Source organism: Coturnix japonica, chromosome 2 (assembly GCF_054131305.1).
Source record: "Coturnix japonica strain WE chromosome 2, WE-NBRP24, whole genome shotgun sequence".
Classification (NCBI taxonomy): domain Eukaryota; kingdom Metazoa; phylum Chordata; class Aves; order Galliformes; family Phasianidae; genus Coturnix; species Coturnix japonica.
In genome coordinates this window covers 11,184,203-11,256,291 of record NC_140664.1, presented here as the reverse complement: position 1 = coordinate 11,256,291, position 72,089 = coordinate 11,184,203, and the positions used below count along the sequence as shown (strand labels likewise).

Here is a 72,089-nt window from a genome sequence, read left to right as displayed (position 1 = left end):
TTATTCATCACTTTCCAGGGACAGAGGTGAGGTTGAGGCTTGTAATTACCTGGCTTTTCCTCCTTGTCCTTTTTGAAGATTGGAGCAATATTGGATATCCTCCAGTCTTCTAGTATCTATCCCATTCTCCATGAACTTTCAAAGATGATAGAGAACAGATCACCAATCGCATCATTATTTCCCTCAGCATTTGTGGGTGTATTCCATCAGGTCTGTGGATTTTGGGGGTTGCATTCAACTAGGTAATCTCCTACCATACCCTCCTCAACCAATGGGAAGTCTTTCTTTCCTCAGACTCTCTCTCATCTCCAGGATCTAGAGTTCTCGAGGGTTAGTCTTAGCAGTAAAGAATGAAGCAAAGGTGGTGTTCAGCAACTCCTCCTCCTCAACTCCTATTTCTCAGTATCCTCCATTAGCAGAGCACCCAGTTCATTCAGCAGTGGGCCCACATTTTCTCCAGTCTTCCTTTTGCTACTGCTTTTGTTGTTAATTGGTAAAAATGTTTTTTGTTATCTTCTACAATAGTGGCCAGATTAAGTTCTAGCTAATTTTCTCTCTTCATAATACGGCAACATACTTGCACTCTTCCTGAATTGCCTGCATGTTCATCCAAAAATGGTAAATTCTCTTTTTTTTCTCCAGGTCTCCCAAGGGACTCTCCCAGCCAATTCCTAAAGAGTCCAATGTTAGCCCTATGGAAGCCCAAGGTAGTAGTTTTGCTGAACACCCTACAGACTGAACTCCCTCAGACCAGGAGGGTTGGAACTTGATGATCCTTGGGGTCCCTTCCAACCCAAGCCATTCTATGGTTCTATGACTTCATCAGTAATCAAGAACTCTACCATTTTGTGGTCACTCTGCTCAAGGCAGCTCCCGACCACTGCATCTCCTACCAGTCCTTCTCTGTTCTTAAACAGCAGGTCTAGTGAGGCACCTCCTCTAGTAGGATCTTTTACCAGCTGTGTCAGGAAGTTATCTTTCATACACTCCAGGAACCTCCTTTATGCCGTACTGTATTTCCAGAAATCATCTGGTAAGTTGAAGTATCTCAGAAGAACAAGGTCTAGTGATTGTACGTAGTACAAGTACATAGCCATCCATGACACCATTCCTGTCATGTGAGCATAATCTATAATTTTAGAGCCAGAATACTGATTTTGAGTATCAATATGCAACTTGATATGACTAACACATAACCTCAATAAAAGTTATTTTCTTCTATTTATTCTCACATATGTACAGTGTACTGCTTGCAGAAACAGGTATTTTTGAATTTACCTACATTAATTCAGTGGCAATAGCCTAACCCCTCAGTTTGTATTTTTTCTTTCAAAAGCAGTATATGCATCTTATCTGCATACGCCTCATGTAGTGACAAACAAATGCATTCATGGATTGTTAAATGCATAACTAATCTATTTACCTTATAAGATATTAATTAAAATACTTTTATCTGTAGTGAACTATGTAGTATGGCCATTGGCACATGCTGCTAGCCACTACATTTTGTTGAACACAAGGGATTTAAAAATACGTACATGAATATTTCAATTTTTTCTGCTTAAACTAGCAAGGTTTTCCCTGAAGAAACCAGTTTGTGTGGATATGTGACAATTTCATCAAGCTCCATTTTGTTCATGCATGTTTTCCTTTATTCTCTAAATAAATATACACATACATTTCTTAAATTAGCTTCCATCTTGGAGATCCATGGACACAATGTTATTTTTAACTCCTTTTCTATATATAACATCAAAATTATTCTAAACCAAAATATTTCACTAGAAATGAAATACTCTGCATTGTCTTCTGAAAATTTGAAATAAATATTTTCCTAAGTGTTATTTCATTAATTAAAATATTTCATCAGTAGAATTTCAAATGTTCTGTATTGAAAACTGCAAAATTGCTGATATTTTCTTCCGTTTTCCTTTCTTTTTTTTTTTTCCAGAATTTGATCATTAATTTCCTCTGCATTTATGAATGCATTTTCTGACACAACTTTTATTAACCAAAACTGGTCTAGTAGGAGAGGGCAGCTATGTAAAGTGTTTCTTGAGCTGCTTATCAAAATAATGTTTTATTTGAGTCAAATTGTATCTAATCAGTTAAGTGGAACTTGAGTATAGAACAAAATTATGATGTGGGTCAAAGGGAGAAACATCAGACTCCAGGTTTGATGCTAGATCTGACTTTTGACTACATGGTCGAGACAGTTCAGCCCTGAATCTGCCAAGTACACTGCAGTGCTAGTGTAATGTGATGCTGTGTTGGTCTAAGTTTATGCTCAGACAATAGATTAGTAGTTGAACGCTCTAGGTTAAAAGGCATCTTTTAGTGTGTGTCAGCCAGATAGTGAGGGATCACAGCCAACAGTAATAAGCAACATGACCCATGTTAAAGAAAAACAGGAAATCATCAACTGCAAGCATGTAAGAAGAAAAATTTATGACCTTTCCTATTGCTTTAGTGAAATGGCCTACAACTTTGCTACTAAAAGGCATCTCAGAATTTGGCCTTCGGTATCTTAAAATTGTCTTTCCTAGCAACAACTAGAGCTCTTATTTGGGTATTTTCCTCCTATTTCCCAACATTTATTCTCACAAAATACAGGCAACCAAGATCTTTTGAGACTTCTACTAACCCTTCAGTCTGGGTTGATTAGTGATCAGCTCAAGTATTCACTGGAATAAGAAGTGACTAACAGGTAGAGAAAAAAGACCTTATGAAAACATTAGCTTCCCTTACTCAGAAAACAAGGCTCAAAAAGCACTGACTTCAAATCCTACAGCATGTTGAATGGGAAGAAAAAAGGATAATGGCATTTTCATAAAAGGGATCTCATGATGGTGAGAGCTGCTTAGAAACCTAGACAGACAGCCCAACATTTTCAGATGTGTTTTCCTCTCATGACTGCAACTTCAAACTCATCTAGCAAGATGATCTTAAAGTGCAAGAACATTTGTCATGGTCATATTTTTCTAACTAGTAAGAGGAGTTTAGAGTCCTGTCATAAACTGTCATTAATAGTCAGCCAGATTTGGCATAGAATAGAAATCACCATGTTTCCGACTGCACACAAAAGACCTGCTATATATAAGAAAGCACTATACATTCCATAAATGAAGATTCTCTTGCATACGTCATTTGTTGTCTATACTGTCCCAGTGTGTCTTTACTGGATAAAGAATACAGTATCACATGAATAGTATTCCTACACTGTATATGTGTAGGAATACATCAGTTATGTCTTTCTACAGGACATATTTCTTAAAATGTAACATAACTGGAACACTTTTTTTCTCCCGCTCTGAGGAAACATCTGTTTGAAAGAAACAAATAAGTTTTTCTTTTTTTTCCTTTTTTTCTAGCCACGTACAGAGTTGACAATCTTGTAAAAGCTATTGTCTCTTATACATCTTACATTTCTTACATCTGCATACCTTCAGTGCCTGAACTGGAGTAGGATGTTTCACCTCCTTGATGTACCCATCCAGTGCATATAGTAAGATCATGGGTTAATATCTGCAACTGAAGCTCTAACTGAAATATCTACATACATACAAGCAGACACACCAGTTCTACAGTACAACCAAAGATGCACACACTTGTGATTCATTTGCCTGTTTCCTCCTACATTATGGAAATGATAATAAATGTTTCCTTAGGCTTGGGGCTGGGTATTTATATATTATTACAATTAGATGTAGAAGACATTTCAAGCAAGATGTTAAGAATTCTTAAAAATGTCACAGTTCCTACAATTCTTTTTCTAAAAATACAGCACATGGATAATTATTTCATCAGTTGAGGTATGTTTGAACATTAGAAATAGCTGGACAGACATATGAATGAGAAGGAAGAAGGCCATGTGCCATAATCTGGTTGGAGCAGATGATCTTGTAGGTCCTTTCCAACTTTGTGATTCTATGATTCTATGAACTGGTGCCCAGAGCAGGTTACGTGAATAAATTGGCTCTTTAACTCAGTAAGTAAATAGTGGCCAGTTCATGCTCTGTAGTGGAAGAGATATTTGCACAAATCAACAAATTTACAAGGATAAAATCAGCTTCATTTTACTTCAAGTGCTCAGGCTACTGATTAAATAGAAGGATTCTTGTGAAACTGTTTACTGTTGACTGAGAGACTGCTTTACTAACTGCAATCCCAATCCAGTTTACAACAAGCTAACTGCAAAGGCCATTTGGGTCTCAATTCCCAAAGAAATAACAAGGAGAGGTTTGTAAATACACAAAGAACGCAATCTCAATAAAATAAGATCCATTGTGCTAGATTATTTTGTTGCCCTGGATCCAGGCAACTGCATGGTCATAATACAATACAAAAGTCACTTTTAATCAAGCTTCATCAGAAACTAAGCATGATGCCTTTTCTAGGAATATGCTCTCTATACTCAATCCCCCTGCTCCTCCTAAACTCTGTTTACTCTATTTCCTCTGGATACATATGGCCTTCTAGTGGTGATTGAAGGTCACTGCCAAAACCTTGAAAACCACTTACAGAAATTTCTTTCTTTCTCTCCTGTTCTATCTGTAGTACCTGCCTGACACTTGTCTCTCTTTAAAACCCTTTTATTTCCTTTTATTTTATTTTATTTCCAAGAAAATGTTCTAAAATTTTTACTGATATTCTGGGGTTGTGTGTTTCTAGCTTAGATCACCTTTCTGGTATTTTAAGGCCAATTCTATTAGTATCTTAACATATCTACTTCCTATATAATATTTGGTCTATTGGTCACAGAAATAGCATGTAGGTCTGCAGGGAGTGAATGTTGGTGAAATGTGAATACATGTGGAGCCCATCTTCTGCACATGAATCTACTCATGCCTGTGATCTGACTGCAGCTCCTAGAGCTATTGATTCAGGCTGAAGACAGTGGCAGGTCTTTGGTTGATGTTAGTCCTTTCTTATCTTGAAGATTTTCCCTGTTAAGAAGGAAAGGCAGAGGCCTGCAGAAAGAAATAGCCAATAAAACAGGGAAGCAGAGAACAAAGCAAGGAACTGCTGAAATCACATCAGTCTTCTTGAGGGAAACCTTGAAGAAGCCCAGGTATAACCTGACAGTAAAGAGAATAACATAATTCTATCCAAAACCGCGCATGCAGTCCTTGAATTCTAGACATAAAGTAAAGGATTGACACCAAAATGAAAATATATGGCATCCTCTTATGGAAGACCTGTTGCGTACCACCAGTGTGAAAACCTCCATTAGCTACTGTTAGATGTATATCCGTTCAATTACATTAAAATGTGAACAGTTTCTAGAGTGGGAATTATAATTCCATATGTTAAGGACCAATCTAATACAGGAAATTTCATAGACTTATCTGACAAATGAATTTATTATTCTTTACAATACTCTACTGGAGGTGTCTTATTGATTTTCTGCTTGTTTTTTCTGCTGTTCATCAAATTTTATTCATTTACTCTCTGATAGTCTGCGTTACCAGTTTAGATTTTATCTGGAGAACATGCTATCAAATGAGTGGGAGAAAATGGTGAAATTCATTTTCCATTACAGTGCAGATTTATTTTGTTTCTTCTAGATAAAATATGAAATAGAAAGTCTGTCTTACTATATAGTAGAAAATACTGTGGAACTTTACAGTTTAGAATGTTACTCTAATGTGGAGAAGGACTGTCCATCTCTCCTCCAAGTCATCACCTTCTTTCATAACAATAGCAGATGCTTTCCTCAAGGCTAGGAAAAAAAAATAAGGGTTGGAAATCTGTGATAAAATGGAAGCACATGAACAACATGGGATATACTTCAAAGCATATTTTCACAAATTACTTTTAGAAAAAATCAACTCCATCTTCCTAAGCTGAGATTTACCTCCTTCAGTTAATAGCTGAAAGGTAAGATCAGAGTGGGTCAGAAAGTGTATGATCTCTGTAGCATCAGTATTGGTACTCTAAAATGCTCCCAAATATCTCAAGGAAAGAAGTATCTACACATTTCCCGAATAACATCATTCTTATGCTTTCCTGTTTTTAAAATTATGATTTGTCAGTTATAATTCCAAAAATATTCTCTGTTGCAAACCACAGCCATTGACCTCTTATTCTTCCCCTTACAGGCATGGAATGCAATCAACCGCTGTCTATTTTACAGAAGCCTTATTCTTACACAGATTGCCAAATGTTATGTATCCTTCCTCAGTCCCTCATATTCTAAGACAAAACAGCTCAAATCCATCCATTTTTTATTTTCTTTCCTGAAGTTCCACCTTATTCTTTCTTCTACTTCTTGCATCCACACCTTTCATACTCAGCATTGGAGGAGTTCTCATGCCTAGGCTCAGCAGTAGCAGGCAGAGCTGAATCATCCCCTTCTTTGTGTTTTAGTAAACAAACCCACCCTGCTTAGATGTAATTATGGTTGGGTTAATAGAATGTCTTGATGACACAGTGAATGGAAGACACAAAGAAATGGGAGATATGGAGTCATATTGAATGAAGCATATTAAAAATAGGTTTTATTTTGAAAATATTAAACCTAAATGGTTAGGAATTTGGGGGGCAAGGGAGGGATCATTTTTTATGTCAGAGGAAATCACAGTAAACTAGACTTTTACATGAAAAAAATAAGTCATAAAACTTTATATAGCTCTTGTGAAGAGCATGAAAGAAACATTTTTGTCCCCACTTGCACTCTAGTCCCTGGAAATGCAAGAAGAGAGCTTAGCAGATAAGAGGTGGTTTGGCTCATTCAGTGCTCCTTACACCATAATCATCTGCAATTAACTCAAATGTTTACATAATTCAATGGAATTTAATTTACTTACAATGCAGTTGCTGCACATTTCTAGAAACTGCTGCAATGGTAAAATCAGTATCATTTTATTAAGTGAAGTGAACAGAAGCAGGTTGCTCAAGTTGTTAGTTTGGTTACTCTGAGTTTCCTTGATAAATTAGACTGTAATGGCTCTTTCGTTTGGATCTTATCCTCCTGATCTTCCAGATACATGTCGTAACCTCATACACTGCAGATGAGAGGGCCCAGTTTCTATAAGTATCCAGAATTAGCCTTGCACTAGCAAATTATGTTCTGTTCATCAATAAAAATAATGTATTTCTGTACATATTGTTTTATCAGTCTCCATTCCAGACATACTGCATAGGAACATACCATCCATATGTTCTAATAAGACTGCATTCATTAAGTAAAAAAAGCATTCAAATGTTATGAAAGATCTCATTGATCTTTGGTAAAACTAGACTCAAAGCCTTCTTCAACAACCTTTATTTTTCAAAGAGAAAAGTCGACTGTAGACTTTTCAATCCCAATTTAGAAATGCATTAGCCTCTCACCACTATTATAAACAACTAAACAAACAACAGAATGTTCACAAATACATCAAGTAAAATAAATCAAAATGTAAGGAACAAGCATAGTTAGAATCTGTTTTTACATATGTGTATAGCTATGTACAGCTTGACTGAAATTGATAGAAGAAACTTCTGAAACATTTATGAGCCCAATGAATGAAACTCAGCAAAGAAAGCTGAGCAAAAAAATGGCCCTTTTTTTTCCTGCTGTTTCACTGATATGACAGACAGCAAACATCAGAGTAACGACTGAAAATTAGCATTGGTGCTTTAATGTCCCTGAAAGATTTATTTTCTCTCAGGGAGATAAAAGAACTAAATGGCTCTCCAAACCCTTGCCAAGCCCTTTATAACCATGACTATGCCTTCTAAATTGTTGCTTACAAATCACTGAAGAATCACTAAAGAGACAAGGTTCATAATTCAGATTTTTATTGCTCACTCTTTGGAAAGACAGCATGATCTGCTCCTCCATTGCTTCCTCCCACCTCAGCTTAAGCAGGCATGTGGGCCACTCCTGCTCAGAGCAGAAATGCCTTACTTTTGGAAAAATGAACACTGCTGACAACCAGCCATCACATTGTTTCTGTGAGCCACATTCATATTTTATGTTCATCAGAGCTGATGTCTCATACAATTGGCCACCAAAGAGGCATGCTGCTTATGTAACAGCATAAATCCTTCATAATTCCATGGATAAGGTAGAGAAGGATCTGTACTTCTCCATTTCCCTCCTCTTATGTCCCATCAAGGCTGTTCACTCCTTGTTTATCTGTTTGCTATTTGATGTCAATACTATGTCTTCGGTGTCTTCAACCAATTTAGATTATATGGTAAGTTGTAGTGAGGTGAGAGCTGGTCTCTTTTCTCAGGCAATAAGTGATAGGTTGTCAGGAGAAATCCTTAAATTGCCAATGGGAAGTTTGGGTGGGACATCAGGAAGAACTTCATTATGTTAAGAATGGTTATTCATTGAAAAGTGTTCAGGGAAGAGGTAGGGTCACAGTCTCTGCATTATTAAGAAATGTGGATGTGGCTCTTAGCTACATGGTTAAGCAGTGATCTGTTATCGAATCATAGAACCATAGAATGGTTTGTGTTGGAAGGGACCTTTAAGATCATTGAGTTCCAGTCCCCTGCTATAGGCAAGGACATCTCACTCTGGACCAGGTTGCTCAAAGTCCCATTGAGCCTGGCCTTGAATGCATCCAGGGAGAGGGCATTCACAACTTCACTGGGCAACCTGTTCCAGTGTCTCAACCACCCTCAGAGTAAAGAATTCCAGAGCACTGGAACAGGCTGTCCAGGGAGGTGGTGGAGTCTCCTTCTCTGGAGATATTCAAGACCTGCCTGGACGCCTGCCTTTGCGACGTGGTGTAGGGAACCTGCTTTGGCAGAGGGGTTGGACTCAATGATCTCTGGAGGCTCCTTCCAACTCCTACGATTCTGTGATTCTCTTCTCCAGGCTGAAGATTCCTAGCTCTCTCATCCTGTCTCCACATGGGAGGTACTGCAGCCCTCTGATAGATAATCTTTGTGGCACTCTTCTGGACTTGATTGAACAGCTCAATGTCCTTCTTGTGTTGGGGGATCCAGAACTGGACAGTGGGGTCTCATGAAAGCAGAACAGAGGGGCAGAATCATCTCCCTTTACTTGCTGGTCAAACTTCTCCTGATGCAAGGTTGTTAGGTTGTGGTTGGACTCAGGTTATGGTTACTTATGTTAGATTAATGGTTGGGCTTAATGACTTAAAGAGTTTTTTCCAACCTAAATGATTCAGTGATTCAGTAACTTTCCTCCCGTATCACTCCTTCTATAGTGTAGAAAGGAGCTCACTCTCATTGAGAAAAAATAGAAATAAAAGCATATTCCCATTGAAGCGAGTGTGGTAGAGACTAAATATAGACAAAGCATTAAACAATGACTCCAGATGAATGACATTTAAGGCAGGGCACGTTCTTGTTCTTTTCATGACAGATGATGACAATCAAATTTTATATATAGAACCTCTGGGACTGTTTTCACACATGCTTTTCTACTTTGCACCCAGGATGCACTGATTAAGTTTTATATTATTATGAACAAACCTAAAGAGTATGTTTGTCTTCAGAGGAATGATTTAATTAACTGACTTTGAATCCCTTTATGAGTTAAATCGCTCACTTCAGACAAAATAGGAGAGAAAAATAAACTTGTGCATTTCAAGAAAAGATCATCATTCACAATAAAGGAGTAGTAAGAACATACGTACTGTATATTTTAATTTGCAAACATATTATTGACCATGTCAGCACTCATTCTTCAGTTGAATTCAGACAAATCAGATATTACATTCTATGCATTCAGCTGTAAGCATGTATTCTGTTATTTGCAGGTGGAATTGCTTGAAAACCACACTGTTATCTCCAGGGAGGAAGTTTAAATCTCCCTCTTTTAACTTAATCCTGCCAGCAACCCCACAACCCTAGTGACTAAAACAAGTGGGGAGAGTTACTGAGATGGTTCTGAAGAAACTAAAAACGCTGCAGCAGTTTATCAACAAACACAATCTTCCTATATTTAACATTAATCTTATGTGGAGGATTTATTTGCCACATATTCCAGAGGGTGAATGAGTCATAAAGGAAGTGCATTTGGTTGAGATTTTCCATCTGCTGGCAGTGGGCTGCAACCCATCAGATGCCAAAAACTAAGCAGAAACTGAAGATATAGCCATAGGGATTTCTACTTCTGTAATAAAACTGAACTGGGAGCATAACTCCACTGCTTGCCATAAACTTTGAAGGGACAGGGAAATAACATTTGACTTTGAGTGGAGCAAGACTTTTGCACCTTTCCCTGCCTTCAGAGGGAAGGTGTGTCCTCAGCACCTGCTCCAATTAAACCCTTCAGCCATTAGACAAAGAAAGTGAAGAATATGAAAATGATGAGCAGTGACATCTCCAGTCTTTGTGGGGAAAATATCTTATGATCACAGCTGGTTAAATTACAGAATGACCGAATGATTAATCAGCAAAAATGTGGGCTGTGTTGTTACTGCATCAAAGCGTGCACGATTGAACAAGCTCTCAGCTGGAGTACAGATGCCAAAAATAAGTTGACAGCCAAATGCCATGTGTTTTTGGATCCTATCCCTGGAGAACGGGAAGGAGGAGAGACTTTCCCATGCTGATTTGTCTCTTCTGCTACTCTCATTCCCTCTCTGGAGTTAATCCACTACTGTTGTAGTCCAAATTTGTAATTGGGCCCTAGCACAGAAATCTATGATGTTTTCTGTCTCACAAACGATGGCAGAAGAGGGCAAAGGGAAAACAACAATAACAATTTCCACCTCTCCCTTTTTGTATAGGCCAGAAAAAGATTAAAGAAAGACCTTTCAAGGCGACAAATGTCTTTCTGGAAGGTTTAGGGTTTTGAGGAGCCCAGCTTTCAAGATTTAAAAGAATTCAAACTCTTCAATAAGTTGAAAATCAGGACTGCCTATTATGTTTCCATGGAAGCAGCCTAAAGTTATTCATCACTTGGAAATCAGATTCACATGGATTACCCCAGCAACACACAAGCAATCCTCACAGTGTCTCATGTCACAGGATCACAAAGTTCTTCTGTCTACTTTTTGTCCAAGAGGGCAGATTTTCAGAGAAAGGCAGTGTGGGAACATAAAACAAAACAAGACTCTACCAGGTCCCTGCCTTTTAGCTTACCACAGATCTCAGTGACACTGATTGATGTATTGGTGCCTGCAGGGGCCTGAAAGTAGGAAATGACCCCGTGGAAACCTTCAGATACTGCATTTGCAATGCTCAATTTGCAATCACAGGTAGCAGAAAGCCCTTCCTGCAAGAAAGTCCAGAAGAACTCTTCTTTGAAATTCAAAATCACAAAATGAATTAGGTTCAAAAGAAACTCCAGAGGTCATCTGGTATCCATCCTCCGCTCAAAACAAGACTGATTTTTAAGCTTGTTCTTCAGGATCATATCTAGCACAGCCTGAATGTTAGCAGGATGACGAGGTCCCATGGCCTCTCTAAGACTCTTGTTCACTGCTTGATTACCCTTGTTGTGGATAAACGTTTCCTTCTATATAGTATATATATCTTCCCTTGCAGCATTTGTCCATTTCTTCATCCTTCACTGTCTACCTTTGAGAAGAGGCTAACTTCACCTTCTCTACATCCTCTCACTAGGTTGACTCAGACAGCAGTAAGAATTCCTCGAGCCATCTCTTCTCCAGAATGAGCCAACCCAACTCTCAGCTTCTCCTCACACATTATCTGCTCTAGCTCTACGACCTCCTTTGGTGATTTATTCCACTTAAAGAAGGCTGAGGAGTTACTCCACTATGGTCTACATCTTCCTAACAGTTGATCTCTTCTTTCTGGTGACCAATGTTAAGACACAAGGGAAGGGACAAGTCAGGGGTGGCTCAGATTAGATATTATTAGGTTATAAATGGTTATTCATTGGGAAGGTGGTTTGGCACTGACGCAGGCTCCCCATGGAAGTTCAAGAAGTGTTTGTACAATGATCTCAGAAATACAGTTTGAACTTTGGGCAATCCTGTGTGAAGCCAGGAGTTGGATTCCATGATCTTTGTGGATCCCTTTTAGACTCAAGATATTCTGTGATTCTACCACAAGTTCCAAGCTTCACAATATTTCTATAAGTTCATTTCTCCAGTCTGTCTAGATTTTTCTAAATAGTAGCCTTGTCCTCCAGCACATTAGATGCTCCCCACAGTTTGATGCTGTCTTAAACTTGCTGAGAGTTTCTGAGAGTATTCTAAGTGTCTAAGCTATGAGGATGTGTGATTTCATAAGACTTCATCATTTTGTTGAATGTATCGTGATTTGTTTTACTCGTCCCCTGAATTATTGGACATTGTGGAGCTTACATTGCACAGTCTAGCTAGTTATTTCAATACTTCAAAGAGATTCTAGCAATTCTTTGTTAGTAACTGTTTTGAACCTTTTTAAGGATACTCTCAAGAGCTGTGCACATGATCAGACTTGATTAATAGAATGGTTCCACATTCAGACTGATAGCATCAACACAATTTTGCTTATAATACAGGAAACAATGTGTTGTAGGTTACTACAAACTATCCTCACAAATTATCTCTTAGGTGCTCAGGGAGATTCAACGTAAACCACATTATTTTTAAGACAGTATTCCACTTCTGCAACTTATTTCAGCTGTATGAGATCCAGTGGAGAATAAATGAAACACACCAATACAGCAGTGTTCTCTTATAACCTTTGGACATAACACAGTTTCCATAAAGCCAAAAAATCTGTTTACTGAAGAGGAACATGTCTCTGCTTCCATAGGCAGCTGACCTCAGGCATGGAAAGGCCAGATTGATAAGTGTCAAACAAACTGTGTCTCATTATCTACCCTGGCAGTGTTCATTTGATACAGCAGTTTCTGGGATTAATATATGTTCTGAATAAATGAAATTTTACATGTCTTTCAAAGAAACAGAATAGCTAAGCCAGAAAGAAATCCTCTTGGGAACGTGCAACTGATCTGACTTCAGAGCTCATCTGGTCTGATAACTTATTATAGCTCTAACTGAATGACAAAGAAACACATTTACAGATTTATAGACACTGCAGCAAGCCTTCAAAGAATAGTTCCTTGATAATTGGCTGATAGACTTTTCCTTGATCTATCCAAAAGCCTGAAGAGTCAACCTAATCAGGAACAAGAAATCACGATTCCTTTCAGAGACAACACTGCCATTTTGAGTTTTCACTTGCTAAAAATAGTTTTTATTTCAGAGTAACTCCTGCTGGAAGCCAGACAGCCTACTGAAAGCCACCAACTGTGTCATTTGGAAAGGGACTTCTATTCTTTTGAATCTGTACACTTTTTTCCTAACATTCCCCCTTTAAGGAACAGCCAGCAAAAAATCTCCAGTTCATCTGTGTACCTACATAGATACTCCATATATTGCACAGGTAGTATAGTATACTCTAAAGAAAATTATCTGCTTGTGCCACAACATTTAATTCCAGAGATTAACCTTGAACCTACAGACAGATTTATACTCTAGTAAAATTCTGTAATGTTCCACAAAAGCCAGCAAAGCCCTGAAGAAGCTTTTAGTTCCTGCGTGCTAAGATGCCTAGGATCATGTCTTAAATGAGGACAGACCTAGCTAGCTCATGTGGTAGTGGTAAAGATTGGCATTCTGCTATTTGACCACCATCCTTAATGTCCCATGTAACTGCCGAACATCTTTTAGCAATGTTCTGCACATTACAGTGTGTTCATCTGCTTTGAGAAAGCAAAATAAATAAACAAAATCAACCTACCAGCTCACAATTGACTTAAATCCTTTATGTTTCCTCACACCCCTGTGGTTCTGTGCACTTCTCAGTGCTTGCCAACCACTTAATACTGCTACTTTACTACCTCAGGTGTCACAGCTATATTTCATCTCCACGTGAAGAAAGTGTTAACGTGAAGAAAGTGTTAACATACTCAATTTAAATTAAGGGAAATGATGACAAAGAAGAATGATTACCAAAGTCAGGTCTTCAACCTAAATGCCTATGCAGTGAAATATATATTTCTTTTAAGCACCCATAACAGAGCTAAGACTCAGTAACATGTATTTGTGATGAATTTGAAGTTCTGCTGAAGACATATAGACTTCTGAAATAAAGCCATTACTTATTCAGTTACTGATGTAGGATAAGGTGGTTCCAGTGAAAATAATAAGATCTGAATTAATAATACCCTCCCTCTTCCAAATATAGTTTTACATAGTATTTAACAGAAAATGGTAGAACAAATTCTTGAAGGATAAAGGCTAGGCAAGCGTGTAAAAATGCAGCCCAGAATTTCTGACATCAGTAACTTACAGATATGACAATGAAAGGTACTTTTGATTTGCTGATTTAATGGAACCCTTATTAAAAGGAACATAATTCTGTAGCTGCAAAGCATTCAAAAAGGTGAACTGTTTTCAATGTAGGGATTTGAACCATGATGTTATCTCCAAACAGCATAATAGCAAATATTATAAAATAGCTCTAAATATCTGTGTAGGCATTGAAATTAGTTTAGCGTAATCCATTTACATTCAAGTAAATAACTAAGAATTATATATTTTAATGAAACACATTACTAATTTTAATAAAAGTATTATTAGTGAGGCTGTAGATGGAAGTCTTCTCTCCTTCAAACTGATTAACATGCAAATGGTGAATGAACAGACTAGAAAAAGCAAACAAACAGTGAAATCTGAAGACTTGTAAAGCAAGCCACCCCACTGTGGGGAATCCTCTCCATAAGGCCATTACTCTGCTGGTTTTAATCTATATAAATGACTGAGACAGATGGAAAACAGGACTCAAGCTGCATTCACTGATTATATAAAGTGATTGAACAGAAAAAGGAACTGGGCTTCCTCTGAAATCAGTCTGCCATTCAGTAAATAAAACTCTGCATTGACAAACATAAATGAGCACATGCCATATGCAGCTGTAAACAGCACAGAAGATGAAATGAACCACAGCAAGCAAAAGCCAAAGAACCTGGAAGAGACCTCAGTGAATCACAGGTCTCATCTCAGAAACATCTTCCATGATCAATGTAGAGTTTTTTCCTTTGAAATCCTGTGTATCCTGACATAGTGAGGCTTTTCTGGAGAGTGCCATATCTCTCTTTCCAATGCCCATTGGTGCATCATTAAAATAAAAAAATAAAAAAATCAGCTTGGTACTGCGTAACATCTTGTTAGATATTCTGAATAACAATTTCCCCAGCATTTCCAAGACCCAAAGCTGTTTCCCAGAAACATACAGTAGGTGTCAGCTGAAATAAATAATAAAAAGAAATAAAAAATATTGCCATTTTGTATAGTCCTCTTGGGGCACCAGCCTAAATTCTGACAATACTACAGTAGCACTTCCACAAATCTCCCAATAAACAGCTAAACAAACAGCACTTTCCTGAGGAAGAGACCATGAAATAATTCTGGAATTATTTAGAAGACTGTTATTTCCTATCAACAACCAAAATTAGAATGCACACATTCTGAAGTAAAACTACATGATTGCTACTATGACCTGACTTACCTTATTGAAAGAATATTCACAGAATTATAGAATCATAGAGTCATTAAGATTGGAAAAGATGCCTAGGATCATCTAGTCCAAGCTTAAACTCTTTGTGCTTCCCCACACCTCTGTGGTGTGAGGGCTGCTCACTTTCTGTGAACATGGACTGTGTTTCTGAAGCCTATCCATGAAGTTTCATAAAAACTAGAGGCAAAGACAGACTAGCTTATGAGTCCATAACAGCTTTCCTCTCTGGATATAGTGTATAGAGTTAGGCTGAAGTCACGGTCACTGCACCTTAGTTCCACAAAAGTGCATATTGAATGACCTTGGGAAGGCAGAACCTAAAAACATGTCTGAAAGTTTAGGTAGATTTAAAAGCCAGAGTAACGAAGCTAAAGGGTGAAGTTTTCCACAGTCATGATCATGGTCATGACCAGAAACCATAAGGTTGTGGACAAACCTGTGGTTAGATGCTAGATCATCCTCCTTGCTGCACTTTCCTATTGGTCTACCACCCATTTCCAGATGCCAGCAGGAAGAGTTTGTGTTAACACATCCCAGATCTTCTCAAAAATCTTCCACCTATGCCATTCCATCACATCCCATTGCATCCTGTTGCATGTGATTGCATCTGATTGTATCACATTGCATCCCATCTTATCCCATCCCCGGCAATTCCAAGAAAGCCTCCTAAAATCAGATTCTCTGCATGACCATCCAAACACATGAAGTATAGTGAATGGTCAGGATTGGAACACGTGCTGATTGGAGAGGGCAGGCAAAGGGGTCAGTTGCTTAAACTAGCACAGCTGAAGTGATGTCATTAACAAACAGATCCCCAGGACCTCCTGGGGATTAGCCAGTTCATTCTCTTAGTGTGTGTATCACAAAAAATCTGAAGGAGCTACTATTTTGACAGAAAAGCTTTAACCAAGAAGGGATTTTGATCACTTACATTTCTCACAAGTGCTGAAGTTCAGGAAATGATGCTATAGATGCCCATTATTGCTGTCTGAAAAATGGTATGAGAATGAGACTGTGGTTTGCCAGAGCTTTTGCACTCTCTGGCAGTAGAAGTAAAAGGAGTAAGAGGAGAACCAGTTCCCAGGGCAGATTAGTACAGAAGGAGCCTCTGACCACATGATGTATTCCACATAAACTCTTGCACCCAGAGCACTCACAATCCTAAACTTAAATATGGAATTCAAGAGCCAAGTGTACCACAGGAGGGGAATGAGGAATGAGGCAATGCTTTTCTCTGTCTTTTATTATCCAGCTACTAGGTAAGAAGGCAGAAAGTATAATGATGGACATCAGTGCTGTAAATGAGCACAGACAGTGCCACCCTGTGCAGAGCAGCCCAGATGAACAGTCTTGGGGTAGGGGGAATGATGGAAGTTAAAGGAAATTAAAGGAAAATAAATGCAGAACAGATGTCAGAGAGCACATTTTCCTTCAGAGAATAATAAATGCATGTGGTGGCCGTCCAGACAAGGTTACTAGGGAAGGAATAACAAGGTCATTTCATAAACAATTAGCTGCTCTTCAGGGTGAAAGTGAAATGCTAGCAGTGACCAAGTTGGACAGCTGACTCAGGAACAAAGAAGATATTCTTCCCTTTCCTTTCCTTTGCACTAGGGACATTCCTCTTTTAATGCTCTTGTTTTCATTGTTACTGTTTCCTTGCAAGAATTCCCTGGTAAACTTTAATCTTTCTCTCCACTAGGGCCATGAGGAAGAAACTCATTAGTGTCTGCTCTGATAGTTAGAGATGTGTGTGTGACCCCAAGGCTGCATGTGTGATGTGAATCCTTCTCTGTTAAGAATGAAAGACCACCAACATGTTTGACTCATGGGCAATGTTCAGTTTTCACTTGGTAATACATTGCTTCTGATCCTGTGCTACGGTTCAAAATGAGTTACGCAGCTCCTCAATCAGGCCATAATAAGGACCTCAGTACATTACTTAGGAAAAGGATTAGGAAATATTACGAATTTCACATTCAGGTACTGAGAAATCTGTCTAGTTTATAATTGTGTCATTCACCAGCTTATTTACCACTTTGCTATTGCTTAATTTGGCAATTTTTTGTGCTACTGTCTAAATAGTGCTTTCATTGATGAGCCAAGATGAGGTCAGGGAAGGAGGAGAGGAACATCAAGTTATCAAGGATATAGAACTGAAGAGCTTCATTTATTTTTTATTTTTTTTTAACAGAATGATATAATAAATACATTCCTAAAGGCTCATTATTATCATTGCAACTGAGAGTGCTTGGGGCAACAAGTCTCTCCTGCAAAAATCCCACTTAAAATATTGGTTTTAAAATATTGCTTAGTTTAGAAGCATCCAGCACGTCTCAACAACATCTAAATAGCTCTGTTTCCACTGTGAAGCCTGCATGCAATGTGCTCTGTATCTCCTGGATAAGCCTATTTTTGAGAGGAAAGTAAAAATTTTTTTGTTGTTGTTTAGATTTTCATGCATGTATACATGCACAGCAGATCAAAGGATAGAAAGGTTTATTTTTCTTCCAAAAGTTTTGTCCAGTCCAGATAAGGAAGTAGTCTGCACTTCACATTGACATGAAGCAGGCTGAACTTCAGAACAGATCCTACTATCCAAAAAGATCTCAATCTGAATGAGAATCAGGTGCCAAGTAGAAGAATGAAAGTAAATTACTAACCCTAAGGCTCATCAGCCCTTGAACTTGGATCAAGTACAGCATAAAAAACAACCAACAAAAACACAGCAGCACTATAACCCATTGAGAAAGGAAAGCAGAGTTCATTTGAATTATATCATCTTGGCTTACTTGGCTTGGCCTTATTGCTCCATTTTTAAAAGCTACCTCTCCTACTTGAATACACTTATTGGTGCAAGGAAATAAGGGATGTAAGGACAAAGGGGAAGAAAGTCAACAAAGAAAGAGGGGAAGGAAAGCTAAATCCATTCTTCTGGACATTGAGGTGACTGATTTTTGATGACTGGGAAATGATGAGGCAGAGCTCAGCCGGTAGATTTGCCACACCCAAAACAAAAGCAGAACAAGTTAACGCTTTTTAAAATATAACTTTTCACTCAGATATTCCTCAGTCTCCCATTAGAACTGTAATTTATTTGCCAGAACGCATCCTTTGTAAATAAGTGAGACTAGGAAGAGGCTTCTGCTTTCTGAATGCACTTGCTAGAGGCTTTCCCATCCTGGTAAGGCAAAGGCTTCCTACCTTCTTTCAGTTAAAACCATAAGTCTTCATAGACAAAGTAGCTTGCAACTAAAGTAGACTGCTACATCCCATATTTTCCTTGGTTGATTTTGGGAAACTGGCTTTTAGGGGACTGGAGATGAAGAAACTTCCAGCAACAAATTTCCTGTGAAGGTAGATCTGATCCTGGGGGGACACATCTCTGTTGTGAGCTTCTGAGAAAGGTTAGAACACAGATGTGATAAAAAGGCAAAAATGCTCCAAATGCCTTCTACTTGAGGAAATCAAAAAGTGAAAAGTTTTTTTAAGTCAAAGGAAGTATAAGTTCTTTAATTACATTAGATCTTCAAAAATGTATTCGTCATAATTGAAGATTCTGATAAATTGGCTTTCTAAAATAAAGCAGTTTCCCTGTTTTTTGCTGCTAAGCAGCAAAATCAACAGTATTGAAAGTGAGCAACACCATGGTCTCTGTCTGGGGAGTAACTTTCAAAGTGCAGATACTGCACATCTACAGCCTGTGGAGGTAATCAAGCTCCAACCTAGAGAGTATGGAGTCCTTCCCAAGGCTCCCAGTTCACTTTGCACTATGACTTGCTAATAAGAATATGAAAATATGCTAAAAACATTGCACTTAGAGGAAAAATAGCTGATGTCATGGTATACTAGCAAGTAGATCTTCCTTGAGCTGGATGCATGGACAAACTATTCAAAAAAAAAAAAATAAAATAAAATAAAAAAATAGATATCAGAATTAATATGCATGCCAAAATTAGGATCAAAAGTTAAAAAAATAAAAAATAAAAATAAATAAATTATTAAATAAATAATAATAATCTGGAATATATATGTTTACATGACTTAAATCAGATATATAATATTTCACATAGAAACTTTCCCAGGCAGATAAACTTTATTATTATTTTAGAAGTCTGATACTTCTCAAGAAAATCTCACTGTAATGTCATATATGATTTACATACATTTCCATTCGTTTCCAAGGACTTTTTTTTACTCTCTGTAAAAAGAGATCCAGCTGACATCAATGTCTGAGTTGCATTCTTCTATATTGTTTCATTCTTCTATATGTCCTTATTCCTCCTCATTTTCATTCTTACTTTACAGAAAAACCTTCATAAACTTTGAGAGAATAGAAATAGGCAGATTCCGATTCAGACTGAAACATCATGAAGTGTAGCATGTGAATGACATTACATCTTTGTGTGCATGTGTGTGTGTTTTTAACTGCATCAGAATGACCTGAAAAAGATGCCCTTCTTCTAGTCAAATCATCTCAGTCTTTCTCATCCTCTTCTCACTACAAATCAGCTGCCGTCAGTGGAAGGGAACGGGCTATTTTAATTTCTCTCACATGCAAGATGGGTATCTTCCACTGCGTATCAAAAGCAGCTGGAGATGTGCAGTAGATGGAAATAGGCAGAGATGTGTAGGAATCCTGCCAGCTATCACATGGCCCAGATGCCTGCTGAACCAGCTGGTGCCGGTGTAAGGAAGTCCAGTGGGCACTTTTTTCACTGGCTGTGTATATACATACAGATCCGCCACATCCAATGGTTGCATAATAGACCTTAAAGAACAAAGGAGTACCTCCAACGAATGTAAACTCTCATAAAAATGTACAGACTGCCACTCAGACTGATCAAGTAATAGCTTGCAATTGCTAGAAGTCAGAACTGGGACCCAAAAACTGCTGTAACAAACTGAAAAGTTAAGGAAAGGGAAAAATATGGACTATGCAGAGCACTCTCAGAAACTTCATAATTTGTATTCATTGAAAGTTCTGATATTTTTTTCTGTGTCTAAGACACAGTATTCACTATTGAAAATTAGGACTTTTATTCAAAACCCAAGCACAGACTTTTAGAAAAACAGTCTCTTTATCAGGAAGTCAGGAACAACTGTGGATGTTTTTCATGAACGTACCAGTTTTTCAAATTAAGCTATGCTTGCAACACTTATAATCTGAAGAGGTTTCCATGCTCATCTTTTACAACAGTGCATTTTGCTTGATGATGAGATGAAAGATAAAGCTGAAAAACTGAAGCCATATTACTACATTAAATCTAAGCCTAGTGTCTGTGTCTGGCATTACTTTTTTGGGAACCTATCATCGCAAGTATGTCTGCATATACAATTACTGTGACTTGGTGTCCTTACTTTTTACCTCAGAGAAGTTTTATCTTCTTTCTCCATTGTGTCTGTTTTCTAAAATAAATAAAAGAAAACTAGGCCTGCCAAGGGCCTGATCCCAGGCAATGTTATCCTTGTTTAGGATCTGGTCCAGAATCAGTGAAGTGTTATAAATCTGATCATGATGTTATGCTATCTCATTTCATAAAGATCTCTGTATCTGGAAGTGATTTAAAGGATATGTTAGTCAAAGTATGATTGGAGTAGCATCTGCTATTGTATGAAGTAGCTTCATTATAACTGAAATGGAACAACTCTTTCTTAAACTCATACTGTATGACAGTAAGTTCTCAAACACATCAAAGCCTCAAAGCCTTCCACAAATTACACATAAGGCCCACAATTTTACACTAAAATGATATTCATCATAATAAAAATATTAATAAAACATTTCTCATATCTGCAGCTGTAGCAAGTTTTACTGAACATCTTCTTCATCAGTCACATAAATGTACCCTTTTGCATCTGGTGTATGCAGTTTAGCCCTTTTTTAATTCTTCATGTGACCTCAATACAAAACGTAAGCAGAAAACTTATCAGAGACACAATGTGAAATATGCAGTATAGGTTGCCTTTTAAGCTCTTAAAAAATCTAAATTGATTTTTTTCATAATGTACTAAATGTACATCACAGTGTTTGGAGGTTCAGTGGATAACCTCATGGGTTAAAAATGTAATAAGGCCCTCATGTCTATATAACCTTTACCTGAATTGAAATCCTTGTTACATATTCATGGTTTTTATCTTTTGAGGGATGAATGAATAGAGAATAATTATTTTATTTCATTTTGACACATGAAATAGAGGACCTCAGACCAAACTGGCCTGTTGTAGATTTGAAACAGGATATTGTGGGTGCTAAAAGTTTGCACAGATCCAAAAAGTAATTATACTAATTCACAGGACAAAGATCTGTTGAATAGTACTGAGTATGATGTCAAACTATGAAAGCCTTGGAGCCTCAAATCACCAGAGACTGGGAAAGCACCATAGAAAATATCAGTATTTGTAGTCCCAGTTCTTACACTGTTCTTTAGGAATTTGGTTTTGACACACTTACTGCCAAGGCACTGGGGCATATGGTATAAATTATACAAGTACTCATCCCCACAGATAACTACCCTTATATCCTGGCACTACAGTTATGCCATCAGTACATTTCATCTGTCCTCCTTCAAGAATACACTGGCCTCTAAGAGCTCTTGGACTACATCAACATTGGTTTGTAAGCCAAGAAGGCATCTCGTCTTACTTATCCCCCTGCCCTTAAAGCATGATAAGTAACATCAGCACTTAATGTAAGTTCAGAACTCTTGTATTGCACTGCTTGTGCTGATCCTGTTTATTAATTCTATTATCTGGAAGTAAGAGTACATCTTAAAAAAATTGTCCTAATTTTATGTATGAAATGGAAATGCCAAGGGCAGAAACACAGTCATACTTTGTTACTTCTATGGTCAAGGGGGAGATATTCTGACCTCCACAAGCTGATCCACCCTATCAAGCCTTCCTGTAACAGATTCTTTCATACTAAGTGTATTATATGTCTGAATCTCTCTGTCCTTTTCACTCTCCCATGGATTCTAATTCTAACTCAGTAGATCAGAGCAGATTGCAGTATCACTGTCATATGATCCCCAGTCGTTTCTGTAACTATATTTTTTTCCTCCAGGATAATAGGGCTTTTTGTGAAAAGTCTAAGCACTGACTGCCTCTTTGGTTCTTGACCAGTTGCCTTTGACCTGCAGTTCTGGTGGCTTTTTCAAATCTTTCATGTGGTATTACTTCTGTCCCACTGACCACTTCCCTGGGACAAGGTCCTGTTTTGGCCTCTGATGGCTGTTAGTGTGGTAACAGAATCAGATCTCTTACAGAAAACAAAAATCACTCTCCACTACTGTTACACCCGGTATCTGGAAACAAAGCTCTCAGTTTTGCAGTTCTTCTGCCGTCAGCCCTCCTCAGCTTCTCACACATCTCTCATTCTTAACGGTCTCAGCCTGATAAATCCACTGCTTGGGTCATGTACACCTCTGTGCTTCCAACCCTGGAGAATTAGAAGAACTTATTATTGCTTTACATTTTGCAATACACACAAATAACAGTATAAAAAGGAGGTGATTTCAGCTATTATGGAAGCCCATGTCCTGAGGAGTAAGGCTGTCCACAAGGAGAAAATTCTCCACTGCCAAGGCCTTGTTCACTGGCAAAACATAAAAAAATAAATAAATGCAAGAGAAGAGTTGAGTGCATGTACCACATCTCCATCAGACATGGAGCAATTTCATCAATAATTGCTCTTGGTTTTGAAGACCTTAAACAGTGGAGCAGCAGAGCTCACTGAGTATTTTCTTACAAGGAAAATCACTTCTGAAGGAAGAATTTACATCCAAATGAAGGGCATCAGGTTATTATTCTGTGCTGAGGGTAACCGAGGTTTGTACTGTGCCCCTGGACTTTGCATAGGTGTGTGGGATGAGAATGGAAAGCAGCAGAAATATAAGGGCTCTTTTTCCTTCTTTTGCTTTCACATGAAAAGATTGTTCAGCCTCTGTGGGATCATTTTTTTTCTGCTTGCTCTGTAAGCAGAAAGTCAGTTTGTCAGTGAACCTAGAGATTGTAGAAAGCTACCAGCTGCTTTCTGCAGGTCTGCACACCAGACCATAACCTAATAATAAACGACAGTTGGATGTTCTATAATTTTGTATGCTCTTTGTATTGTCTCCTTTATGTTTCAGTAACTTCTTCCTTCTGTGTAAACCATTTCCATCATGCTAGAAGAAAGTTATAGAAGGTCTTATATCAATAATTGCATTTCCAAGCTAAATCTTTTCCCGTTGTATTGCATTTCAGATTAAAAATAAAACAAAAGCAGAAACAAACATAATGCAACAACAAAACACAACAACAAAAACAGAAAAGGAGATACTAGGAAAAAAACAAAGCAAAACAAAACAAAATTGTTTATCCTCTAAATCCACCTTACACCTTGAATCAATGCAATACACCTTGTCTACCATCAAGTTAGCACAGCATAACAGGAGCAAACAGGTAGAGTGAAAGAGGTGCCACTGAGAATTTGGTAGCTACTCCTCAGGTTTTTCTGGACAGGATGTCTTCAAACTACCTTTCAAAAATGATTGAGAGAGACTATGCAGCGGCATTGACTGTTTCCTTCAGCACTGAAAGGGGCATCCCATTAGGTCCTGCAGACTTATGTAAGCCCAATTCATTTAAATGTTCCCTAGACTGATCTTCCTCTGTTGAGAGCGTCTTCCATATTTCAGACTTTCATACTGGTGTCAGGGGCCTGGGATTCCTGGAGGATATTCTTGTGTATAAATACTGTGGCAGATTTTGGTCACAAGCATCTTCCTTATTCATGCAGGGTGCCTTCCACCTTTGTTTGACTTTCTGTATATCCAGATGGGCCTTTCTTGAGGCTGAAGGAGGTGAAAATCAAGCAACTCTCCCAGATCCCTCATTTTTCTAGGGCCATCTCCCATGAGATTCCTCTAAGCAAGTTCCTGGACAGGGCAAAATATTTTCTACTGACTTTTGAGGCTTTTTTTTTTTTTGCTACAGTATACTCCTAAAGAGCATCTGTTACACTTTTAAGAATAACTTTTTGTTGCTATTTCTGCTCTTGCATGACTCCTTTATGACAAAAATAAAAAACAGCAAACAAACAAATCAAACAAATAAATAAATATGGAAGGATCAGAAATCAAATTTCTCCTTTTTTGTGTCAACTAAGCTACAGCATTATATTCCTTCTAGTTACATGAGTTATACATGTAGACCAGAAGGACATTTCTAACTCATTCATACATGCTTCAAGAAGTCAGATAAAATCTGATGAGGCATTTCCATATCATTTCTTACTGGCTGGCTACAGTATGCCTTCTCTTCCCTATTATTGCTTATAAATCCCATTCCTGGGAAATGGTACCTCCTTCTCATTCACTGCAGTTGCCACAAAAATATGATTTCTACTTGTGGCATTAGACTTAAGCAGTGAAATGTTTAGACTCACAGTGCCTATGGCACCTTATGAATCTGGATCGCCAATACAGATTTGATTATTTGGGCCACAGTAATATGGAAAACCATGCAAGAACTGGAACTATACAAAGATAAGCTGCATGCTGAGATGCTAAAACCTTTAGTCACTTTATTGCAACTCATTTACACAGCTCTGAAAAGGCCTCACCAGTTCATAAAATCCTGTAATCTGTTCATATGATACTTGGCAAATTTCCCTGTTCTTTTGCCTTAAAAGTGTTCAGATTGTCTTATGATGAGGATGAATGAAACATATTTAGTTTTGTTCAGAAGTTTCATGAGAATCTTTTTGGGCCACGTCTCCAATCACAGAGATTTATTTAGCCTTGTGCTTATACTACAGCAAAAACCTATACATAGTGTTTAGTGTAGCAGCAACCCCTTTTATCATCATTACCATCTGAAAGATAAGGAGAATCTATTCTTATATAAATAAATAGCAAAGTGTGATAAAGATTAAGTTGAAGTAGAGCTGACATTGAGCAGGGAATATATCAGTTACTTACAGAAAAATACCTTTTGCGTGACTTCATGAATTCTCATTTAACACCCTCTGTCCCCTCAAAAAAGCAAAGACGAAAGAAGACAGAAAATGTACAGCCTTCAGAAAAACTGAACGGTGCTTTGTTTGAGATAACAGGTAAAAATGATTTGAAATCATTATAAAATTTGTAAAAGTTTACTAAAGAACATTCCTGAAACTTTTACTAGAAATGAGTAAACTTTTCAAAGTTTGAATTCTTGCAACTCTGAAATGACGGTTCCAAGTAAAATGTGGACCTGTAGCCTAAAAACCTAGTTGCCTACATTATTCATGTTGTTAAAAATGTCCTGCGTCCCTAACAGAATAGGGCATTTAACTGAGAAAGGCTTGGGCTGGAAGAGACCTCAAGGATCACTGAATTCCAAACACCCTATCACAGGCAGGGCTACCAGCCTCTAGATCAAGTACTAGATCAGGTTGCCCAGAGCCCCATCCAACCTGGCCTTAAGCTCCTCCAGGGATGGAGCATCCGCAGTCTTTCTGGATAACCTGTCCTAGCACATCACCACTCAGAAAAAAAAAATAAAAATACCCTGACACTAATCTAAATCTCCCTTCCTGTAGTTTAAACTGATTCCCCCTTATCCTATCACTATCTGCCCTTGTAAAAAGTTGATCAGTAATGTAATATCATCATGTGGCAGCAGCCATGACCTCAGATCAAAAATCTTTACAGCATTTATGTTTTTCTTGAAAAGAAAAAAATCATGATGTATTTTTAGACAGTCTTATTCGGCCATGAAATTGTAGCAGGCTGACTAAAGCCAAAGTGCAGCCAGACAAACCAAAAAGCTATGTGCATGTATACATTTTCTGATCTTCTCCAAGATTTATCAGCAATGAACACAGACAAAACTCATTTAGATTTGTATACTGTCAGCAGCTGGCCAAGTGATGATGATTCTGGTTGCCTGTAAAGATAATTCCTGTAGTTATATGTCAGAATAACTTGCATCTCATTGTGTGTGTTTTGCAGGATGGCATGAGCCATGAACACTTGTAGTATTTATTGTTACCGTATGCTAATGCATAAGTGAATGGCCAAACAAAGACTAACAGAGCTCATAAAATATAAAAAAGTGTTGGTCAGAGAGGATTTTTGGCATCTTTCACAGTTTCTCATGCATGAGGACAGAGCTCATCCTCTGGGAAAATATAAATAATAATAAGAAGAAAAAATACATACCATATGCAGAGGCAACAAGCATAATACATCACATAGTTTCCCCATAGAACATCTCTCATACTGTAGGAAATGCAATTGTCTGTGGAAAATGAATAAGAAGATGCCAAAAAAGAAGCAAGACGTTTGCTGAGCTCCATCACAAGGATTTCACAATTCTCGTGACCAGAAACGATTTCACACATTTCTTTAGATTAAGCAAGAAACGCACCCATTTTCCTCTAAGAATTCCCAAGACAGCAAGGAATATTTAGCTTCCATAGAATATACAGTGGAACTTCTAAGCTTCTTGAGAGTAGCCATAATCAGAGTAAAATCGTGGATGTTTGGAAACAGTTAGCAATTCAATGTGCAAATGCTGGAAAATGTCAATCCATTTCTACTTCATGTAGAAAATTCAGAAAAATTCACATGGGCAATGAACATTTTATCACATAAAAACTGTGGAATTTAATTTCATTAAATACACTGTCGAGAATTGTCTCCTGGTGACACAGATTTCAATTGCAAAAGGAGAGCTGCCCACAGCTGGCTGCCAATGGTTCAGGCTGGCTTTCCATGGGTTGGATTGCATATGCTCCACTGGGTGAAACACTGGCTAGATGGCCAGGCTCAAAAAGTTGTGATCAATGAAGTTAAATTCAGTTGGTGGCCAGTCATGAGTGGAACTGGGGCTGCTTCTATTTAACATCTTTATTAACAATGTAATCAAGGGGATTGAGTGCACCCTAACTAAGTTTGCTGACAACACCAAGATTTAAGGGAGTGTTGATCTGCCAGAGGGGAGAAGGGCACTACAGAGCAATCTAGATAGACTGGATCAATGGGCCAAGGCAAACTGTATGAGTTTCAATAGTCATCTTGCCCCTGTACTCAGCATTGGTGAGGCCTCACCTGGAGTACTGTGTTCAGTTTTGGGCACCTCAGTACAGAAAGGACGCTGAGGTGTTGGAGCATGTCCAAAGAAAGGCAACAAGGCTTGTGAAGGGCTTAGAGAATATGCCCTGTGAGGAGAGGCTGAAGGAACTGGGGTTGTTTAGTCTGGGAAAAAGGAGGCTGAGGGGAGACCTTATTGCTCTCTTCCAGAATCTGAAAGGTGCTTACAGTGAGAGCGGGGTTGGTCTCTCTTCTCACTGGTGACAGGTGACAGGATGAGGGGAAATGGCCTCAAGTTTCACCAGGGTAAGTTTAAGTTGAATATCATGAAAAACTTCCATACAGAAAGGGTTGTTAAGCATTGGAATAGGCTCCCCAGGGAGGTGGTTAAGTCACCATCCCTGGAACTGTTTAAAAACTGTTTGGATGTGGTGCACAGGGACATGATTTAGCAGAGAGTTGTTAGAGTTAGGGTACTATGGTTTGATGATCTTTAAGCTCTTTTCCAGCCTAAGCAATTCTATGATTCTATGAGAGAGCAACTCAACCTTTGACCCCATAAAATTATAAGAATTTAAAACAAACAAACAAAAAACAACAACAAAAACAAAAAAAAAAAAGAGAGAAAACACGAAAAGCAACAGCACCCTAAGAAAGAAAACACAAAAAGCAAGAGCAACCAACAAAAACACCAAAATGCTCCAAAACAACACTTTTAATCTTTACTGATCAAGATTTCAAGCTCTGAAGAATCCATTGTATACTCCTATGCAATGGATGCTATTTTCATTGTCTTGCAAATTGGTCCACTCACTGTCTTATATTCCAATTTAGGCTGAATTCAGCAGTAACAGCTGCATCCCGTCTAAACAGAGGCTCCAAAGGAACTGTGTAGCTTGAATGGGTCTTTGAGAATCACCCAAGCTATGCAAGGTGTCTGTATTCAGCAATGGACTTTACATCCTGTCAACTCACTCTAGAGTTCGGGTTCCTTTTATGGAAGATAGAAAGTGAGATGCTAAGGACACAAAATTGAGGGATATGTCTTCAAGCCCCTGGGCAAGCTTTGAACACTCATTACAGAAAATAGAGGGAAGGCCCAGAAGATGACAAGCTATGAAAATTAAAGCCATACTAGGACAAAATACCTCACTTATTCCCTCATTAAAGTTTTTCTTGACATAAAATCACTTGAGCTGAGGGCATACATTTCTAAAATGGCTAAAATCCTGCTGGAGCAGATAGAAAACTTACCACACCTACTACATAATTCCAGAGCATGCAAAACTTTCCATGAGAACTGTACTTTTTGTTACCAAGCCAGAATGTGTTACCTAATTGTTTAAAAGTGACTAGCGATATTACAGAGACTTTATCTTCAGAAAATCAGGTTACTCTGAAGGAATGCCAAGTTAGACACTCAGAAGCCAATGAATTTTGACGTGCAACAGACTTTTCAAAAAAGCATCATTGGTTTTGATCAGTTGCATTTTCTGACTATAATCTTTTCCATATCTATCTGTATAATAAAAATTGTACTTTCAGTTACTACATAGCTAGACACAGGCCACATCATATATTTCATATTCTTTTTAGCAAAAAAATATATATAAATTAAGCAAAAGAGAGGGAGGAAATTGATTACTTCTGTGCTGTACTTCTGAATGTCTGTGATTTTTTATTTAAGGAAAGATTAGGTTTTATCTAAGGCTGGATTGTGAGACACTGCTGTTTCCATTTAATCCACCCTGCAATAAACGAAAAAGTAACAACTTTAAATTCAAGCTTTCAAGGGTAGGATTTGTTTGTTGCAAATTGTCTGACAGAGATTACAATAACATGTAGCCAAAGCAAGTGTTGGAAAAAACACATTACATTTTTTGTAATTACGAACAGAGGCTTTACTATAGTTGTCACAGAAGTAGGCAATAGGCAGTGATTCGGGAACAAATCATTCAGTGAACTATCCAGCATTTTGCAACATTCAGGTGAAGTCCTAAGGGAAAGGAAAAAAAGGAAATATCACTCCCATTTGCAAGAAAGGGAGGAAAGAGGACCTGGGGAAATACAGGCCAGTGAGCCTCACCACTGTGCCTGGGAAGATCATGGAAGAGGTCCTCCTGGAAGACATGTTAAGACAGTAATAGGTTAGAGAGAGATAAAATGCCTTACAGTGGAGTTTTGCAAGACTTCCATTGTTTTGCCTTTTAAATGTCCATACCAGCTCCCACCTTTATACTCTCTTCTGGAGGTAGCTATTGCAGCACTGTGCTACATCACTAACTGGAGAAGAAAGCACAGCATGTTTGCCAACTCCTTCCCTTCCAAGTTAAGAGACACAGTGTAAAAACACTATTGTGGATGTATAGACAGAAAAATGTCCCTTCAGTGGGTCAAAAAATATTTTCAGGAAACATTCAAATCCTCTGAAAATCAGCCCCTCCTGATATTACTTGTGGCTAGCACCAAAACTTCCATAACACACTGAGATGTTTTAGAGTGAGAAAAGAGCAACACTTGCTTTTTAATGAATTATTAAAAAAAAAAAAAAAAGAAAAGAAAAGAAAAAAATTCTACCAAGTAGAAGCAGATCTCACATAGCAGCTTATTTTCAATACCAAAGCTGTATAACAATAGGCTCATGCACCTTTGTCAAGTGCTCTGAGTATATGAGCTTTCAGGAGTGGAAGATTTTGGGCTTGGTATATTGCAGTGTCCCTGAAACTCAGTGTGCAATCAGCTGAGCTGACAACAACTAAGCATCCAAGCTTAGTCTTCTGATTAGCAAAATAAGAAATACAAATTGACTCTAAGATTCCTCTGGTTCTCTGGTGTCTAACCATTAGTTTGAGGCTTTATTGTAGCTTTGTATTAGTAGAAGATTGCATCTGCATCTCTGTTCTCTAACTTGAAAAATGAAGGAGAATATAGTATTCTGAGGCATATTTCCAACTAAAATTTCAACTAAACAAGTTCAAAACATACTGCCAGACATGATTAGCAGACAGGAAGCACAGATGTAAATTTAATCTCTGTAGAAAACCACGGCAGAAAATATCAATATCAGAGTAACTGGATTATATAGAAAACTGAACTGTTATGTACTGTTGCTTTCACTTTTATATCTCCACAGTAACACACCCTAATGACAGTGGGAAGGTAGTTACAATGTATGTGACATATTTATGGGGATTCTGTTGGCAAATTAATTGACGTTTTCCCAATAGATGTCCTCAAATTTCTGTGGGTTATGGTGGTTCTAAACAACTGCAGTTGTACATAAAAGTTTCTACGTAAATGAATATCTATGCTCTCAATGAGTGTGTTCAATGAAAGCTTTGCTGTGATTGTTCTCAGAATTGTATCCTTAACATCTGTTAACATCAGTTAAGCCACTCACTCCACTGTGAGTAGGAAAATGATAAACTGCTGACTAGGTTGAGCTCTGTAACAGTACTTCTTTGATATATACATGTGCATATATATGCACTAAGCAACCCTAGTTGAGCTGTAAGTTTCCTTGTTCATTGCAGGGGTGTTGGACTAGATGACTTCTGGAGTCCCTTACAACTCAAATGATTCTATGATTCTATATTCTTTTATATTTATTAAGTGTGCATGTGAATATATATACATATATATATAGTGTATATATACATGGAATAATTTTAACAAGTGCAAAAGTTCAAGGACCTGAAAAATCTTTTGCATTTGAGGAAATTTTGGATAGATCAATACACAAGTCATAATGTCATATTTTAGATTTCAGACGTGAGTTTACAGCCTTGGAGTTACTGAAGATGCAACCGAAAGTATAATCTTGGAATACGCAAGTATGGCACACATTAGATGAGATGAATTCACTACCAGATGCAGTGATTAATGTACAGCTTTGATATGGGCTCAGATGTCAGCAGCAGTGTATGAAGGGAAGGTCTACACTTCAAGGTCATGCCTTGCATCTGGGTAACAGACTGCAATAAAGAATGATCTTCCCTTATGTTCCAGTTTGAAAGGGATGGAAATTACATTATTTCCATACAACAGCCTTTAAACAAAATGCTACTGGTTTTGCTCCTGCTGAACTAAGCGTGTTAGCTAGCCTTGCAATACAAAACAATTTACAAAAGCCAAGCTAATGTACATCTACAGTAATTTTACTCACCACTATTTTCAAGAGATTGGAAAAACATGCTGCTGACAACAGAGGCTTTTAGGCTATATGTCTATACTTACACACTGAGTCAGACAGACTCCACCCTACTGACCAGACCGTTTTACCTCCAAAGCAGAGTGGTCACACCTGAAGCAGGAATGAGAATGGTCCCATGCCTCTTCTAACCTTAAGACACACTTGGGAACTGTATGCGAGTGTGCTCATGTGGTTGAAGGTTGCCCACAAACAGGGCAGCCCCTTGCTCCACAGGGACTGTCAGAAGGATTGACCCACCCTGACAAATGCAAGAGTAAGTCCCACCTCTTGAAACATGTCCTAATATGACTAGCGAGGGACTTGTGCCATTCAACTTTCCTCACTGCTCTCAGCTTTCTGCACTCCTTAATACTCCCAAGACAGATGAGTGGCTGACAGGAGCCTGCTGCAGCAACGGAGGGGGACAAGTCACCCCAGAGAGTCACCAGGCCTGTTTTTGATAGTTAGTTTTTGATAGAAGTTGAATTTGCTCTAAGCGTTCTGTTTTTCTCCACTGACTATAAGCACACTCCTCTATTTCTGTGTACAGGCACACAGAAATAGTTCACGTATTTTCTATTTGGAAATTTGCCTGCTCTGAAACTGTGTAGATCATAGAGATCACCATGACCACCCAATCTGCTCTGTTCCTTCATAATCTGTTAACTTGAGCTATTTTAGAAAAACTACTTCTTTGATCTAAAAAAAAAAAAACCAACACAAAGTTTACCTAAATTTCCACACTGTTAAGTATGACTGGGGCAGTTTTGAAATTTCCAGTACCAACTTCATACGTCACCTTGACCTTATCTTACAGGCTGAGCAACACAAAATGTATTTTTCTTCCTAGTGTCAACACTTATAAATTGTGGTAAAGAGCCTAACATCCCTCTCCATGGGGGTCCTGGGTTCTTCCTTCTATAAGTTGTTGGTTGTTTTTGTTTGTTTGTTTGTTAATTGTCATTACAAAGCCACTGTAAGTCAAATTTCAACATAAACAAATAAATAACATGTGTCCAGGTGGCCAAGAAGGCCAATGACATCTTGGCTTGTATCAGAAACAGTGCGACAAGGAGGAGCAGGGATGTGATCTTCTCCCTAAACTTACCTCTGGTAAGGCTGCACCTTGTGTACTGTGTTTGGTTTTGCGCCCCTCACTTCAAGAAAGACACTGAGACCCTGGATTGTGTCCAGAGAAGGGCAGTGAAGCTGTGAAGGGTGTGGAGCACAAATCTTATGAGGTGTGGCTGAGGGAGCTGGGATTGTTCTGTCATAGAAGAGGAGGCTCCAGGGAGACCTTATTGCTCTCAGCTCCCAGAAAGGAGGTTGTGGTGAGGTGGACATCAGGCTCTTCTCCCAGGTAACAGCAATAGGATGAGAGGTGGTGGCCTCAAATTGTGCCAGGGCAGATTCAGGTTGGATATTAGGAATAAAATTTTCTCCAAAAGAGTGGTCAGGTGCCAGAACAGGCTGTTGAAAGAGGTGGTGGAGTCACCATACCTGGAGATGTTCTAGAAATGCGTAGATGTGGTACAAAGCAGCATGGTTTAGTGGGAAAATATTGGTAAGTGGATACTGGGCTGGATGAACCTGGAGGTCTTTCCCAACCTTAATGATTCTATGCTTGAGAAACAGATAAGTGCAATGTTAAAAATGTTAGATACTGTGTATTATTTCTGTGTCAGGGTGGAGGCCGGTCACAAGCGGTGTCCCTCAGGTCAGGGTGGATAGTTATAGGACAAGGGGGAATGGTTTTAAACTAAGACAGGGGAGGTATAGGTTAGATATTAGGAGGAAGTTTTTCACTCAGAGGGTGGTGACACACTGGAACAGGTTGCCCAAGGAGGCTGTGGATGCCCCATCCCTGGAGGCATTCAAAGCTAGGCTGGATGTGGCTCTGGGCAGCCTGGTCTGGCAGTTGGTTGGCCCTGCATATGGGCGGGGGGGTTGAAACTAGGTGATCATTATGGTCCTTTCCTACTCAGGCCGTTCTATGATTCTATGATTATTTTTATTATACATCCATTGTTAATAAATGCAGGTTTTTTTTAGAAGTCCAAATTTATTCAGGCAAGGGACAGGCAGAGTTTACTGAATTTACAAATCCTCATTATGTCCTTACCATGTCTCCCCTTAAAATTTACTGAATCTTAATTCCAAGAGGTAAATTAAATACCAGCATAATTACATGCAAATTTTCAGCCAGCCACTGTGTACCCTGGCAGTGAATGCATACTTTCATGAGTAGAGAGGCTACCTGTTTTCAGTCTAAATTTAGAGAGGTGATGTATTTCTCTCACAAAGTGTGGATTGATTTCTTCTCAAGAAGCAGAAAGCTGGTTCTCAGGAATAAATATCTATCACTTTCCACTATTACTAATTTTCAAGGGTACTACTGCTGTTTTCATGGCATTAAGGAGGATATGACCTCTGCTGATCTCTATGGTCCTCTTTGAAGTGCATTGGTGGCCAGTTATTACTGTTTATGTGTATTTACACAGCTTGAGGGCTAAAGGAAAAGTAGGTCCTTTTAGTGCTAGGTGCTGTACAAATAGATCTGAAGGGTGGTCCAGAGGATGAGTCTGTAGTCCAGGAATGGCATCAGAATGCAGTGCTCTGCAAGGTTCCTAAAAAGAGAAAACTAATAATATTATTTTAACAGTACATGCATATTTACTTCAGTTGTTTACAAACTAACTTTAGTAACTATGACGGAAATGTTTCAAAGAGAAAAAGTTTATGTAGATGCCCTGCCATGAAGGAAAACCTATGTAAGTTGGTTGCCAGATTTCTTTTTTCTTCCAATTTCTTTTCCTCCTTCACCTCTGCAGGAGTCGCATTGCTTCCACAGAAGAATGGCCATACCCGAAGTGAAACACTGATTCTGTTTAACAGTTTGGCCATCATACATACTATACACAAACAAGAAGTTAGTAAGAGAAGGCAATTAAAAGTACCCAAAAAAAGACAGAAAAGAATTAATCTTAGAGTCACATGGATTGGAAACAGGACCCCCTTTTTTTTTTTTCTGCTGATGCTGACTGGTTTGCAAAATTACACTTTTCCAGCAATTTGTCTACGCTATTTACAAAAGCCTCAAATTTTCAGAACTTTTGACTCTCCAGAAACCCTAAATCTTCCCTAGAGCTGTACAACTTTCAGACTGTCATTGCACCTCATTCAATAATGTCTAACTAAAATCCAGTAATTTCATTCGAAAAAATCCTAGAGAACTTTTCGTCTCCTGCCAGAGAGAGATCCTTCACCCCAGGCACAACTTGATGAGATTAGGAGCCACTGACACAAGGTGAGACTGAATGGTGTGTCCACCCAGAATCACTCCAGTCACTGATGCAGTGTAAGGGATAAGGTCTCCTGGACTCATCACAGAGCAGGATGGTCCTGCATCCCATCCCAGCCTTGCTAGAGCACTCATTTCCCTGAGAGATGGGTTTGTATGGAAAGCATTCTTAAGTTATAGAACCATAGAATGATTTGAGTTGAAAGAGACCTTTGAGATAGTTTAGTTCCAACCCTCTGCTATAGGCAGGTACACCTTCCTCTAGACCAGGTTGCTCAAAGCCCCATCCAGCCTGGCCTTGAATGCCTCCCAAGCAGGGGCATCCACAGCCTCACTGGGCAACCTGTTCCAGTGTCTCAGCACCTTCACAGTAAAAAATTTCTTTCTCATATGTAGAATAAATCTACCCTCTTTCGGTTTAAAGCCATTAAGTTTGTGATCTTCATCTTTGGATGTGTAAATGCTTTTAGAAAGTGCCCAGGTTTCTTAGTGCCCCTGTACTCATCCCAGCCATGATCAGCAGGGAGAGAAACACAGATAAAAGGCAGTGAATCCCATCCAGAGCAGATGTCTACATTATCATGGGGTGTATAGCCTTCAGAAAAGTCTGTGGCTCACTCTAGAGAGGCTGAAAAGCAACATATTCAGGTGGCTGGACACAGCTGAGATGACTCCATCTCAACTCTACACTGTTAAAACAGTGATAACCTTTCTCTATCTGGCATACAGGATGTGAAAAAAAAACACCCTACATACAATGAGGTACTTCAACACTTAAAAAATAGCTGCTGTTTTGTGACTGTGCCTACTCAGAGTAAGAGACATGCCGGTAACAGTCCAAGAAACAGATCAGCAGCCAGTGCAGCTGCCACAGAAGCACTTTTTACTACGCTGCTGCTCACTGCACTGTGCATGGGGCCTGACAAAACATGGGATTTTTAAGTGCTTCAGCCCTGTTATAATTATCATCCCTCCGGGGTTGGTTTGCATTATGCTCCGAGACAGTCATCATGACCTGGTTGGTTGTCGCAGGATCTCACCTGGGTCATCATACAGGGGCCCCAGGCTGGCAGCCTCTCAAACGCAGCTGTCCGCCACAAAATGGGATTCATTAAGTGAGCTGTCCAAGTGGTCTGGAACGCATTAAGGTAAAAGGAAACAACTCCATACAGTGAATTTTCATTCACTGAATTGTGTCACAGTGCTTATCAGGTATTTGTGTAAGCTGGCTCTGCAGTAATATCAAGCTGATAACAATTTGCAGCTCCATTAACTGCTGTTAGACGGCAGAAAAAGCAATCATGCTGCAAAAAGGCAGCCACACAGGAACAAGGTTTGAAAAAGCCATTTACATGCTAAGTGAATTGCTTTTGCAGATATGTGTAATGATGGTAGCATTTTCCCAACCAGATAAATTGTCTGCTCTGGATATTAGAGGTTTCTTTTTACTCGTTCAGCATTTGTGATCTGTATGTCCAGTAAAGGGCAGAGAAACAGTGCTCTCCTACAAATTTCAAGGAGGCAGCTTACCACCACTTATATTTTTTAAGTCTTTTTGTTGGTTGCTGTAACTACTCCTTTGTGTCTTAAAATATTAAAATATTGCAAGCAGTCCCTACTTCAAAGGGTTTAAAATTCAAGTGCATGTATAATGTAGTCAAAGACTACATATGTCAGTGAGATGGAGATGGAAAGAGTAAGTTCATAGGGACTTCAGGAGAAATGTCTCAGCCAAGTTGTTCTGGCTCATATCACAGATGATGAAGTGTTGGAATTAAAATAAGCACCCTATGATAAAACTGTGTTAAAATCACTTCTTGGAGACCCAATAATAAAACACAGTCTAAAAGGTGAAGCTGGATGTGGGATTATAAATGGGCTTCAGACAAAGACATTGCAGTGGGTCAGATAATTTTGCATGGGAATGTGCCTGTTTTAAAGACATTTCTGGTCAGACCCTGACAGAAAGATCCATTTGCCTGAGCAGGGTGATCAGTAGTCATATGGTTAGGAAAGGAACCTTTACTCAACAGAAGGTAAACTTCGGTTTGGTTTCAAATCTTAGGCTGGGGTAGCTTGATCTCACAAGCAGGATGATGTGGTCATCAGTTCTTGAAGAGTCTGAGGGATCTTTCTTAAAGGGAATGAGAATTCTCCGGAAGGTTCCAAGCGCAGTGAAAAGGTTTCTTTCACTTATTATGCAGGACTTGGACTGTCACTGTCTGCACTCCAGAAAGGACGGGAAGTGACAAAGGATGCTAAATTGCCTTTAGTAGATGGGTGGGTGAAATGTTATAGAACACTGAAACAAGGTAACTGGCAAGGAAGGCTAATATGAAGATGAAGGAATATGCTGTAAACAGACTGCTGTCAAGGGAGATTTTAACAAGTTCATTTCAACAAATTGAAAAGGAGCAATGCTGAATGCTTGACGCTGATTCTTTTCACTTGACTTTCATGGATATTTGCATTTCCTTATATCCATACTTTTTTGTGCAGAGGCAACAGCACAACGTTGCAGTCCTACACTGCTTAATTCAGAGCTCTTAGGTCTTGAAGGTTGTCCCTCCTTTTCACAAGATGTCAGATTTTTTTCTCTTAGCTTCAAGCATCTAGTCTAAGCTAATTTTCCAGGTTCCTTCAAAATCAGTGTAGAGATAGACATTGCCTGGAGGTGACTTATCCTGCTGTGAGACAGGTACTTAACATCATATAGATGAAGGCCAGCTGCTTGCTTAGCTGTTAACAGATATTTGTGGCTTCTTTTCATTCTGATTGTCACCTTACTGGTCTTGATAAACCATAAGGGCTTTTGAGCAGCCAAGCTGAGCTAAGATATAAAGCACCAGTGTTTGTCTATGTCAGTCATGAATGCTTAACACAGAACACAAGGGCAGTGTAGGGATATATCTCCCCAGTGTATTCACCAAATTCCACAATTGAATGGCTCATGAACTTTCGGAGCCAAAGATGGAATCTCTGTGCTGAGTAGATTGCCATGATTTTTTTCTGCCATAAGTTTGGTTAGTCACCATTTGAACTCTCACAATTAGCGCAACTGTAACATCACACTTTTTGGTGAAATGCTTCCTTTTTATTATTGATGCTGTATTGAATAGACTTCTATATGTTACATCTGATATCCTTTACTGATTGTGTTAAGAGAGATCATTTCATACTGCCGTTTTGCATATATCTGATAATTTTATATACTTCTTGGAGGAGTTTCCAGGCTGGTGAAACTTTGCTTCTTCTACAACACAGTATCTTTTTTTTTTTTTTTTACTATTTCTGATGAACTTTTATATTTAAGATACCTGTATCTATAAAAAATATCTTTTTATCCTGTGGAAGAGAAGGAAGAAATGAGAAACTATGTGATGTATTTGAGATGAGGGCACATCATGTGTTTGTAGAGGAATAATTATGTCTGTTTTGTTCCATGTTTCATACTAAAAAACCCTACATTTTATTTTCTGATTTGTCTGCTGTTGTGAGTACATAAAACTGACTGTGACAACTCCAGATTCTCTTTTTTTTTTCATGGTAGTAGTAGTTCTGGGTATGTAAATACAGTACTCATTTTCTCTTGAGTGTCACTTTATAGTGACTTTAAATGGAGTTTCATCTGTCATTTCATCATCCAGAAATGTAGTAGTGTGAGATAATTCTGTTACTCTTTCTAGCTGTTCTTATCAGAAAACTGTCACATCATCTCCTTTTTAGATCTTTACTTAATATATTGAACACAATTCATCCTAACATAAGCCCTATCCACAGCAAGTAACACAAAGCTTTTGATTAACTGTAAGTGATGCACATAAACGTGGACTTGCATTTGCATCAGAAATATGTCAGCAAATTTCCACACCACTGAAAGGCCTTAAAGCAATCACATTTCCATCCATGCAGTTAGCATTGCCTTGGAAGTCTCCTGTATAGCCCATAAAATGATAGATTTAATTCTAGACACAAAAACATTTCTGTCAGATAGAATTAAAGAAAAAAAAAAAAAAAAGTTAATGTGGACCCGAGAGAAATTTCTCTTGCCGTAAGAATAGTACTGCTGTATGACTATGGTCTGAATAGTTTCAAACTTCATATTTCTGGCACCCTGTCTAATCTATCATAGATTCCTCATAGTTGATCCTATGGTAATTCTAGATACGCTGTTTAGAGTCAGTAGGTATTTTCCTGGTTTAGCATTTATGATTTAACAACATTTAGTCAGCTCTGTATATATCCTCATGCATTTTTACAGTACTACCCCCCTAACAGGTAAAATGGATTTGGAAATTATTCTTGCTATAAGAGGCAAAACCTACGTTAAGCGTTATTAACTTTAATGGTCCTAATAAAATTTAACATGGATAGAGAAAAGATCAATGCCCGTCCTGCCACCAGGTCTTATCAAGAAGACATGGAGATAGACAATTCAGTCCAGTCAGACAATTAATTCATTTGTTAACCCCAAATAGGCTGGTACACACAAAAGGGACAAAGCATAATGTAACCAAACAACTCACCAATTGAAAATAAAATACCCAAGTGAAGTTCTAAGGATATTACGATTGCAACAAAGATACTACTAAGGAACTGGTTGAGATCCTTCCACCAGAATGTCCGTATTTAGAGCAAGACAGAACTGCAAACTCAAATTTATTCAAATAGCTTCTCAGTTATACTATTATCTATAAATAATCTGGTATCTCAGATCTGTGATCCGCCATTCACCAAATGTAAGCCATCATTTTGATGATAGTGTCAATGTTATGAAGAGTTTAATCTCTGCTAACAATTTGAATACAAGATTAAAATGCTTTCTACTAATGTTTTATCTAAATTAATTATAATGATATTACTGTAACTGCAAAATCTGATTCTAAAGATTAGCCATCCACACAAATCTCAAAATGTTGACCACTTCAGTTGTCCTACGGTTTCAAAATTTCCTTCTCCTTACAGTGAAAAAGAGCAGAAGTCACCGTGAACTAAAAAAGAGTTACTGACTTCATTACATGGACAATGAGCCACATTAGGCCTTTGAAATCAAGCTGAGTAGCAGACCACTGAGTGGTAGCATGCTGTTCTATGCTATTTTATCTCCATGTTTTAAAAGACGGTTATGTTCTGCCAAGGACACAGAAGGCTTGCTCACAGTCTCTTAATTAATACAAGTTATTGCAAAAGAGCAGGAAGTCCACTATGCTCTGTATCTGATATGCTTAAAGAAAGGTGGACAATTAAGGGTAAATATTAAACAAAGCTTTCTCTCGGTAAGGATAAATGAACACTGGAACAAGCTATCCAGGGAGACTGTAGGCTTTCCACAACTGTCATCACAGGACAGACAACATTTGCCAGCAATGTTTTAGGCTGACCTGCTGATGCCATTAAGGAAGAGGAGGAAACCAGGCAAGTCCTCATGATACCTTACAGATCTGTCCATTCCTTTGGATTTTTTTTTAACACAACAAAATGAACTCTTTGCCAGCTGCTGAGCCTTTCTTTCAGTCTCTTTCCCTTTTCTATGGGTAAGCATCTTATCTGTTTCTCTCCACTTCTATGGTTCCAACAGAATTCAGTAAAATAATTTGTTGTGTTTCAGGATATTTGCTTCTGACATTTGTGCAAAGGACCATTAGAGCTCAATCAACCACACTTATTTAATAACTAACAGTAACAAATCCTGCCAAATAATGTTCTTTAAGTGCTTTTTTCCCTTCTGATGGAAGCAGGACACCCAAAAAAGCAGAAGTTAGAGGCACTCACTACTCCTATCAGAGGGAGAGAGATTATTTGAAAGAAGGAATATGCCTATCTGCAAAGGAAAGATAAACTTTGACGGATATCCTGAGCATTTACCTACCCCAAGAGAGAGCTTTCCCAAGCTCTGTAGTTTACTAAATCTGTGCAAACCTTCCAGCATTCACCCCCCCTCCATCTCAGACTGCAGAAGTGCGAGTAAAGCAGCCAGCACCTGACTGTTTTCCATGGTGAGTTAATTGAGGAGGAAAGGGCTCATTAGGGTTCACTTTCTGAACTCACATTCATGTGGAGAGTTTCCAAGTGACTCCTTACAAGAGGCCAGGCTCTGACAGCAATTACAGTATGAATTCTGAGTAAATGCTAAGGAAGATTTTTGATGTGCCACAAAATTGGGAAACCGAGATAAAACACGCTAGCAGAGAGGCCTGCAGGGAAACAGATGTGGGAACCAAGAGGTAGTCTGCAGTATTTTCTCTGATTCATGATGTGTACATGTACATATACACACACAAATATATAAATAATATATAAATGTATTTAGGCATGTATATGTATACAAACATTCATTTATGTAAATACATGCATAAGAACACAGATCTACCTGTTCATATATGAATGTATATACATATTTTATACATATATATTTATGCACTTACATATTATATATGCACATATACATTATATTTGCATATATACTAAATATAGATGTGTATAACTCTTGAAGATACGTATAACTGTTGAAGATGTTTACATTTAATACTTCATTCAGAAAATAATTCAGTTATCTTGCATGATACTGATTCCTTTTATTTGTATACATAGACACAGCACACAGGGTGTGCTGTCCTTCACCGTCCACATCTGTAAACATGTAGACCTAATTCTAGACATTATTCATCATGCTCAAGAGATGCAGAGTCAGAAATGATTGATGATGGCATCGGCATGGGTTCTTACATACACACACTTGCTCTACCTTTTCCACACATTATCATAGTGGAAGAGATATGGCTGGACATTGTGTAGGAGCCTATCAGAACAAGTGGGATGCAGTTACAGCCTTCAGCCCTCTGGAGATTCGTGGCAGAGGTGGAGCCCATATGAAGCCCAGGGCTTGTTTCCATGAATCACAGAAACCAAAGATTGCTTCAGTTTGACCACAATACAGCTGAGCTTCAGCTGCTGCTCTGAAACTGTTGCGGGAAAAGGTGAAGTTCTTTGAATCCTGTGTCTGCCTGGACACATCACCTGACCCAGGGCATTAGGAGTGATTTTGTGGTATTTGTGACCTTCCACCACAGACCAGAGCTCTGCTCTGACGGTAACTAGTTTATCCCTACGTTTTTATATAGCTTAATCCCAAGAATAGAGAGACCCAAGAGAGTTGTACATAAACCATAAAGTCTGGGACTCAGGAAAGCATGTTTTGTAGTCTGGATGTAAGTTTTCAGTTGTTAGTACTTATGCTGTCAGTTTTAAAGTACAGACCATTAATGATGATTTGTGATCTGTATGCTTGCAAGTGAATACATTCGTTTAGGAGGTACTAGCACAATTTGCACAAAGTTTATAATATATTTTACATGCTGTTTATTTACAATAATATAAAACTAATGTAGAATATAAAAGTTACAAAATGATTCCCATAAATTGCACTCAGGGCTTCCTGGAGTGTATTCATAATGCACTATCCAGATGTATGCTGCAGTGATGTCATAGACAGGTTGCGACTTTAATAAGGCACGTATATTACAGAGGACGGCTAAATGTGGGGTTTTGCAGAAAACAAATGAAAGAAAAAAAACCCAGAAGTCAAGAGAAACAAACTTGCCTTAAGCTAGGTGCACTGCAGTGATCCAGTGATCAATATCCCAGTGAAAACATTCCCTGCAGTAAACATAACTTTGATTCATACCAATAGTAGAACCAACACTGTCAATGCCAAGACAAGGATGAAAGGGATCCCTTCAGCCTTCCAGAAACTGAAAACAGTCTGGTTGTATTCGACCCACTAATTTTTGTCTGTTTCCACGGTTACAAGAAGATAACAAACACCCACTCTATCGGCTCATTTTTGGCAGAAGGGAATATCTTAACAGCATTCCCCTCCACAGAGTAGAGGAATTAGGAAGCAAAATCCAGACACTACAAGAGGCCCCATCTCACTTCACACAAAAGTGCACTGGGAGGTGGGGACATGCTTTCAGAGTGCATTTATCTCAGGCATGGTTGTGTTTCATGAAGAGACAGTGTGTGTACAGAAGCTTGCAACCAAAGATTAGGAGATAACTGCCAAAGTGCTTAAAGACATAACCGCTCTGTTGGTTGTACGTAGGAGGAGGATTCAGAGACACCCTCTCAAATGGGAGAGGAAGGGTAGCAAGGCTAATGCTCAAGTAAACAAGAGAGCTGCTTTTGCTTACTGTTTTCATGGGAACCAAAATTAGGTTGCTATGCAACTTCTACCTACTGTCAAGAGGCCATGCTTTAAACCCTTAAATTACTGTCAGGCTGAGGATGTGGCCCACACCCTTATCTCTACACTTTCCCCATTTATCACTATTGACTTTTTCTGTGCAGGTTTCCAGGGAGCTTGGCTGTATTCAAAAGAGACAAACTAGCCTTTGTACATATGGGAAGATTTCTGTGTCAAACGTACAAGAGCAACGTGTTCCGGTCCTCCCCTGTTCAGGTCGTCTGTCTGTCTAAGATGAAGAGCCCCCGATGCCATGAATACTGTCTTCATCTTATGAGGTTCCCGAGAAAGACAACACTGGACCACCATGTTTCCCTAGTTCTAAGGGGGAGATTCTGCAAGAACTAACAGAAGTCCATTGAAAGCCTTTATGCTGTACAAACAACCAAAACACACACACAGATTCCCTGCAGGTACATAGGCATAATTTTTCAATTTACTCTTCAATTTAAATAAGTATTGGAATAATCCAAAATTATTCAGGAGAAAGTGGGATGTTGTGTGAAAAAAAATAATTAAAGGGAAGATTAAGGTATTTTAAGCACTGTGCTGAATTGAATATTAGAACATCTAAATTTGCAGGCATAGTAGCTGCTGGATGCAAGGAAATCACAAAATTCAGGTCTGCCTCTACAAGGAGACTCGTGTCATTTTCAAACTGGTAGAGAAGTTTCAGTCTTACTTCTTGGAACCAAAAGACCAATTGCAACAATTGCTCTGGAAGTTGTGTCACCCTTTGACTTACTCAGACTCAAGAAGAGGCCAGTCCCTGAGCTCTAACAACATTTTAGAATATGGCTTTTCTGCAAACTATTTTCCATAAAAGAAAGAGTGCCATTATTCCTGGAACTCAGTTCAGGAAATGGTACCTACACTGAACCTCTTCTGTACCAACAAGATATTCCCAAATGCCTTAGTGAACTGTGTTATTTTTTTATTATTATTATTTCAGATTTTGCTTCAGGCATAGCACAGTCAGATTGGGTGAGTTCTTTTGGCATCCCCAGAGCTCTGTTTCTGACACATGTCAGACTTGCGAAAAGTAAGAAGAAAATCAAGAATTGTCCACTTCATCCCAATAGGACAGAATTAATGGACAGCAACCTGCATTCTGACCTTTTAATGAGTCCTTGATTTGGCAGTCTTAATAATACAAGTATTTTTTCTTGTTCTTAATGTGTTGAAGAGATATTTCACGTGATCTCCTGGAGAATATTACTAAGGAAATATCCTAAAAAATAATTGTGCAGAATCACATCAACACTTCCATGAAATATCAGCTGTGTTGGCACAACTGGCTCCACACGACAGCTCTTTATTCTTTTCTTTTTTCTTCTTCTTTTATTTATTTTTTTATTTATTTAATGTACAGAATGCCTTCATTTTTGCTCTCGGAAATACAACACTGAACATTCAACAAGACACTGTGGTTTACTAGCCAAATCTATCCAATTGTCAGGGAAAGAAATAGAGTAAGACTTTGCAGAATTAAGTCTGGCTGAAGTTTCTTTAACTTCACATTGGTGTGAATTATTGCTTCCTGTTACTCAGAATAATCTTTTACTGTATTTCTTCAGCCTGGCCATTGCTAGGAATAATGCTGCCAAAAGACACAGTCCAAGCTCTATTACAATCTCAAGTCATGAAACAAGAAGGCAACATGTAAGTAGTGCAAAATTGAACCATGGCATTTTTATGATGCTTTTGTATATCTTTCTTGCTTGCTTTGTCTGTCTCCTTTCTGTGTGTAAGTGTATATATACATTTACGCAGAAATATATATATTCCTATGTTTATTTTATACATTCATGTATATGCACACATGAATCATTTTGCCCTTCATATATCTCTTTACTTTGTGTTTGTGTCTGTTGTAAAGCAATCAATGAAGAAATTAATAGCAACAATATCTGACTGCCTATTCCATGCTTGGAACATTTAAATCACAGACTTCGTGTATTTGAACAAATATATGAACATTTTTTGCATGCAATAGGCATGCAATGGATACTAGGACATACCAGCGTATTAAATAGTTTGATAGTTTGACCAAGGAGCTACCAAGTCAAAAACCAGTGAATATGAGTATCCTCACTGGACCAATCATGTTCCATTGCAGGAAAAACGCAACATTATCTTAGTATCTTTTTTAAAGCCTTTTGGCAAGGAGTTCCAGAGGAAGACTCCAGTTAAAAAACTAAGTGTAGGAAAGAAAATATTTCAGGACCTCTGCTTCTAAGGCTGCTGTTGCCCACTTGCTATAAGGCCCTTGTGTAAATATTGGGGTGGACCTTCCAGAAGTACCTCTGGTGGACATTTAAGTTACTATGAAGCTGTGTAGGAGAATGCAAGGAGAGGTGACAGTTTTGAAAAGTGACATACAACAGCCAAAGAACAGAGACAGCAATATCAATTATTTATGTATCATACTGTGGATGCCCAAATTTATTAAGTTTATCTTGGTTAACTTCGTGGAAAGTTTATAAGTGAGAGAAGAAGCAGGGTATTGGCCTCCAAATTCTAAGCACTCACAAAAGATCCTTTACATACATTTATGAAGTCAGGTGGGAAAAGCAGGCTGGCAGCTCCCTTTATTGCAAAGTTTTGGAGTATTAGACAGTTCCTCTCTTACAGACCTCTTAATAGAAGACCAAGCTCAGCTGTGCCACAGGTGAAGAAACTGCCAATTTCCCACAGTGTGGAGCAGACAGACTGCATTAGGCAGCATTGAACAGAAGAGACTGAGTGTTATGCATGCCTGGACTGGTATCCAAGCTTCACCTCTCTAATTAAGCCCTAAAAGTTAAAGTACACACAGTGTCCTGTGCAGAGAGTCTAAGCAGCTTCCAAATTGGGTCTGGTTCACAGCCCTTCTGGTTTGGACAGTCAGAACTGCATGTGTCCACCCAGTCACCCCAAACTCTGTCAACGGGGTGGCAGTCCACTGCCAATGATGATGTGCTGTTCCCCATCCCTTTCCTCATGCTTCTACCCCATTACATAGCAGGGAGGAGTATGGTGCCAGGAAAAGAGAACAAGAGCAGGAGGCTGATCCTGAGGTCTGTTCATCCAGGCAGTACCAAGATTATCATTTTAGAGAGTCCCACTTTGCTGCCAATATTCAAGGCCATGCACGAGGGAGCAGAGCAGCATAGACAGGAGGGCCACTGTAAGAATGAAGAGTGCTCTTAAAAAGCAGTGAGAAAAGCTTGCAAAAAGCCAAAGTGAGAAGAGACAAACACGAGACACTGTCTAATTTTATTCCAGACTCTGAGTAGCAACTTCTTCCCCCTCCTCTCAATTCTAGCAAGTTATTTATATAGGCAGCATGTTAACACTTCTCATTTTCCCATTTGTTATAGAGGCATTAAAGCACTGAGTACAATAACTGCAAGAATTTCCATTTGAATTGGCTTAAACCATATTTTCTTTCTTCCCCAGTTCTGCCAGCTCTTTTTAGCCCATGTAATCATGAGTGTAATGACATTAGATCTATGGCATTATGTTCTAAGTTGGGGCTGTGCTGCACAGTTAAAGTATACCCTTCAAAAGTTGCAAAGAATTATTCCATTTGCTTTTCAAACCTTGGTCCATTTGTATTTTCTATGTCAGTCTTCACATACGAGTTTCAAAGCCTAATAGGAAGGGAGCAGATATAAACACAGTGAGAATGATATTTTCTTGAACTATTGCCCAACTCAATATGGATTTCAACAGCATTCCTCTGGAACTGGCACTTTATTCAAGTAGTCTCTGGAGAGACATCTGACTGCCTGCACTTGGATGATACAGAGTAGTGAGGGATGCCTCTATGGAGGAGAATTTCTCTTCCAGTCTCCAAAGATGGGGATAATAAATTCACCCCTCTAAAAGCTGAACATTCATTGTAAACGGCTCAGATATAAAAAAATTGAAACATCACCAGTGAAACACTAGGTTTCCCTATCCTTCCTTTCTTATTTCTTTTTTGTATAATCATATTTTCTAATCAAGAGCTACAGCAAATACTATAGTTGTTGTAGAGTAGCACTCAGAGAGTATATCTGGAAAGGGAAACTGTTTGGTACTACTGTCTATCATTTGTCCAACTCAGTGGACTCTTGAGTTTATTTTATTCATCTAGTTGTTGCTGCAAGACAAACAGAAGGCGATTATGAGAGAAAGCAACTACCTGTCTGGCATGAAGTCTCATAGTTGCATAACATGAGTAAATACAGGTGGTCTACCATGATCGCTACAGACTCAGAGATGCCTGAAATCCACATCAGATTTTCCTCGAACCCCATGCCTTCGACGTTTACTGACAGTGTTTAGTCCAGTTGATCCAGTTTGGTGAGGCACTGGCACAACTGCCCAGAGAAGCTATGAATGCCCCATTCCTGGTGGTGTTCAAGACCAGGTTTGATGGGGCCCTGGGCAGCCTGGTCTGGTGGGTGGCAATCCTGCCCATAGCAGGGAGTTGGAACTGGGTGGTTTGTATGGTCCCTTTCAATCCGAGTCATTCTATGATTGTATGATCCATATAGCTCACTGTTCAGGAGGTGCTGTGGAGCACATCCTTTCTGACAGTTCAGTTGGTGGCTAGGACTACATTGCTCTGATGTCAGTAATATGATTGTAACAGCATCCCTGGCTCCTAATGACACTTTTGGGGGCATTTAACAGTGAATGTTACTGCATGAACACATACATGTCATCCCAGATAGCAGTCCCTACATCTGAGGCCAATACTTGGTATGTCCGTGTTGCAAAGCATCTGACTGCACATCTGTTTTGGACTCAAGTCACAGTGGAGTAGCGGAAGAATTGATCTCAAAGTGTCTGCAGTAGTGTGATACAGTAGGGTGAGGTGTCCTTGTAGAAGCTCAGGGGAGCAGAGAACAAAGCCTATGGGGGAATGATGGAGGTTTGCACAGTGCAAAGGGATCCAAGGTGTGACCTCCAGAATACATAAAAATACATTAAAAATCCCCTCCAGAACCACACCAACATTTTGATTTGTTCACTGGAAAAGGAACCTCAGGAGTGAACTAACATTTCAGCAGGGGACCAGGTGTAAACTAGGCAGATATGTTATCTGATAGCATAAACACACTTTCTACATCTGCTTCTGAGCAGTAGTGAAGCAAAACAGATTCAAAGGCTGAATCAACAGACCAGAAACTCTTAGATCTAAATTCAGTCGGATGTTTGAACTTAAAGTTTTCAAGCAGTTTATTTAAGTCCTTGTTCACAGACCACACAAACAAGCTGGAAAATCTGGTACACTTAAAAAATGGGTTTTACCCACTTACTGCTCCTCTGGCTATGTGGGGCTGTTCCTTCGCCATCTGTTCACAGGAGTAATTCATTGATATTACCTTACCCTGGCTGTACATTCAGAACCAGCTAAATAAATACCAACACTGTCATTAGGCAATGGTGGAAGGAAAAACAAACAGATTAAAAAATTCTGTTTATTCATGCCTTTGAATCCCATCTTTAAACAGATGTTCAGCATGCCAAGCAACTACTGATACATACAGACCTACATATCTATGAATAAAGATGTATGTCAGCTACTCTTCATGAAATTAAAACACAACCCAGCAAATTAATGAACATCACGTAACCAATCCACAGAATCTGTATTTGCTGGATTTGCTGTATCTAAAATGTTCAAATATTCATGCTTCAAATAACAAGATTGCGCTGCCATCAATATGAATAACATTTCAATACGACTTAGTAATTAATGCACTTTATCTGGTCTCCTCAGTGATACAGAACCAAACATTGGGGAAAGGAGTATGCTGACACAAAAGGGATGAAATTTCAAGTTTTTGAACCATATGATTTCTCAGAGATCTCTGTTCAGAAGTTCTCAAGGAAGTTCCTGTCCATCACGACTAGATCTCAGAGTTGCAGCTTAGCATATATTTTTCAAAGCAGATGGTTGTTCTTACGGCAGAGGACCTTCACACAGATGCAAAGCAAAAACAAACCAGTTGCTGGAGCACGGAGGGTTTCCTTGATTTGAAAAGCATCCCTAGAAAGCCTACAGATCGTATAACAGCCTCTGTGGCACCTTTTTTCAGATGTCAAAATGAGAGCCAGGGAGTGACCACAGGTATACACCCAGCGTATTCAGTTGCAAGTGTTGGAACAAGTCCTGATGGCAAAGGGCTGCAGGCAACTCACACAGATCCAGCACCTCAAAACTGCCAAAAACTGGATCAGTATTGCAGCTGCTTCAGGCTGGCAAGCGTTGCAACTGGCTTCCTCATACTTTCAGTTCTCAACAAATCTCAGAGGTCACCAGAAAACAGCAGAAAGGCCAATTTCCTAATCTTCATGTAGCAATCCTGCATTTTGGCACACAAATAACTCCTCGGTAGCATGTGCTGTCAGCTGCATCTCAAGGACTTCACAGGCTTATTGAAACCCTTTATGATCTCTCAGTTCCCACCATAGTCCTAAAATGCTGGCAAACAACAGCTGTATCAGTCTTAACAGGGACCACAATGATCAGGGATGACAAGTCCCATATTAAATAGCCCCCAGTCTCAGGTTCTTTGTGTTCCCAGCCCAAAATAGGACCTAGCTCTACCCCTAAACCCATTTGATCTATGGGGTCTAAAAAAACCCTAAACCTGAGGGTACCATTAGTGGGAAAAAGCAAAACCTAAGCAACAAAATTGACATTTACAACAGAATTATTTCTCCCTGTAAGCGCTTCTAACATTTTTAGCTATTCAGAAATGCATGTGTGCATCGCCAGTGTGTCTTAGAGCTTTACATGCCCAGTACATCCTTTCTGGGATACTATATTTTGTTAATCCTTTGTCAAAATGCAAAAAAGCATGACCAAGTAAAAAGCCTTCTGTGCTCTCAAGAGCATGAATGATAGAAATTGGAGTGCTTAACACTGTCACCAAAGCAAGTGGGGGTGGTAATGGATGGAAACATGTAGCTAGTATCTGTAAGCTGGCATAAACAAAGCTAGAGACAGAGTGCTAGGTGATACGGAGACTGAGGATCAGTGGTGACCTGCCAGGCTGCCTCCTCTGCTGTGTCACAAGGGGCCAGCTCTGACCGGAACCAAGTGGTGACATGAGATAACACCATCCTGTAAAGACAAAACCTGCGCTGAAGACTGACAGCATGGAACAAAGGTCATGGAAACTCTTAACTCATGTTCTACAAGGAGATATTTTGTCTCATGTTCAATATCCTCAATATTTTCCCAAAGCACAGGGAACTCTACTTTTTTTTTCATCTTGTTAGTCTATTTATGAATGGTCTTAGCTCCTGCTCAAGTAGCAATAATCTGCTGCTCAGATCATCTGAACACAGCACAACGTGTGTGCGTCTATGCTATGTTTGATCTTCTGTGAATAGAAAACGCAATTATGTAAAGAAAGGTGGATCTATGTAGACTTAGCTGTTATCTGTGGGCTGGGTACACGCTGGGCGCAATGGAAAAACTGAGCAAAAACATGCTAAAAATGAGGCTATTGACTGATCAGCACATACCAAGTGGAATTTGGCAGACTACTTAGATCTCCATCTTTACTTTTCGTTATTAATAACAGATTGTTATAGCATTAATAGCTGGGGTATAAGGACTTAATCTGTTAACTGTAGCTCATGTGTACCAAGATGGGCTCCGTACAGAAGACTATGCAGTCTAATCTTTTTTGCAGATGGGGTAATTCTGTTCTCAGTGAGCACTTTGTAAAATAATACTTCTCACTTTTGGTGAAGCGTAGATGGGGCACTGAGGGACATAGGGGGCATCATGGTGTTGGGTTGATGGTTAGACTAGCTCATCTTAGTGGTCTTTTTCAATCTTAATGATTCTATGATTCTATAATTCTGTGAAGGGAGATGAGGATTGTGAAGGTCATCATGGAACCATGGACAAATCAAGGATTCCTGCCTGTGCTGATAATCTAATGTGAATCTTCATGATGTGAACATCCTCTTTTCCCCCCTGGGAAGTGTTAAGTGACACCTTCCTCATTTGTCAGCACATCCAATTGTAAATTCATTATGGAAAGGAAAATCATGTCTCAAAGCTTGGCTTACTAGCAAAGGAAACTCACACTCTTCCAGTGAAGTACAGAAGCAATGGTTTAGCCCCTATTTAATCCTAGAGAAGAGAACTGCAGCTACTAAGCTAAATTTAAAGCTTTTGCAGCAATTGTAGTTAGTTAAAGGAGGTAGCCCAAGAAGCATGGCTGGAGGAAGAAAACCACAGCAACCTATGGGGAAGAGTTGGCAGCCAACAAGACTTCTCTGAGGTCCTTGAGGAGGCCACAAAGCAGCTAGAGTTACAGTTGGGTTGTAGTTTACTGGACCTGTGTAGAAGAGAGAAAAGTGTTTCTCCTCTACAGAGATTTATTTGCAGAAGAACTCAAAGGGAAGAAGATTATGGACACAGAACAGCATTCCCAGAACTGACTGCAGTCCTACAAACCCTGCCTTACCTAAAGCTATGCAGTAGTGTTGCATTAGATAAATCATTCTTTTCTCCACAGGTTTTGGTCCTGACAGGTTTATAAATAAGATGACCAAATTCACTTTGGTTTGAGATTAATTGGAGCACTTTCTGCACACAGCTAACCTAATTTCACAGAGTGGATTTAAAAAAAATAATAATAATAATAATAAAAAAAAGTGTTGCAGAAAAGCAAAAAATGGAGCCACTCTTTGCCCAGAGAATAAATAAATGCAACACTACAGTGTCCTTTTCAGAAGTGTAAGGTTTTTGCTTTTTCACTGAGTGAAAACAACTTTATTATAGCTCGAAACATCTATGTTTTTTTTTTTTATTTCTGTAGCTTCCACATCTATAAATATCCTCAAAATAAACAAAGTGGAAAAAGGAGAAGACCAAGTTGTTGTGGTTATGAAAGAGCTCTGTCACTTGCAATATAGAAATTTAAATGCACTTTGCGTAAAACTGGACTTTGCATCTGCTATAATCCTTGGAATCTGTTGATATCAATGATGCATTAGAGAGCATCCTTTTATAGATCCTGCAGATTGTTATGCCATATACAAAGAGTAAAATATTGGCTCTTTTGAAATGAATATGAAAATTCTCATTGCTTTCAGTGGAAAAGACTTTAACCTATTACCTCTTTAAGTTTATATTTGAGCTTATGCATTAGGCAAGCAATAAAGTAAACAGTAAATATTACTCTGGTGAGACATGTCAGAACAGAACAGGTCCTTATAGAGGAAGTAAACTCTGTGGTTTTAATATTACAACACCAGTTTCTCTGAACAGACTGTACACTCATGGAAGTGTATTCATACTTTAGTATGATAAAGTCTTCTTTATTGAAGATCAGACTGGAAAAAGAGCAAACATGCCTACTTTTTCTACAACCGATGCAGGAAAAGGAAGATGCAGGACAGATACAGAAGTTGCATATGAACTTCTGTCCTCCACATGTCCAGGTTCAGATGGTATGAGCTGCAACCCAAATGTGTCTCAGCAGGGCTAAGCAGAGGGAAAAGATCACCTCCCTTGACCTGCTGGCAATACTCTGCCTAAGGCAGCTTAGGAGGCTTTTAGCCAGCTTCATCACAGGGCAGTATTTCTGGATAAACTGACGATTTCCAGAGCCTCTTCTGCAAAGCAGCCTTCCTGCTGGTATGCCCCAGCTTGTCCTGGTTCCTGATGCTGTTTTTCCCCAGTGGCAGGACTTGGCATTTCCCTTTGCTGAACTCTTTTAGAGTCCAGTCAGTTCATTTCTCCAGCTTGCTGAGGTTCCTCTGAATGGCAAAACAGCCCTCTGGCAGATCAGCCTCTCCTTCTCATTTTGTATCATCTGAAAAACTGCTGAAAGTGTGCTTTTTCCCTTCACCAGGTCATTAATGAAGAGGTTAAAAAGTGCTGGCCCCAATCTCAATCCCTTGAATACAGCATTAGTGACTGTTTTCCAGCTGAATATAGTCTCACTGATCACAATCCTTTGATACTGGAATTTCAGCTACTTCTGTGCCTCATCATTGTGCAGCTCTCTACTTTGTACTGCTTCAATTTATCTATGAGGCTGTTATGGGAGATAACATTAAAGGTCAGCTTAACATCAATTTAAATACCCACTATCCTCCCCTTATTGACTGAGGAAAATTATCGTTACAGAAGGCTAGCAGATTAATTAACTCTGATTTTTCCTTTGGAAATCTCAACAGAATAATCTCAGTCATCTTCTTGTCCTTCATTTCTGTAAATGGTTTCTAGGATTATTTGCTCCATCACCTTCCTGTGGAAAGATATGAGGCTGACAAATCAACTGTTCTCCAGACCCTATTTTTTTAATGAATAATTGCAATGTGTTTGGAAAGTATCAGTTCCACAGCCCCATATGCTGTGTAACTATCTAAGAGGAAAAGAGATCTGTGTAATAAATCATATCATCTAGCCCAATTCTGTGGTTTGATGTTGGCCACTATTTTCTGTAGTACAGAGCCAAAGGTGAAGGATGATGAAACATGATTCATTTACATCATTTGTTGGCTTTCCCTTTGTGAAAGAAACATGAATGAACTTTTCACTTTCACATATCTATATATATATGTAAATAAAAGAATGAAGAGATCATGTCCACACTATGTAATACATACAAAATATTTATCAATTATCAGTTTAGATTTGAGTATTGTGCATATTTGTTCTCAAAGCTGTTTAATAATGGTGGACACTGAATTAGGACTTAAAGTTGCCTACTGCTTACTTAAAGTCCGTGTGACTCCACCATCACCTCATCTTAGCCAAAGGTATTCTCTCAAATCTTGCCCTAAAAAACATTTCAGATGAGAGTAAAATTACTTTTCCAGCAAGGATTTCAGAATCGAGATCTTAACTTTTTTTTTCCTAAGAAAAGCTTATTCACGTAAGCAAACCATGAGTGTGCCACCACAACATCGGTTTAACTGAAAACATCTTTTGCTAATGGGGCATGGTATTTCCTTGTTGCACCACATTAACTTCATTTCTTTGGATCAGGTAATTAAAGCTAATTGTCTCTTGAAAACAGCAAATGAATTACTCACACTGTTGCACTTTCTAAGATTATCACATCCAGCTGTTGCGTTTATTAAAAAAAAAAAAAAAAAATTAAAAATTTTAAAAAATATATTGCATGAAATTCACCAGACTATTTAAAGTCTCTTTATACTCTGTACATGCTGAATTATTTAGGAAAATGACAATTTGTAGTTAATATTTTATACAAATGGATGTAGGCAGGAAGGACCAAAACAATAACAGATTATATGTCCTCTGTCCTACACGCCCTTCTTTCAGCATGGGTATATTCAGGGCTGAAGAGAGTTGCCTGATACCCCCATCTTTCTGCTTCATGTCCGTGAAGGATGGGATACACCAGGGACATTTCAGCAGGGGATGTGATGCCAAATGCAGCAAGCTCTTGGCCACTAAAAATAACAGTGCAGCCCAAATACCAGAACATTCAGGTGATGGCTTTGTTCATATCTTGAAATTGGGTGAATTTTTGGAAAACAAACCTACCAACAATGTCTTTTTCCCTTCTCTCTCTAAAATTTATAAAGAATATTTAGGCTCATGTGACTGTTCAGAAGAACAAAAGTTTATGTCAGGGGGTGCATGTCTGTGCTGGTGAGCTCAGGGGAAGGGGAGCACTGCATGTACAAGTGCTCCTGCTAGCAATGAACTCAGCTCACACACTGTACGCCAGGGACACGTGCAGTCAACCCCTAAAGAAAAACATGCATGTATATTTGTATGTGTTCAAATAGTAGCTATAAACAATAAAGATAATGGAAAGAAATAAGCAAGTAAATAAAAATATATCATTTCTTGAATGTAGTTCAACATTGTCACTCAGAAGTCAGTAAGGCAGTAACTCCAATATGAAACAAAACTAAAAAATCTAGTTTTTGCCACACTTTGTTGAATAAAACACTGTGTAAATTTGGAAGGAAATCCAGTACAGTTGCCTAAATTTTTTCCTGCCGTGCCTTTGCCTTTCATTTTGAAGCCTACAGATGTTTGGCTCCACTCTGAGGACTGTTAGAGTAGCTTCAGTGTGTCAGCTCAGCTCCTACACTGGTAAGAGAAAATGAATAAAAACACTGGATAACAAAATGTTGGTTTGAGGTAAATTTCAGAGCAAGGGAAAGGGAAATTAGCATAGGAGTAATTACATCATTTTAATTAATCATCACAGCAGTAAAAAATATCTGGTTCAGATCTCACTTTCCTTCCTTTTTCTTCTCCATGACCTCAGCCTTTATCACATTGCCTTTATCTGTTGGTGCCCATAGTGACACGCAGACTTCCAGAAGACTTTGCAAAACACTAACCTCATTTAGTTGATGCAAATGCCCAGCATTGTTCTAGGGACGGGAACAGGCCTGCTGATGTAAAATTGCTCTGTTTATTTCAGGAAACTAATTGTCTCAATAAGCAACTTTCTTGTCCAGCCATTCTGCTCCTTGTTTTAGGATGTCAGTCAGTGTCAAAGAGTTGGCAATGGTGGGAAGATAAAGTCAGCTGATTGTCTCACCGAGCTGCATTGCCACTCCGCATGAGTATTAATGTTCACAGCCCAGACAAGTAACAAACAGAAACTAATTAACTTACAGATGCAGAAGTATTTAAAATCTCTCTCGGTTCTCTCAGCGACAAGCAAAAACCCCATCCATTCCCAGGCTGAGTTACAAGCCACTCATTCTAAAATGTAAGTTGACATATTCTTCTAGATCATAAAGCAGTCATTAGAAAACACACATTTCCAAAAGTCATTCACAGTCCCAGAAGGAAACACTGTGTTTACAGTCAACCTAAATTAAGGACAGTTCCGAACGCTCTCAATCAGACTCCACTGTCACACTAACAAATAAATTTCCTGAAAATCTTTAGATAATTTTTCCCTTTCTTTGGTATCTAAATGTGTGTCACTTCATTTCACTGACTCCAATAGGGAAGGGGAAGGGGAAGGGGAAGGGGAAGGGGAAGGGGAAGGGGAAGGGGAAGGGGAAGGGGAAGGGGAAGGGGAAGGGGAAGGGGAAAGGAAAGGGAGGAAGGGAGGAAGGGAGGAAGGGAGGAAGGGAAGAAGGGAAGAAGGGGAAGGGGAGGGGAAAGGGGAGGGAAAGGGAAAGGGAAAGGGAAAGGGAAAGGGAAAGGGAAAGGGAAAGGGAAAGGGAAAGGGAAAGGGAAAGGGAAAGGGAAAGGGAAAGGGAAAGGGAAAGGGAAAGGGGAAAGGGAAAAGGGTAAAGGGAAAAGGGAAAGGGAAAAGGGAAAGGGAAAAGGGAAAAGGGAAAAGAAGAGAAGAGAGAGAAGAGAAGAGAAGAGAAGAGAAGAGAAGAGAAGAGAAGAGAAGAGAAGAGAAGAGAAGAGAAGAGAAGAGAAGAGAAGAGAAGAGAAGAGAAGAGAAGAGAAGAGAAGAGAAGAGAAGAGAAGAGAAGAGAAGAGAAGAGAAGAGAAGAGAAGAGAAGAGAAAAAAGAAAAGAAAAGAAAAGAAAAGAAAAGAAAAGAAAAGAAAAGAAAAGAAAAGAAAAGAAAAGAAAAGAAAAGAAAAGAAAAGAAAAGAAAAGAAAAGAAAAGAAAAGAAAAGAAAAGAAAAGAAAAGAAAAGAAAAGAAAAGAAAAGAAAAGAAAAGAAAAGAAAAGAAAAGAAAAGAAAAGAAAAGAAAAGAAAAGAAAAGAAAAGAAAAGAAAAGAAAAGAAAAGAAAGAAAAGAAAAGAAAGAAAAGAAAAATAACAGTTTTATGAGTTCTTTCTTTCCTATATACATTTTCTATCAAGTGCATTGGTTATATACAACATCTGCTTCTGCACATAATAATCTTGTGTTTTTGCATGTCTTGTTGAGCATGAGCAGAGTGCTTAATTGCCCTCCCAGGACTTACATATGACATGATACTCTACATGTACATGAAACCTTATGCTATTATGCTCCGTTTATCTATTTTTCTAATGAAGTTTGTGCTTTTGGAGGATCTCAAGGAAGTTTAGAACATATATGCATACATATTGTGTTTATACATGTGTATTATAATACATATAAACATGTTTATATATACATGTAAGTATGTACAGATATATACACTTATACTTTTTTGTAGGCCTGATAATAAGTTTCTCTCTTTGACAATGACTTTGTGCCTTCACCAGTTCAAGTCAGTTGCTTGGCACTGCAAAGCCATTCACCATCTCAGTCCAATATATTCATGCCAGCAAAAATTCCAAAGTAGATATCTCTTCCTCTCCCCATTGTGGTGCCACCATAGTAGTAGAGCACATGTATTTATGAAGGTGCTAAGGGACATAAAATAACTCTTTTCGTAATATAAGTCGTGTATCCAGCAGGAGGCTTTTCTGGCAGAGTAACACTGCAACAGTAGCTGTAGCCAGCTGCTGAGTGGGAGCATCTGATGCCACAACATCTGCAGCAGTGCCGACTGCTTTCTGCCCATTACAAAGCACTCCAAAATCTCCTCAAAGAGGCCAGGGATTTCAGCAGTGCCAAATGCTAACAGTCTCCCACTGTGGCAGCAGTTGGAGCAATGAAACATGCAATTAAAGTGATCATTTCCTTAGAGCGGCACCAGCAACAGGAGGAAGAGTAAGGAAGAAGCTGGGACTTCCCCTTCCCCCCCCCCGGGTCTTCTGGGAGCCCTGGTGGGTTGGTAATTGTTTGAAGGCAGTGTTGAGAGCCTGGGAAAGAGCAATTGACATTACATGGGTTTTAAGTACATATCAGTGATATAAGAAGTGACATAAAGAATCTGGTTTTGGTTCTTCCATGTCCTTTGGAGTTCAACTTTATGTCCACTGAGGCCTGAGAGCCTGGGCAGTCATTTCATGTACCTGCACTCACAACAGATCCAATGTTTCTCTAATGAACAGTTTTGTGGAAAGGAAGACATTTAGTTGATTTTACTGTCTTTTTTCCTCCCCATGACATACTAATCCCTGGTACAAATCAGAAACTTTCCATAGCCTGAATATGGTCATCAAACAACAGAGTCAGTTTTGGGGCAAAGGACAGCAACTGCACAACCATCTACATCTCTGGGAAGAGAAGCAGATGATCAGAGAAAGACTGCATTGGAAACTATTCCAATTTCATTGCAGTCCAAATGACTGGAATGCACATGCAAGCAATTAGACAAATGACTAACTTGTCATTTGCTTGTGGAATTATCCACTGTGTGTAAATACACTTTATCCCTCTGTGTACCAACAGTGTTGATTCTTGGGATTTCGTGAACTAAATGGTCACGTAGCTCACTGCCTTTCAGCCTGGTCAGTTTATTTCAATGAGACTTTGGCAGTGATTTTATCAGCGTGACAACACACATGGGCTCCCTTTTTTCTCTACCACATGGTACACAAAAACAACTTCTTTCTTACACCTCAGCTGAAAGAAAGGCTGAGTGAGGAAAGGAAGTCTTCCTGCCTCTCATCATTTACACTGCTAAGCCAGAATAGACAATGACTTCCACTGCAGACTGCAGAGAAACAGAAAAGCAAGAATCTCATTTAGAAACTCATATTCTGCCCGTGCAACAGAGCAGACTTTGTTCAACTGCAGCATATTCTCTGCTATAGTAGATGGCATTTCTGGCATTGTATTCAATTAGTATAATGTATTTTCTATTTCAACAAAAATATTTAACAGAAGGTTAACAATTGAAGAAAACAGATCAGTCCCATAGGAAAATATGCTCTTAGAAAGTATTTTCAGATATTAGCATTATCAAAAGAGCAGGAAAATTAATTCCTTTACAAATATAAGCTTCTTAAATGCAGTCAAAAAGGATTTAGTGAATTCACCGAAAGCCTGAATAGACTCCATTGTTCAGAGTTAATTTAAACCATCCTGTGCAGTTTCAGTAATTTAAATACCACTCGCATACAAGTCAGAGAAGATCTGCTTTTTTGTCCCTGAGTCATATGAGAATCAGGAAACAGTTTAGGTTAGAAAGCATGCTTCACAATTTCCAGAATATCAACATATATTCCCATCTCCAATCAGCAAAGAAGCATCAAGTGCATACTTTTCTTCATTCTTTGGATCTGTTCGCTCTCTGAAACTGCTGCTGGGAACACATTACTGCAAGATAGAAATGCAGAAAAATTCATTCTGTGTTTATGTAGGCCCTGGTCCTGCTAAGAGCATTTTGTGGGAAATGTCCCACACTTACATGGAGTCCTTCTGACTCCAGCATTCCTCACTTGGGCTCTGGGACCTGCTGCATGGAATTTTCTGCAGAATTGGAAGCATGTAGCTGTCATTAAATGCCTTTCTTAAATATGTGGCTGCCTCAAAAAATGCTGTCTGCCTCAAAATAACATAAAATAAATAAAAAATAAAAGTTTCTTTCAAAGTAAGCATTTAAATCCATGCTCAGCTATATTCACAATTTCAAGTGGCATCTGAAGGCATGATAGTTTTCTAAGCTGGAGGTGCAGAAGAGATGAGACAACTTCAGGTCCAAGTGATCTTGAAAATTTGTTGAGAACTGTTCCTTCTTACAGTAGCCTTTGGTTTTGTTCTCATGGCTGAGAAATGGAAATCAATTTGAGCATTATGCTGCAATGAAGTGACGAATCAGACTTCCAAGCCACTGTGACCCATCATTCCCCACAAAAGATTCCTATATTCCTGATACAGTAAGTGATTAAAGACCCTATTTTTCATAGACTACATACACTGCTTCCTTAGGAAAATATTCATTAAGATCCATTAAAGAAGTCATTGGCAGAAAGCAGAAATGACAGACTGGCTTGCATGGAATCTGGGTAAAGGAGTAGCTGTTGGAGGAAGGGGAAGTTTGGAGAAAATACCTGTGCATATGGCAACAAAGGCCATCCTGAATCCAACACTTCAGCAGGTGCACATCATTGTAGCTTCAGTTCTGAGGCAGAGTAGCAAATTGAAGAAATACGGGGAAAGTCATAGATCAAAGAGCAGAATTTTGGAAGAGTAAAGCTTATCAAAATGAAGGCATTTGTCACAATATGTGGCAGCGTTATTGAGCAATTTGTGTGAACATGTTATGCTTCAGAAGGAGTTTAGGATGTAGTTGTATAGGACTGTAGGCTATGTAAAGTCAGCTCACAGCATTTGATAGCATGGTTCCACCGCAGAAGGGAAAAGTGCTCAGAAAGATACTGGGTTAGGGGAATCAGTCATAATGTTTAGAATAGAAGGAGTCCCTCTGCTCACAGTTATTAGGTGAGTGGCACAAATTGTTCTAAAGTGCCATACAGTAGTCATCCACAAGAGTCTACAAGTGACCACATTTTATGGAGCTTCTCCAGGCAGGAGGGGAAGATATACCAGTAGGAATCTTTCCAGGACAAGGCTTTACAGACATAACAATTTAATATTTGCGCCTAGCTACATGGTAAGAAAACCTAGCCTAGAACAGCATATTATACTGCAGTGACCATGAAATAAGGATGTATGTTCAAGGCAGGACTTGTTTCTAGGTGATTTAGCAGTAATCCCACCAAATTTGAGATCTAACATCATAGAACAAATACTGCATCATACCTGTTGATAGAGGAATGGCTGAACTACACCAGCAGGGTGTGCATACAATCTAGTCCTGAATATTTGACTGTAAGCAAAAACTGCATACCCATCATGTGTATTTGCAAAGAGATTTAACAGGAAAAGCAAAAAAAAAAAAAAAAAAAAAAGGACAGATTTTTGAATGCTCAAGTGGTTATAGTAAGAAAAGATCAGAATCAGCATATCCTCTCTGTATGACAGGACTTGACATTGCTACAGTTCCACTTTGGGAAAGCGGACCACTGGACCACTATGCAGGTATCAGCTGTGGTTGGAAAACTGAGAGCAAGTTTTGCAACATCATTTTGTAAGAGTAAGAAGCCAGAGAACAACACAGCAAAATTAAACTCCCTAGTGCCAAATGGGTATTTGAGCACAAGACACGCCAGACAATAAAACAGTCTTAAAGCAGAAACCATACTAAGAAAATTTGACTGCAAAATCAAAATAGACAGAATAAAGAATACTGATTTATATTGCTATGTACTCTCCTAACTACCTGACTGTAAGATTTCTAAGAGCAATAAGAAAGGGAATATAACAAAAATTAGGAGAATGATGGAGACTGAGCCTAACACTCAGGCTGTGAAGACTGAGCCTGGTCTTGAAACAAAGCAAAAGTAAGATGCAGCTGGTAATTGAGCTAACTACAGGTTCACTGGATGTGAACTTGAACACAGCATAGAAATACAGAGCCATGGTCACATCCAGGAGGACTGTGAAAGAGGTGCTGTCATCAAGGGAAATAAAAAGCATCAGCAAAAGACACATTTTTGCTGGTCATTCTCCACCAGAACAAAAGAAGGTATCCAGTTCTAAAACAAGAGTAATAATGGAGGCAAGATGCAAGAGTTGGTTGCAAAGGCAAAAATAAACAAAACAAGCAAACAAAAATGAAACAAAACAATTTAAAGGGCCAAGTGGAGCAACATATGCACACATGAATGTACATGCTCTCCCATCACCAGATCCTACCATTGCAAGTCCTGAAAAGTTTATGGCAAAATGAGGGGGAAAGGAAGATGGAGCAGGAGGGAATTACAAAGTAATGCAGATCACTGAACTAAGAAAATCAGAATAGATGAGAGATACTTTTTTTGTTATAAAAGAGTAAAACTGTAAAAGTAAAAGAAATGTCAGAAAAGTTCCAGAATGGGCAATTTTTCTTATGAAAAAGTACATGTTATGAACAACAGATTTTAAATGAAAAACATATGGTTTTTTGTCTGCTTTTGCTGCTTGAATTCTGCAGAAGCCTCAAGTGAAACCAAACCAACAGTATTTGTTTATTACTGATGTTTCCAAGACCTCATAGAATCGTTTACAGTGTCAAAGGAACACAAATACTGATCTGATTATTTCTATTGTCCAGCAACCTAGAAAGCAGGAAGTAATGGTTTGTATTATTACATTGCAATTAGTAATTCACAGAGTAGTTAAAACTTAGTGGATAAAAAAAAACATCCCCTCAGATACTACCTCAAGCCATGCTCCCCTACAAAAGCAAGGAAACCTTTCAGCTTTATTGCAGTACAAGACCTGCAGTAGCTGTTTCTTTTATGTAGGAACTGCACAAAGGATCACCTTTGTTCTGTAGCACACAGGGACGCAAAGAACAGCTTTAAAGGACTGCTTTAAACTGCTTTTAAAGGCTTGGAAACTAGCCTTAAGGACTCTGGTGGCTCAGGGGCCTTGAAGAGATGCTTCTGGGCTTGCTGAGACACTGTGAAGTTCCTGCTGTGTCAGTTCAATCCTGGCTTCAGTGCCAGATGAAGAAACGTGGCAGGGGATGAACAAGCTGAAGCTATCCAAAGGAACACCTTCTTTATAACCATCGTACTTGTTAGAGTGTGCAAACAAGAAACACGCACAAAGAAAATTTACAGGCAAAGGAAAGTAAACCGGAATGGGACTTCAAAGGCCATTTAGACAATTCCCTTGTTTGGAAGCCAAGTCTCCCATTTGCCAAGACCATCCCCAACAGATGTTTGTCATGAAATCTGCAAGTGTACTTCACTGGCTCCCTTGGTAGTATATTAGAATGCTTAACTCCACTTATAAAAAAGCAAGTTCCCAAAATCTCACCTGAATTTTCTTGCTGAAAGGTCAATTCCACCTTATCTGCATCCCAGATGTTCACAGAACAATTTATCACTAACCATAATAATTTTGTACATATCAGAGACCATTATCATCTGCTGTAGTATCTACTCCTCTAGACTAAACAGTCTCTATTATTTAAACTTTCTTTCAAAGGTCATGTTTTTCAAACCTGGTGTCATTTTTGTATGCTTCTCAGACCGTTCAGCAATGTGTCCGTAGCTCTTAGAAGTTTGGGCCTTAAAACTGGACATGCAGGTGAGAGATGACTGGTGCCATGCAGAGAGAAGAAAATCGACCTCTGGAATCTTACCCAGATTGCTTGGGTTAATATACACCAGAATGAAATTTGATGGTGCACTGGACAGAAAAAGAAAAAAAAAGAAGTTAAATATGAATCAAGTATCTGTGCATGTAAGAACATCTAAGCATGAGTCTGTATGTATTCATTGCCTGCATGTGGAAAACTCTATTTCGACGTGCAAGGGGTTGTGTATCATAAAACTTTATTCCTTCCAGTTATACTTAACACAATCCAAGATTTTTCAGTAGCACATGCCAAAATCTGGGCTCCTCAGCCTCTGTTTGGTTGCTGAAATAACTGGCTTTGATCTTCGCACACTGTCAAGACGCAGTAGCACCTCGGTCGGCAAGCTCATAATCTCTGTAAACCTTAAGTACAGCCTCTGAACCTTAATTTTAAGCACTTATTTAATACTAAAGGTTGAAAACAAAGCCATTACTCCTTGACGTTTAGTGTAACGTAACCAAAACTCTGCAGTCCTGGTACACAGAATATTCACCTTTTCAGTTCCCGCACAGAAAGATGGGGAGAATGTGGTCAGTTCCTGGCTTCTCTAACAGCAGGCCTTGCTGCAGTTGAAATTAGCTCTGAAATAATGTTGACTTTGAAAAAGAGTTGAATTTACCAAAATCTCGATAATAATTGGTCTTAGAAGAACATCAGAGTTGTCATGGTTTTGGTGCTGTTGCTGTCAATATTCTACATCATAACATCATGTGCGGTATGAATCATTAATTGAGGGTATAAATAGTGGAATCATGTACAAAGGAAAAAGGGTTAAAGAGAAAGTAAGCAATGTTTGGGAGCTTTGAAAATAAGTCTACTTGAGAGGAACAAGACTTAAAGTAGTGTTCAGAGCTTATCATGTTGAGTCAATGTACTTCTGCCATTCCTCTGCTTTAAGAGCAGGGGCAGATGATGCCAGCTCTGCTGAAGAGATTGCTGGAATCACCTTTTGTATGCAGAGTGCTACTACCTAAAATGTACGCAGGGAACTTTTTTAGAGATAAAAATATGTAGAATCTTATCTCTGTTGATGCAATCACAGATTGACAGTAAGTATTGCTATTCTGGAAGATAGCTTGAGCAGCAGGAGAGCAAATGTTGGCTTGTTGACCATGCAGCGCTTACAGCGACTCCTGCTCTCTGATGACATACTGTGCTTGAGCCAGGGTATCCCATCCAAGCTGTTGTGGCTTTTAAATATATGAACAGTACTAGCAGACCGTAGTTCGTATGCTTTCCTCATCCCCCAGCTCCATGTTCATATGTTGCATCACTGAGAACAAAGAGATAATCATTTGGTGTGAACAAACAATGCTCTCATGAAGGCAAATCTCACTGGCATCACCAACATGAGCTTCTAAAATTAGTAAGCAGAAGTCTGGACTCCATGAACACTTCAGGTTTGGCAATGATAGAATCTACAGCACCTGAAGCTACTTTGAAAAAAACAAAAAAGGAGGGTGAAAAATTCTTTTCAGAAAAAATAATATATATATATATATATTTTATAATAGACTTGTCCTGAACAATACTTCATATTTTGAACCACCTTTAAAGTTTATATTGTGTTACAACTGCATTAACTATGTGAAAAGAAATGTCTGCACACTGCTGACAGAAGAGTGAGGAACACTGTGAGCTATGAAGCTGTCACCACAGCCTTCGGCCGCCTCCCATGTTCACTGAGCCCTTAATCCCTTCACTGAACTCCCCTGTGATATCTCCTTGTTTACTTTGAACCTAACACGAAGGCTGCTGTATAGTAAATCTTAGATCACAAAGGCTTTATTATTATTTATAAAGTAATCATTGGCAAGTAGACAGATCACTGAAAGAGCTTTTCACCCTCATACCTGTGGCAGGAGGAATTCTCAATATATGATTTGGCTGGAGCAAAGTAGGCTACAGTCAGGATCTACATGATGCTTTGCCCTTTTATGTTCAGTAGTGGAGTAAACACTTCCCTCAGACTAGTAGGTTTCCACATCACAACCATTTCAAAATCAGAAAGTCTCTAATGTTCCTCGGTGTTCTTTGATCTGGTCATTTGCCAGCAATATGCATGTCTGACATGGAATTATTTGGAAGCATTCTGATCTAAATGCCTGCATGGGTATTTTATTGTTGACAAGTGGTTATAAAAACTTTTGTCCCAAGGAAGTTCTCCTACTGTCATTCACTTTCCTTTTCTCTTGTTTAGAAGCAGGATAAGAAAATAATCAGTTGCAGGTTAGCCATCACCTTTCTGCTCAGTTCTCTGTAGGAGTGATGACAGAAGTGGCATTTGCATTCAAATCAGTCTACTTGTTCTATCAAATGTAGAGTACAGCAACAGAGAATGTAATCACAAGGTGGGAGATGGAAGACAAAAATCTATGCCTCAGTTTCTAAAGAAGTATAATTGATTTTAGCACATTCACTCCAGTGTTGCCAAGATGAGACCAGGGTCTTCATATTCTGAAGGACTGATCAAACTCCACATGCTTTGTATGGACACAGGTTTGCTGTCTGACCTCTAGATGATGGCCCAGAAGGAATCTCCATGGAGTTCTCTGTCACATCCATCTATTGGATCTGGAAAGTCAAAATATTGCAAAGCATTTCAGGTTATTCTAGATGCCTAAGGTGAGGCAAATAAAATTCCTGGTATTCAACAGACTGTCCTTAATTATAGATAGATGGTTACACACACCTTTATCTGTTTGCACACACAGATGAGCATATCACTATAGCAGATCAATGTAGATGAGGGTACGCTGAATCTCTCTTAAGAGCTCCCAGACTATTTTCATTTTCAGCATTTTAAGCAATTTTCTATATATTTTCACCTTTATATTTCCACAGCACAACAAGGACTCCCATCCTCCTACTAATCATGTGTCCTGCCACGCAAGTGAACAGAATACTTCATTTTTCAGTGCTGTACATTTTCCACAAGCAAAGAAGTGCATGCAAGAGCACAAATAGACAGTATCAAAGAGGCTGATAATTATCTTCCAAACAGATGGATATTGTTTGTTCTACACATCACTCAGGAACAGTACATTGTGTGTGCACAAACATGCAACGCCATGAAGGAAACGTTTGTTTATTCCTCTTTCAAGAAGTGTCTCTTCAAAATGTGTGTGTAAATTTAATATAAAAGAATAGCACTTGGTAGAATAAGCAGGTTCAGAACTCTTCCCAGCACTAATCTGGAAGCCTGGAAATAAAGGAAACCAACGTTGAGAAGCTTTCTTTCCACTTTATACTTCCCCTATTATTTTTCTCACGTGCATTTTTGTTAAAGTCTTTATCGTAACAAAAGACAGTAAATGAGTTATTTGACAAAAAAAAAAAAAAAATTCTTGATTTTTTTTTTTTTAGGATTTCAGGGAAGGAAATTATAAGCCCCTTAGCTCCTCAGCTTCTTCTGAACTGCATTCACTTTCCAATTTGACAGACTCCAGCTGGGAACTTGTTTGGGCTTGGATAAAGGGGAAGGATTTTACTATCTCAGTACAATTCAGTCACAGTTACTCTCTGAAGATCAGCATTCCCAGTCCCTTCAGTGAAGGAGTGAAGGGACTTTCCATCCTTTTTTTTTTTTTTTTTTTTCCAAAACAAGGAATTCCTTTGGATCGAGCCCTTAGGGACTCTTTCTCAAGGTTATTTATTGCATATCCCGTGGGATCTTCCAGATATTAACTGTTCAGACTTGGCAGAGGAAAATTTGTAGATTTTCCTCCTCTCTGCAGAAATTTCTATTGTATAATTCCACATTGTTGCAGAAGTCCGTCTCATGGGAATCTCTATCTCAGAGGAAATACAGAACAGCTGTGATTTGGCAAGTGGTTTGCTTCTTCTGGATTTTATTCCATGAATTCATAGTTTATAAAACTTTCAGCAGTGCAGTTGCTCCCAAGCAGAACTGGAAGAGATTGAAACCTTACTCTTGCACGTGTATCTTGCAAGATTTCATGAGGAGTGCAGACGGTAGCTGTTTCTTTCGTGCCACTTGAATCCAGCCATTTCCCATATCTTCTACAAAACTGTTGAGATTCTTTGACAAACTTTCTTTGGGCTCAGTAGCACAAAGAAATTCTTCAACAAGAGTGATGCAGATGAAATTTAGTCTAAAATCAAATGGTTTGAGGAGCTGGTTGCCATTTTCTTTTAATTAAATTGTCCTCACTAAATTCTTTCACACACTGAATATCATCCTTAAAAAATGAGTGGCCACCAAACAGGTTATGCTGGAATAATCCTCTTACATCTTTTTCAGTACTTCCAAATTTAACATCAGGGTATTTCTAGCATGTCAGGAAGAGTAATAATTTCTAACTACAGGATAATTGCTTCACCATTTAAATACTGAAGTTTCCAACAATGTTCTCATCAGTTCTGGTTTTGTTACCTCTGTAAGTGTGAGAATATATGCAAATACAGCAATCAGTCATGGTTGTGCATTTTAAAAAGCCTACCACATGCTCTGTGTCTGTTTGTCAAAAAGCTGGCCTCTTAAATACCAATTACCAATAAAACTGATTAATACCATTTGGAATAGTATTTAAGAGTGGTGACAACATGAATCATAGAATCATAAAACCATAAAACCATAAAGTCACAGAATAGTTTGGGTTGGAAGGGACCTTAAAGGTCATCTACTCCAACCACTCTGCCATGGGCAGGGTCATCTTTATAGATCAGGTTACTAAAAGTCCTATCCAGCACAATTTTGCACACTTCTAAGGACAAGGCAACCATAGCTTCCCCAAGCAACCCAATTCAGTGTCTGACCACCTTCAAAATGAAAACTTTCTTCCTTATTTCTGATCTAAAGCTACACTATCTCAGTTGAATACCACTGCCACTTGTCTTGTCACTACAGGCATTTGATAAAAGGTCTTTCTCTGTCTTTCTTATAAGCACTTCTTTATTTAATGATAGGCCACAGTAAGTTTTCCTAAGAGCCTCCTTTTACTCCAGGATGAAAAACTTCAATTTTCTCAATCTTTCTACAAAGGAAAGATGTTGCAGATCTCTAATTCTCTTCTGGACCTGCTCCAACAAGTCCATGCTTTTCTCAGCCCCAGTGCTGAACACAGTACTCCAGAAGGGGTTTCATGAGGGTGGAGTAGAGCAGGAGAATGACATCCCTCCACCTCCTGGCCAATCTCTTTTTGTGCACACCAGATTATGATTGGCTTTCTTGGCTGCAAGAACACACTGAAGACAAATATGCAGTTTTTAAACACCTGTATTATTGTGGTCTAACACAGTAGGAAGCTAAACACTACACAGCTGTTTGCTCACTCCCCACCACCAGGCTTGGGGAAGAGAACTGAAAGGAAAAGTGCAAGAACTTGTACTAAGATAAGGATGAGAAAGAGAGAAAGGGAGAAAGAGAAAAAGAGAGAAAGAGAAAAAGAGAGAAAGAGAGAGAAAGAGAGAGAAAGAGAGAGAAAGAGAGAGAAAGAGAGAGAAAGAGAGAGGAAGGAAGGAAGGAAGGAAGGAAGGAAGGAAGGAAGGAAGGAAGGAAGGAAGGAAGGAAGGAAGGAAGGAAGGAAGGAAGGAAGGAAGGAAGGAAGGAAGGAAGGAAGGAAGGAAGGAAGGAAGGAAGGAAGGAAGGAAGGAAGGAAGGAAGGAAGGAAGGAAGGAAGGAAGGAAGGAAGGAAGGAAGGAAGGAAGGAAGGAAGGAAGGAAGGAAGGAAGGAAGGAAGGAAGGAAGGAAGGAAGGAAGGAAGGAAGGAAGGAAGGAAGGAAGGAAGGAAGGAAGGAAGGAAGGAAGGAAGGAAGGAAGGAAGGAAGGAAGGAAGGAAGGAAGGAAGGAAGGAAGGAAGGGAGGGAGGGAGGGAGGGAGGGAGGGAGGGAGGGAGGGAGGGAGGGAGGGAGGGAGGGAGGGAGGGAGGGAGGGAGGGAGGGAGGGAGGGAGGCAGTTGGACTTCAGGGCTCCAAAGCCTTTACTGTTTTTCACAGTCCTTGCCACATTCAGCTTCTGCTGTGCCTTAGTATTCCTAATCCCATCCCTATGTGTCCAGGCAGCATCTCTGTATTCCTCCCACTATGCATGGAAATACTTGAATAGCCTATTGTGCATATACAATATGGATACATTAAACTTATATCTCCACTTATTTAATAGTCACATGTAATAAGAAACTGTGTTATGTATGATCCAGATTCTGTCTCTCTCTGGAGGAATAGCAGTATGTGGCTCTAAGGGTTGTATAGCTCCCCTGGATCTATTCACTAAACTTGAATGAGAATACAAAGAGAAGAAGAATACAAAGACAGTGTTCTTATATTACTCTTACCCTTTCCCTTCAGATTTATTTCTGACATTTAAAGCATAAAGTCAATCATTTTGAGTCTTCATAAAACACTGACCTCTTGATTCTCACCTGCATGAGAACATATACTCCTAATGACATTAGATGATGTAGTTCTTTACACTTGGCTCATTGGACTTCTTCAAGACTCAGAACTAACATGCTTGCAAGGTACAATGCACTTGAAAAGAAAATAGCAATATGTTATGAATTTAGTAATTATAGTAGGATTTCTATTTATACTTCTCAGCTTAACTATTGTAGTATATTGAATAAAAGATTGCTCTAGAGAATGAGACGTGATTTTTATTAATACTGAGCACTTCCATGTTCAATTGGTATACTTTAAAGGGTAGCTCATGGACAGCATTCTGAGTGTACTGCAGTATTTGAAAGGATGGCTTTTATTAGTAAAAAGTCTTCAGAACTCCTGTGGAATCATCAATATACATAAAAAGTAACTGTCACAAATAATACTTCAAACAGAAAAGTGCTGAACAAAAAGCATTTAAAGGAACTCCAGAATTCTCAGTCTTTAAAAGGTAAATCAGATTAGTTGCTCCATTAAGGCTTATTACTGAAAAGCAAAACTGGCAGGCTGTACTTTTGCAATTATAGATGAATAATAGCCATGAAGTCAGGAAAAAAAAAAAAACAGTCCTATACATATTGATCATAAATATGGATGTACTTATAATGACCTATTCTCAAATGAACAGTTAAATGTACTCCATCACAGTTTGTTTAGCTGCACATAAAAGACTTGTACACAGCACAAATACATCATAACATTGTAAAGTATGTAACACTGCAACCTCTAGGAAGCTGTCATCACTTTAATTGCATATTTAGGAAAACATTTTTCAAAGTGTCACATTTTGCAAAGCACTTGCAAATTCTGGAGCTCTGCAGTTTATCCTGCAAGATTTGCCAGTGTGGTGAGATGAGCATTTTATGCTTTTCAGACAAAATGATGCAGATAAAGGTCCTTCTGTGATGGAGGAAGGAGGTCTTACTGAGCAGTGCTGAGTCTTTCTCTCCCTGAAGTTCCACTGGAGGTAGAAGGACCAGATCTGCTGTCCCTGGTTAAAATGGAAGTTGTGTTAGGAAAGACACCTGCAGGCAGATGGCAGTTGAGAGCACAAACTGATGTATATTAACAATTTAAACACTGTGGACTTCTGCTTCTGTGCTAAGCCCAGCAGCCACAAGGTAAAGATGAATACATTATTGGGTTTGAACTGGTGTGAATTGGCTCACCACTCATGTAAAGCCATGATGGAGATGCACCAGTTACATCTGTAGAATCAGAGAATCACAGGATGGCTGAGGCTGGAAGGGTCCAACACCCTGCTATGGGCCAACACCCTGCTATGGGCAAGATTGTCAACAAGTAGAATAGGATGACCAGAGGTGGCATGTGGAATTCAACTAGCAGTGTTATTACTTTCTTTTCCTATTTAAATGTATTCACTTTTCCAGACTTCTTCAAAATTATCTGCCTTAGCCAGCTGTTAATTCCTCAAAGGGCACGTGGCTTTTATGGACAAGACATGGTCATGTAGGAGATCAGCCTCTGAGCAGATGTTTGGCCAACTGCATGTCTGGGCTTACCTGGCTTTTCAGACCACAGTGGTCTTGCATGTTAGAGTACATCAGGTGCATGTTTTGACTGTCAGACCTATAGTGTTCATGTGCACTGAGCCAAAAGGCTGCTTTTTAACTTTTTCAATAAATCCTGTTTTCAAGGTATGTTTTGTTTGGCATTTCTGAAATATTGCTGTCCTGGCAAAAGCAGGAAGCACAAGAAAATGAGTTGTGTTGTCCCTTCTTAGCAAGATTTTTTTGTGCAGTGACAGTGCATTTGCAATCGTAACGTGGAATAAACTTTGGCTTTACCACTCTGAGAAAATAACCCCCAGCCAACACAAATGAAAAAACAAAGCCCAGCAGTGCCCAGCTATTAATGCCCAGGAAGATGTCATGGAGCATCAGGTGCCGATGTGGTTAAGACTTTATAGCTCAGAGAGCTTTTTAAGTCATTGTTGTTATTACAAAGCAGAGAAACTGCTGAAGTTCCCAGCATGAATTTATCATTGCCCACAAAATTCATTCCACATCATTTTAATGAAGAGCAAGTTTTTCCTCTCTGTTGGTACATAATAATAATGACTCCCTATGGTCCTGTCCACCAAATGATATGGAGCTAATACTAGGAGTGGAGTTTTCTATAATGTTTGGCAGTCTGATCTGCCTTATTGTTATCATTGTTACATTGTTACACTGTTAGCAGGAGGATCAGACACTATTCATGCATACTTATGCTCCTCATACATCCCCGCTCTTAAGGATTACATTATATCAGTCAGGCATGATTGTGACCAACCAGTAGGGCATGAGTACACCATAACAGTAGGTTTGACTTTCCAATTACACTTATTTACTAAGAAATATTTGCTCCCTTACTCATTGATGCCTTATTTGATCCTGCAGTTGCAACATGCATATGCATATCTCTGCTACTTTGTGTGTGACCGTTGTCCAGG

General features: G+C 38.9%; 1 long non-coding RNA gene across 1 annotated transcript; it reads left to right on the top strand.

The window, feature by feature from the left end:
* The first annotated feature begins 32,993 nt into the window (after window positions 1-32,993).
* LOC107310484 (uncharacterized) lies at window positions 32,994-56,140 on the top strand. The gene is made up of 4 exons (XR_004306288.2): window positions 32,994-33,067; window positions 43,358-43,666; window positions 44,831-44,915; window positions 51,119-56,140. It is a non-coding gene; the product is annotated as an uncharacterized LOC107310484 (long non-coding RNA).
* Window positions 56,141-72,089: the final 15,949 nt, after the last annotated feature.